The sequence below is a fragment of the Canis lupus genome, chromosome 30 (genome assembly GCF_048164855.1).
Source record: "Canis lupus baileyi chromosome 30, mCanLup2.hap1, whole genome shotgun sequence".
In the NCBI taxonomy this organism is placed as follows: domain Eukaryota; kingdom Metazoa; phylum Chordata; class Mammalia; order Carnivora; family Canidae; genus Canis; species Canis lupus.
In genome coordinates, this window is record NC_132867.1 from 7,952,985 (window position 1) to 8,025,073 (window position 72,089).

Genomic DNA, 72,089 nt, shown 5'->3' on the forward strand with positions numbered 1-72,089 from the left:
ATGTCCTGTAAGATTACAGGATTACTAAATGTTATGAAGTAAAATTAATGATATTTAACAATATTTAAAGCAAATTTTGCAATATTTAACTATGAAGTAAAATTAACATCATTTAATGCCATGATGTTAAGTAAAATTGAATACCTAACAATAAATTTAACAATATATTTTTACTAAATATTTATATACTATAGAGTAGTGGTTCTTTACCTCGTGACATGACCTAAACCTTCATTCTTAAAGGGTATGGGACATAAGTAGTTCTGCCTAAATTGGATTACTCTATTTTTCCATTAACTTTCATCACAGGACATGGTGATACTAATGGGGAGCCTAAGGGATCTCCTGTACCTCTGTATGACCTTTGTTACCTCCACTGTGGGGTTGCAGTTCATTTTTCCAGTGTTAGTCAATATCGCACACCCCAGCCAGCATTAGTAACTCTCTCCTTTGCTTGTTGATTCAGTTACAAGGAACCCAAAGTGACCAGATAGCAGTCTTACCTTCCAGTTCAATAGAATTACTATGTCTCCTACTATAATTAGCCTTCCATTTGAAACTAAGATGTCTAGGCTAGCAGAGTATAAGTCATGAAAACAGAAAGAAAGATTTTTCCTAGGGCATTCCTAGCGTAAGACAAGTAATGCCACTCCCATTTCTACTCCTTTTCTCCTGTGAATCTTGAATATTGGAGAAACAGTGCTGTATATCAGAAGCTTATTCGGAACATTTACCATCTCCTGGAGAACCTTGCCCCAGCCTTGCAAGATGTTGCCGTCTATCTGGTACTATAATTGAACCCCAAAGAGGCCATTCCACACGTCTATGGAGTCAGCTGCTTCAGGATGGTGGGGAACATCATAAGACCAACCAGTTTCATGAGCATTGGCCCCTTGCTGCACTTCATTTTCTCTGAACAGTTTCCTGATCAGAAGCAATGTTGAGTGGAATACCATAATAATGGATAAGGAATTCTGCAAATCCACAGATAGTAGGTTTTGTAGGTTTTGTATGTGGGAAAAAAAGTGTTCAGTAAGAACAAGATGCTGCCCCTTCTGTGATGGAAGCAGTCCAATGTAATCAACCTGTATAGCTTCTTGAATCTATAGCTTTATGTCTTTTGTCAAAATGGGAAGTTCTTAACCATTATTTCCTCAAATACATTCATTTATTTTTATCCCCACTATCTTTTTCTCTAATGGCATGAATGTTATTTTTTGTTGTTGCTGTAATTGCATGGGATTCTAGTCTGTTTTTTAAAATTCATTTTTCTCTATTGCTCACATTGGTTGATTTCTATTTTTCTGTATTCCTGCTTATTGATTACTTCCTTTTATTTCTTTGCTGAAGTTTTCTATTTTTATATTTGTTTCAAAGATGTTCATAATTACTCATTGAAACACTTTCGTTGTGACTGGTTTAAAATAATGGTCACATAATTCTGCCATTATTGTCATCTTGATGATGGCATCTATTGATTATCTTTTGCATTCATTTTGAGATCTTGTTTCTTGATATAACAGGTTATTTCTCACTGAATCTAGCACATTTTGGGTATCAGAAGACTGGGTCTTTTCTAAACTTTTTGTATTAGCTAGCTATTTGACACAAGTTCACCTGGAGGAAAGTGAAACTATTTTGATATTTCCAGGTAGACATAGATGCCTAGATTCACTGTTTGGCCTCTGCTATACTCAAGGCAATAGATCTTTTCATTGCCACTTGGCAGGAATTGGCTTTCTGGCTTAGTGTGTATTCTCTAGTGATACCACACTAGGGTTGTACTTGTAATCTCTAAGTAATGGTCAAAGACTAGACTCTGCGCTTTCTCTGATAGCACCCTGGTGGGAGTGTTCAGGAGTGTTCAGTTATCTCATTATACTCTTGTGAAGATGTAATTTTAGTTTTTCTCCTTTATGAAAGACCTTTTAGCTTTTTTTTTTTTTTTTTTTTTTTTTTAGATTTTATTTATTTATCCATGAGAGACAGAGAGAGAGAGAGGCAGAGACACAGGCAGAGGTAGAAGCAGGCTCCATGAAGAGAGCCTGACCTGGGACTCGATCCTGGGTCTCCAGGATCATGCCCTGGGCTGAAGGTGGCACTAAACCACTGAACCACCCAGGCTGCCCAAAAGATCTGTTTAAAGAGAGAAAAAAAAAGAGGGTGCCTGAAGAACATCAAAGTAATTCTTAAGTGCTTTTTTACAGATAGGCATAGAATTTGGAGAAGTTTTCGGCAATAACATCTCAGAATCAATAGCATTCATTAAGGTGTTTGAACTTTGACATTTTAAAGTTTTTTTTTTTTTTTCCTCTTTAAGTAATCTCTCTGCCAAACACCGGGCTTGAACTCACAACCCTGTGATGCTGTGAGCAAGAGGCAAATGCTCTACCACCTGAGCCAGCCAGGCACCCCCTACACTTTTACATTTTATTTTAGTTCTAAGGATTTATTTATTTATTTGAGAGAGAGAGAGCGAGAGAGAGAGCTCACATGTGGGCATGGGAGGAGTAATGGACAAAGGGAGTAAGAGAATTTCCAGAAAACTCCCCACTAAGTGAGGAGTGGGACTCAAGGCCCAGTATTACCATCCTGATATCATGACCTTGAGATCAGGACCTGACCTGAAGTCAAGAGTTGGATGCTTAGCTGACTGAGCCACCCAGGCACCCCAAACTTTCAACATTTTAAAGTTTATTGTTTTAGGGAAGGATATATATATATATATATATATATATATATATATATATAGAGAGAGAGAGAGAGAGAGAGAGAGCTGTGGGGGTGAAGGAGGGGAGCAGAGGGAGAGGGAAAGAAAATACAAGCAGACTCCACGCTGAGTGTAGAGCCCAACTCGGGGCTTGATCCACCCAACTCTGAGACCATGACCTGAGCCCAAATCAAGAGATACTCAACTGACTGTTGGATTTGAAGAGAGCATTTCTGTCCAGAATCTGTGCCATTAACCTTTACATTCAAATACCTCTAAAAATTTGCTATATATTAATCAGTATGTTAAAAATTACTGCTTTTTTTAAATCATATATTCTCACTCTTTAATGTTTTACAGTGAAAATCCTATGAGATTGTTAAGTCTTACCAAGTTTCAACTTTTCCACAGAAGCTTCCATGGTCTAAATTTAAAGTAATGTCTCCGTTGTTGATAGGTTAACACATTATTGTAATAAAATTTTACCTTATTATTAATATTCTATTTTGCCTTTATTGTATGTATTTTTAGATTCTATAAACTATATGGTAGTATTTTAAGTGAAAATTCTTTTTTTAAAGATTTTTATTTTTTTATTCATGAGAGACAGATCGAGAGAGAGGCAGAGCCTCCATGCAGGCAGCCCAATGTGGGACTTGATCCCAGGACTCCAGGATCACACCCTGAGCCGAAAGGCAGACGCTTAACCACTGAACCACCCGGGCATCCTTTAAGTAAAAATTCTTAATGTTGGTAAGAATGCAACTAATTCGATGATGGGATTATAAATTGGTTAAGTTACTAGGAAAAAAAAATCATTTTAACAAAATTCATAGAACCTCCAAATGTGTTATACCCTTTATCCTGCTAATTTTAAATTTTGGTAATATTTCTAATCCTATTCTGGAATATAACCACAAAGAAATGGGAAGTACAGAAGAGTTTATACATAACCTATAAATTATAGTATTATTTCTAGTAGTGGAAAATTGAAAACAATCAGAATATTAAGCTAAAAATAAGGAACTAAGTTACTCCTCATTTTTGTTACTATTTTGTCATTAAAAACATTGCTAACAGAGATCATTAATATCATGAGAAATTAACAATGCTTTCTAAGTAAAGTTATGCAAGATGTTTATGAGAGGTACTCAATATTTTTTCAAATGTCAAAAATATTTTAGAACAATTATTAAAAGTCAAAATCATTAATCAATTGTGTTTTCATCAGGATTTGCTCATGAATTGAATATTGACTTGGTTTTTTCCAGATGAGGTGGCTTGCTTTTTCCATGTAGTTGCATGCTATAGTATTTATTGAAATTTTTAAAGTATATCTTAATCCTCTTTTAAACAACATATGTGATACTGGGAGTAGGAGATGAATCTACGTTTTTTTTCTTTCTTTCTTTTTTTTTTTTTTTTGGATATCTTCAGTTCCCAATAAGAATTGGTCATACAAAAGTTGTTGAATAAATATAGTTTGAATGAAGTTAATTTAGTTATTTGCTATAAGATTTCATTGAAGAGATATCTATGGGCTGCCTCAGCCTTCTAGAAAATGTTAAACCTCTCATGATAACTAATCTAATAACCACCAATAATAGAATGAAATATTTCATTATAGCCAGTTATTAGTTCCTTTTCCTTTTCACAACATACATTCTGCCCATACTTATCAAAGGGCAACTATCAGATGTACATCTCTCAACACTTCCTTAACCTAATGGTAAGCACAAAATACATGCCAAAGTAAAATGTAGGTCACAGTTGATGATTCTAAATGTGTCTTAGAATATTAGAAAAACACATACTTCTGAAATCATGAAAAAAATTTAAGGAGAAACATTTTCATCATTTCAGATGTTTATTCTTAATTCTCTATACATAAAAAGGACACAAATATATTCCTTATAATAAACTTTGTTCCTCCCTCATCTATTTTTGGAAAATCTATTCCATTTCTTAAAAATTTGATACAGTTTTAACCATCTGGGCCTGATATTTTCTTTGTGGGAATAATTTATGACTTAAAAAAAAATCTGTCTCTTCAGACGTTCTATTTCTTTAATTTTGGGTGTTTACTAGGAATTATCTATCCTAGTCAGGTTATTGAACTTATTTGCAAAAAGGTGTTTATAATATTTTTCACTTTATCCTTTTTTTTCATTTTTTACGTTTTTTATTTAAAGTCATATATAAGATTATTCCTGCATCTTCTCAATTGTTTCTTCCTTCTATTTGCCCTTTTCCTTTCCTACTTTGCAAGATTTGGCTTTATGTTCAAGGAACATTTTGTGGTCTTTGTCCAGTTTTAGTCTAGTGATAACCACCTTGCCAGGATGAACGCCCACGCGGGCAGTTGTGCCAACTGCCGTCTCTCCTGTGCTTGTTCAATGTAGAAGATGTATTTTTTTCCTATAAACCCGGGGTACTCTACCAGTTTGCTGATTTGTAGTGTCCTCATACAACCTATACTTCATCTTCCTTTTGGATAGGCATAGATCCAACATTGTACTTCTATCTCAGCTATTCAGAAAGAGAGGAAGACAATCTTCCCGTGATATTGGGAAGACTTAAATATCTTTTACAGTTCGTGCTGTCAGAAGTGACAAAGGGATTAAACATCATTTTGGCCACTGGTTCTTCAGCGATGGCTGCAAAAGGGAAGAGCTTGCTTTATTCTTTTAATGTCTTTAAGGTCTATGATAATATCTATCCCCTCTTATATTTCCTATTTTCTTTTTACTCTCTTTCTTTATTGTTGAGTCTCTATCAAGTCATTTAAGTTTTAAAAACTTTTCGAAGTACCAAAAATTTTGTTCTTCTACATTTCCTCCAACACTTGGTATGGTCCATCTTTTTAATATTTGCCACTCAAAGGAGTGGTAATAATTAATTGCACTGAGCGGTTTTTTTTTCTTTTTGTATGTTTGATTGCAATCCATATATCTTAAAACCACAAGAATTGTTTAACAAGAAGATAGCAGTACACAAGCATGTTGATTTAATTAGAAGAAATTATTTACCAAAATAAGATAGATATTAAATACAGAAATATTAAAAGTTCTCAACCAAAGCAGTCAATTGTATTACTTAGAGAGAAAGAGAGACAGAATGATGGAGAGAAAAACAGAGAGAAATATTGGATATATAATAGATTTATTACTTTGTTGAAGTGCTAAAGGGAGGCTGCCTAAGTTACCTTAATATAAATTACCTTGATATTTGTGTATGTATATGCTAAAATGTGTTTTATTAATAATTCACATTAATAATAGTCATTTGCATGACTAATCTATTATGTTTTATCTTCTATCTGGAATAGTTCACCTGTGAAACCTTGCTATAATGAGACTATGCTGACACTGTTGTTTTGTTTTGTTTTCCATTTCATTTCCAGGTAGTTTCTTGTTCATCTTTTTATTTATTAACTATTTCCCTAAGAACCTAAATTCATTTATTCCTAAAATATTAGATTTTCTACAACTGAAATAAACTCTAAGTGGTTGTAACTTAAGAACAGTAGTAGTTCTTATAATTTTATGTACAAGATTTTAATGTTAATGTTAATTATGGTATTTATTTTTCCATAGGCCAACATTGATTTCAGCCCAGCCACTTTTCAAATCTCACCTTAAAACAGGCCTTTTCAGGAACACTGACAACTGCATGCCCTGTGGAGATGAGGTAAGTCTCAGGAATTCATAAAATGTGGCTTCATATCTGAACTGTGCTTCTGAGCCACTTGAAAAGGATAAGCAACTGATGGGCCATGTGCCTTGTTGATAGCAGGACTTACTTGGTTTCCTGTTGTTCCCCACTAAGCTCTTAAATCTCATTATTCTGAAGGACTGTGGAGAGGGATTAAGTATGCCTGAGAGAGGCAGTGGTAAATTAGAGGGCAAAAATAGAAAAATCTTATATTCTTGCACTATTGGTGCTTGATATTTCCTGGAATATTGATGAATTTACTCAAATTTATTGACTAATGATTATCTTTTCTTATGTCTTTAGCCTATCCCTTCATGATACATTTTCTCATTTGGTTCACTGTTCAATTTCTAGGATGTCCAGTGACCTAATTAAATCTTAGACAATAGGCTATTTTCTCCTTCCTCTAAAATGCAATTGTATATTGATATTAATAGTTCATCTATTACTTTCTGGAATAACACAAAATAAACCTGGACTCCTATTCATGTAGAACATCTTAAGTGATACCAATGCAGTGATCAAATTGCCCTCTAGGTCTTCTTTTCAGACTAAATATGACCTGTTTCTTCAAATTTTCTTAACCCAGAATGATTTCCTGCAATTGGGTCACCTTTCTGAGTCACTGTCCCTTCCAAAATATATATGAAGGGTTCCCTTTTCTCCATATTTTCACCAATGTTTGTTATCTCTTGCCTTTTGATGACAATAATCTCAATAGGTTTGAGGTAATGTCTCATTGTGGTTTTGATTTGCATTTCCCTGGTCATTAGTCATACTGAGCATCTATTCAGTTCCTCTGCCCATTTTTAAGTCAGACTGTTTTTTTTTTTTTATTGACTTGTATGAGTTCATTATATATTTTGGATATTAATCCTTTATTAGATATTTGATTTCCAAATATTTCTATTTCATAGTTTTCTTTTTTTTAATTTTTATTTATTTATGATAGTCACAGAGAGAGAGAGAGAGAGAGAGAGAGGCAGAGACACAGATAGAGGGAGAAGCAGGCTCCATGCACCGGGAGCCCGATGTGGGATTCGATCCCGGGTCTCCAGGATCGCGCCCTGAGCCAAAGGCAGGCGCCAAACCGCTGCGCCACCCAGGGATCCCTATTTTGTTTCTTTTGCTATGTAGAAGTATTTTAGTTTGATGTGTCCTGCATATTGATTTTTGCTCTTGTTGTTTGTACTTTTGGTGTCATGTGAAAAAAAAATATTGCAAAGACCAATGTAAAGGAGATTTTTCCATTTTTTTTCCCCTCTAGGAATTATATGTTTTCAGGTTTTATGTTTAAGTGTTTAACCCATTTTGGATTAATTTTCTGAGTGATATAAAATAGGAGTCCAAAATCACTTTTCTATAAGTGGATATCCAGTTTTCCAAACACCATTTGATGAGACTGTCCTTTCCCTATTTAATATTCTTGGCTTTCTTGTCCAAATAGTTCACCATTATTCATTATCTCCAACATAAGGAAATAAGTGTTCATCAATAGATGAATGAATAAAGACACACAAAATGGACTATTATTCAGTCATGAGAAAGAAGGAAATTCTACCATTTGCAAGAACATGGATGGTACTTGAGAACATTATGCAAAATGAAATAAAATAGGCAGAGAAAAACAACTATTATATGATATTACTTTTGTGTGATCTTAAGAGTTAAACTCATGGAAATAGAATAGAATGGTGGTTATCAGGGGCTGGAGGAGCATGATTGAAGAAGTGGGGAGATGTTGGTCAAAGGGTACAGACTCCCAGTTATAAAAGAATAAGTTCTGGGGATATAATTCACAGTATTGAATTGACTGTGACTATAATTAATATTATTAGGTTACATACTTGAAAGTTGCTGAGAGAGTAGACCTTAAATGTTCTTACCACAAAAAAGAAATGGTAATTTTGTGATGAGATGGAGGTAAAGGTAAGAGAATAATCATTCTGCAATTATATAAGGGTATCAAATTAACAAGTTGTACATCACTTATAAAATATATGTCAATTATAGCTCAAATGAAGTGGGGGAAAATTATATATGAACTATTCAAGAAATACTTCAGATAAATTCTTCAAAATACCAAGTAAAAAGAATACATATGGGGATACAGCACCACCAAGCAGTTGGTTTATTGGAATTAAACAATCAAAAAAGATACTTAAGGATTGAGACATTTGACAGGCTTATTGATTCTTAAAAGCAGTGCATTTCTGAGAAAAGTAGCCTCAGTAAGGCTTATAAGTATCTGAGAGTGCTCCATTAAGAAAGTGGGAGATGAACTAAAACTTAAAAGATGAATAGGTTTTCATAATGACTTACAGTGGTACTTAGTAATAAGGAACTATATTTCAAATAAAATAATCCTACTCAATGTCTCTTCTGTTTGATGTTTGTACAAGTGAAAAGGAAGGAGAGTCTGAATTGGCATGTGGCAGCACAGCAGGTGCTAAACAAACACAACACTTTGTGCTCTTGTACGAAATATCATGAAAAAAACACCTTCTCCTACTTTCCATATGCATACAAATGTATTAAATATGGATTCCTTACCTATACAATATAATAAATTAAGTCCCACATTTTAAGTATATATAAGTATAGGTATGCATACATTTATACTTTCATGTATAGGTTTATATTTTTAATAAAATGATCAGTGTGGAATTTCACACGCTTGTATGAAATTTTATAGTGGGTTTTATGATAGTTAAGTAATTAGTCAAATAAATCTTCCTCAAAATTATTGTACACTGTAAAGTTTCCTGTGATATAAAAAATAAAATGTTAATGATCCATGAATTTTCAAAGAACAAATGCAGCATACACAATATATTAAAATGCTAGCACTTTTATTTAAAAAAAATCAGTGAGTCCAAGGAAACCTAATGACAAAATATAAAAATTGTTTTTATTATTCTAGAATCGGGACAAAAGTATCAGATAAGTAACATATTGGTTAAGTGATAATGATACTCTTAGGCTTGTTATTTAGGAAAACTTGTAAAGCAAGGAATATACTACATATTAATGCAAGCAGCCATCTTTTGTCTATAGTAATGTTCTTGAAAGGTTGAATTATTTGCGTGGAAACTATCAGGACAATTCAAGAAAATTATTTGAATTATCACAATGAATGAATGTTGGAGTTTATTTTAAGATGCTTACTGCTTGCAGCATTTTGGGGATTTCATATCTCTGGAATATAAAGAAAGTTCTGGCATTTTTTGTCCTTTATTGTTACTTCATATGTGCACAGATTTCCAGAAAGAAAAGACCAAAATCTGGTCAAATGGTTGAAAATGATGAGCAAGAGTGAAAGTACATGCTCATCATCTCAAAGAGAGTAAGTCTTTTTTACACTGACATTTAGGCAATCTGAACTTCATATACTCCATGGGGAAACTGACAATTTCTTGATTGATGAGGAGGAGTTGGTGATATAGAAATAACTGTTGCCAAGTTCTGGCCAATAATTCCAATATATTTCTTTCATTCTTAATAAAATTTCAAAACCTGAGATGTTGTAATAAAGTAATTGTAGCATGGTTCTTGGATGATGGAAAGAACTCGAGTGAATATCCTTTAATAAATGTTTTTTCTTGCCAGATTTTTAAAATAGTGTTTTTAATATATATATATATGTGCTTGCTGATAAGAAAAATGCTAAATTTCTTCATCCTTTAATAGTTTACATATTGACTCATTCCCCTCTCTACTACCACCCAATAGTTAACTTTTAGTGGTCTGTTACTCATTAGTGATATTTTCAGTAAATTAAATCTATCTATAATTAAAATTTTTTTCAGTTGAATTATTTTGATGTTTCAATTTCCCCCTTCAAGATTTTAGCCAAGTATATTTGATGTATTTCACTGTATTTCACTGTTCCTGTGTTTTTAAAACAAGCACTAATGAGAAATTAAAAGTAGCTGTAAACACTCAGACTCAATTTTCTCAGTCGCTGAATTCAGTGCAGTTAAAGCTAACAAATACTTTATTATATTGTGGTCAACATTATGGTAGAATATTCTCATTGATGGATATAAATTTAGCCTATTCCCCCACTAACATTTTTGTTATGTTCCAAAAGCTGCCTGCAAAGAAGTTTAGCACTTTGAAATGCAGTTTTTTTAAAATTCCTCTTATAAACAATACCTTACAAGGTGATTAATTGTTGAAGCAAGTTCACAAATACTATTTACCATAATGTCATAGAAAAATATATTGACTGCAACATTTCTATTGTTATTAACCACAACTCATAACCTAGTTTCTATGGAAAGTATATTAAAAATTCTGTCGGGAAATGCAGGTCTATTTTCCCCAAGTAAGCAATGGGAATGGGAACTCCTGGGGTTGTTTTAGCAGTAGGAAAGAGATTCCAGAACGAGCTTCCACAAGGTGACGTCTTTAGGTGAAAAGATATTGGACAGCAGAGTATTGGGGTTACAAGAAGTATGGCTCATTTATTGTAAAAACACACACAAAAAAAACTCTAAATGAGAATTCTTAAGTGTTATTGTATACTGACATCTTCTGTTGCTCTCTGGCTGCCTAGAACCACACTGTTGGGTCAGCCTTTTACAGAGAGAGCCTCACATTCCAAAATATTTACTCCAAATTACTATAATAAAAACTTGCATTCTTCCAGAGAAGATGCTTTAGGATAATGTTTTGAGAAGAGACTGGTGAAAGAAATTCACAAAAATATTTGAAGGCTAATAGTCTAATCTTTTATTTCACACACTTTAGTCTGTATCTGAATGATAATTTCACAGTGGAGTTTGTACTTATAAAAGGACTTCCGTTAGCACCACTAAAAAAACTGTAGCATTAATATGTGTAGCTCAGTTATGTACAAAGGCCATTATAATCCTAAAGTAATATAGGGTGATGCCTTGTAAAATAAAGAATGAGAGAGAATTCAACTCTACTATCTTAATGGTCATTGATAAAAATCTATGTCTTGAAACCTAATGCCTTTAGTTATAGAATGGCATGATATTTTGGTTATCTTGAATAAGAATACAATCAATTATAAAAATGGTAGAAACGAAACTGATTATGTTTATTTTCTGAACAAGATGACGGAACTGATAAAGATTTATTTAGTTTAATATATTTATAACGTGTAATATTACTGACATTAAGTATTTAATTTTTTTTATAATGCCTCTGCATGTAGAATTTTACCATATCTTCCAGGTTTGGGAGGATGGGTAATATATTTGATTCATTTAATAATCATTTTGAGTTTCTTTATGAATTCACTTATTGTGTATATATCTGTTAATATACAGTATTTTAGCATCAACTTTAATAACTACTTTCCTAGATAATGGTAAGAAATATTTCTTGTTTTCTTACACTATTTATAAAATTAGAGCTAATATTTATGTAGTGCTTAACATGCTCCTGGCACTGCTCTATGTTCTTTAACATATAAATGTATGAAATCTTTATAGCAATCCTATGTGATATTACTATCTCCATTTAATAAATGAGAAAACTGAGGTACACTATTTACGTAACTTGGCCAAGACTACACAGCTAGTAAATGTAGAGAGTATTATGTAATTTATCTATTTTACCAAAGATATTTTCCAGTGTTTAGGCATAGGAAAATATTCAGGATGCTTTTAAAGTCATCTACCTTGAGAAGGTAGTCTATCTGGAGGGATGATGTTCTTAAATACCTAAACACAGGGGTGCCTAGTTGGCTCAGTCACTTTAGTATCTGGTGTACCTTCAGCTCAGGTCATGATCCTGGGGTCCTGGGCTCCAGTCCTACATCAGGCTCCCTGCTCACTGGGAATGTCTGCTTCCCCCTCTCCCTCTGACCCCTCTGCTATGCTCTCGCTCTTTCTCTCTAAAATGAATAAACTAAAAAATATTTTAAAAATACCTAAACACAGAGAAAACAAATATGTAATCACAATGTTTTTCAGTGTCCTGTGGTCAATTACATGACATGGAACAAATAAGAGACACGTGGTAATTTAGTAAGCATGGCATAGCTGAATATTTTCAAGGAAGGGGAATTATAATTTGAATGAAGTGTGGAGAATGACTTGTCAGGCAATAGTGATAACTTGAAGAAATTCAGAGAATTAATGATAGCAAGATGAAATTAGTGGCAAGTAGCAAGAGAAAAATTAGGGAGCATTTGGAAACTAGAATGCACATGTAGTTTGTAAGATATTGGCACGAGGTAGGAAATGGGGCACTGAATAGGCTTCTGGGCTAGGCGTTAGGGTAGTTGCTGTTGATAATCAGTCATTTAGACAAAGTAAAAGGAAAAAGCACCAGCACTGGCAAATTTGGGCTGGAGGATAAATGACTTCAGATATGGACATACTGATTTGAGTTATAATGTGGGAGATTTTGTATATGTGATGGCATAGGGACAAGTTGGATTCTGCTGTGATTATTATACTATAATTAGATTTTTAATGAAATTAGAATTTTTAAAAAATCTGAATTCAAATCAGAGTAGTATAGAGTTGATTTTACAAAAGTTCTTAGATTTATGTGACAAAATGGTGATTTATTGATTGTGTACTTCAAAAAAAGTTTATGTTTTATAATATTTACAAATGATTGTCTAATGTCTGACATTTTAAAAAATAAATTTTGCACTAGAGCCTCTGTGAAACTTTCTTTTGCTCAGGGTTTGGGTTTGTCGGGTCCTCAGGGCACTCCATGGGGCTGCCCCCAAATCTCCTCAACAGGTGAGCAAGTGTCCACTCCTGGCTTGACTACAAAAGGTGGACCAGGGCAGCGGCCCTCAACAGGCCTCTATCTATAGTGCAGACAAAAGACCATGGAAGGACCTTGGGCCGAGGCATTGAAGGACAGATGGTCAGCAGCACTTTAGGTTAGATAAAGAAGGGTATTTCCTTAGTGTGGATTGCTGCCTTTAGTAAAAACATGTCCATTTGCCATTCACTCCACCAGTTGTGAAGAAACTGCTGGGATAGAAGAAATCATGTGCTGCCTCTGGATGAGCAGGTAGGAGAGCAGAATGGAAAAAAAAAAAAAAAGTAGTTTGAGAAAGCAGTTAAATGTCTGGCAGAGAAACTAAAGAAAACAGGACAATTAGATAAGCTTGAGAAAGCCATCATCACTCAAAATTGTAATACTAAATGTCTTACCATACCAAGCACTTGCTCTGAAATTCAGAAACTGAGGAGACCCATTATGATAGATCAGTGGGATAAGACAGGCCTTCACAGCTTCTTTGAACAAACCAGGTCTCTTGATGGTTGTCTTCAAGTATCCCATTGAAAAGGACAGCCACATTTATGTGTTGCTGACCATGGTACTGGCCTGATCTTCACAGGCATCACGAAATCAAAGCAATTGTAAACTGTGAATGTGCTTTTAATCTTTAAAAAGATCTGAAGTATGTTTACACTTTACTATTACCAGAGATTTGAGACACAAGTTTTGCTTCCAGTATTGAAATCCTAATAGAACTGTCACCTCTAGATGATTATACCTGCTCCATTCCTGGAAATACTAATTTCCCAGTGAGAACTGAGCCACAGAGTAATTACACACCAGAAACTCCATCTCCTGGATGTATCATGGAAAATGGAAAAACATGATCAACAGATGAACGGATATAGGATCTCCAGCAGAACTATCTCCTACTACTTTTTCTGTGTTAACCATAGTTTGAATTTGCAGCCAGTTACTCATTTAGGTGTTCAGTAGCATATTATGAATTAAACTGGAGGGTTGGAGAGAATTTTCAGGCATCACTGCTCTCACTCTGTAGATGGCTTCACAGATCCATCAAACCCAGAAAGGTTCTGCATAGGGTTATTCTCTAATATCAACCAAAATGTGACTGTAGAAATGACAAGAAGACATATAGGAAGAGGAGTATGCTTATATTAGATAGGTGGGGAAGTTTTCACCGAGTGCCTAAAGTGATACTGTAGTCTTTTGCAGAGCCCCAAGTATAATCAGAGATAGAGCTAGCACCCTGCAACAGAGTGTAAAATTCCACCAGGCTGCAGTCTGAAGATCTTCACTAACCAGGAATTTGCTGCTCTTCTCGCAGTGTGCTAATCAGAGTTTTGAAGCTGTGTATCAACTAGGATGTGCATCCTAAGAATGAGTTTTGTGAAATACTAGGAAGCAGAATACAGAAGGCACATGGTAACGAACACTCACCAGATTGTGTTGGGGAATGACTGCATAAGAAGGTTTCCAGAAGGAACTGTCCTCTACAAAGATGCCATGAATGTGATGGTTCAGATGGAGACTTTATCTTATGCAAGGTCAAGCTGAAAACAGTATGGATTCCTCCTTTTGTCCCTTGAGAAAGGGCGGCCTAGCCTCAGATAATATGTAAACAACCTCTAAAGTAGATTGAGATGAAAAACAGAGGGTGTGCTTTGTCAGCTTTTGCGTGAGAACTGAATAAATGCAGCCTGCAAGGGCAAGAGCTTGCCCTTAGCCCTAGAGGCTTTGAGACCCCCACTGTGTATTCATTCATTCATAGCCATGCAGCACCAACAGGATTGAACTTCATCTGAATGGACCTCTACAGTGGTTGGACAAAGTATTAACTCACATATGATCCCTTTGTTACAGAGAACTTGGTTCTTGTCTCACAGAGTCAAAGAATGAATCTTGAGGACACAGGAGCGTGAGTAAAGGATAGAAGCTTATTAAGTAAAGATACAGAGAAAGCTCTTAGGAGTGAGAGGGGTCCCGACAATGTTGCCACTGAGGGCTTGTAGGGTTGGCCTTTTACTGAAAGCCTGATCAGGGAACCTAAATCCTTTTAAACTATCCATTGATATCACCATTGAGTAAGGACTAGTGATAACATCGTTAATGGCTTACTTCCTTTTTAGAGTCTGATGATTTTTTTGGTTACAGTAGGTGTTAGAACAAGACACCCTCCTCACCCACACCTTAGGGCAGTGTGGTGTGGCTTGTTCTCTTATCTCTGGTTTCCTTACACCTCAGCATTTTGGGGATTTTTGTGAGCCTGCTTCCCTGGCTGCCTACCTAGCCCTGCCTAGCCTCATCTGTCCCTGACTCACCTTCAGGTGTGTTGCTTAAGCATGTCATCAAGCTTTATTGCCAATCAAGTCCCATCAAAAGGCGAAATGTAACAACTCTTTTGTCTTTTGTCATAGTGTTTGTCATAGCCCCATGGGCTGTTTACTGTCTAAAAACTTAAAAGAGGAAAAAGCACTTAAAGTCCCACCAATTGAAGCACCTTGTAGAATAGGTTTTCTGCGTTTGAATATTAAATGGAAAATTTCATTTCTGGAAATACTTTCCTGTACAGGAAGAAGAGGAGATTTTAAAGACACGCTGATGTCTTCTTGGGCATTGTGGACGCTGAGAAAATTAAGGCCATTTCACCTCAAGTTCAGCATTAGCACAAGTACAGACATCTCAGCTCCCCTCCCCACCCCCCCGTGCTTAAAAGCCCCATATCAGAATGTAAACAGACTTGAGAAATTCCTCCCCCTTCTGGAGGTCCCCTAGACCAGCCCATGAAAACCCAGCTGAAACCCACCTTGGGGTCCAAGTCCCTGATGCTGTGTTGGGTATACGTGGATCCAAGCTCGAGCTTGTTAATAAACCCTCATGTACTTGCATCAGTGTGGCTCCTTGGTGGTTTTGTGGAGGCTGAGAAAATTAAGGTCATTTCACCTTAAGTTCAGCGTTAGCACAAGTACAGCCATCTCAGGCCCCTGTGAATAAGAGCTGAACTTTACCTTACTTCAGTTAAGCCCCATATCAGAATGAGAACAGAGCTCAATGCCCTTGAAAGCCCCATATCAGAATGTAAACAGAACTTGAGAAATTCCTCCACCCCTTCTGGAGGTCCCCTAGACCAGCCATAAAACTAAGCTGGAACCCACCTCGGGGTCCAAGTCCCTGCTCCGCTGTGTCCGGTACACTTGGACCCAAGCTTGAGGTTGTAAATCAACCCTCGTGTACTTGCATCGGTGTGGGCTCCTCGGTGGTTTCTCGGATTCGCAATCTTGGGCACAACAGTTTCTCAGATTCACGATCTGGGGCACAACAGGCATAAAACTGAGTGTCCCAAAGGTTTATTAATAACAGTTATAGTTATGTGTACAGGTAATATATCATGACTCAGTATTGCAGTATTTGGCTGTTTATATACATTATTAATTTGCGTAAATTTGGTATGTATGTGCGTTTCTTGATTTAATAATGACTTCATAAAGTTACAGTTATCTGTTATTTCCACTTATCCATTATTTTTGTCTTTTTTTGATATAGAATATATATCAAGACTTTAATGTTATCATTTAGAAACAGATTTTCCTTGTAGCAAAACATTTTTTTTCTGCCTTCATGGGACCCAGGAAATTTAACAAAAATCCCCTGGCCCTGGACAAGCAGAGCAGGACTAATTCCATTTTGTGCTGCACCGGCCACCTCCTGTATGACCCCCACATGACCTGCTTATTGCTTAAGGCGCTGCCCCAGCCTAGTCAGGCCGCTGGGCACACCCTTATGGGAAATCGGATCATAACAATGTAACTGTGCCCGCCACAACTGCGCGCCAATTCCGAGCAGAGTGATAGGCCAGTTCAAATGGTCACTATAGGGTAAATTGTGATTCTATCGGCCACCTGCGTGTGGACCGACCTGACTGTGCAACTTTCTGCGTATGTTGCAATCCCACCGGCCACGGGCCCCTATAAAGCTGCTACGCCTCTTAGCCTCGGGGCCCAAGTCCCTGCTCCGCTGTGTCGGGTACACTTGGACCCAAGTTCCAGCTTTTATTTACTTTTTTTTTTAATTTTTATTTATTTATGATAGTCAGAGAGAGAGAGAGAGAGAGAGAGAGGCAGAGACACAGGCAGAGGGAGAAGCAGGCTCCATGCACCGGGAGCCCGACGTGGGATTCGATCCCGGGTCTCCAGGATCGCGCCCTGGGCCAAAGGCAGGCGCCAAACCGCTGCACCACCCAGGGATCCCCAGCTTTTAATTTTTTTTTTTTAATTCTTATTTTACTTATTTATGATAGGCACACAGTGAGAGAGAGAGAGGCAGAGACACAGGCAGAGGGAGAAGCAGGCTCCATGCAGGGAGCCTGATGTGGGATTCAATCCTGGGTCTACAGGATCGTGCCCTGGGCCAAAGGCAGGCGCTAAACTGCTGCGCCACCCAGGGATCCCCCCCAGCTTTTAAATAAACCCTCGTGTGTTTGCATCGGTGTCAGCTTCGCAATCTTGGGCACACCTTTTACCAAAAATAAAGTCTTTTTTTGGAGGGGGCAGATAAAAATAAAATAATAAAACAAAATAAAATAAAATAACAAAATAACAAAATAAAATAAAATAATAAATAAAATAAAATCTTCCAACAAGAGAATTCTATCAGTCTTCAAGCAAAACAAAAACACTGTAATCTATTTACTGTGTTAAGTGGTCACACTTGTAAAAAATAATAATGCAAATAAATTGATATATTAGAAAACAAATAAAAATTCGAATTAGAAATTAGAAAATAAGGCATTCCATCTGGCTGTCTTACTGATTACTTACTGCCAATAAGAATTTTCCCTGCTATTGAAGTCTGCCTGACTTTGCCTGTAGAGAGTTTATACAAATTAATACATTTGCAATCTTTCCATCTAAAAAATAAAAATAAAAATCTGTAAGATGACAGATATATTATTTTCTCTTAAATCAAATTCCTTCTCATAGTTTTAGAATTATGTACCTGTTTGGTATTTAAAGTGAGACACATTTAGAAGCATCAACTGTGGCCTACATTTTATTTTTGGCCTATAGTTCCTATTTCCTGTAATCTTAAGAAAGTGGTGAATGATACACATATCTGATAGTTGCCCTTTGATAGCTGTGAGCAGAATCAATGTTGTGAAAGTAGAGGAACTAATAGATTGTTATTAAATTTTTCATTCTGTTATTGGGTGGTTATTAGATTAGTTATCATGAGAAATGTTTAACAATTTGCCCAAGCCTGAGGCAGCTCATAGATATCTTGTATTGAAGTCTTATAACATATATCTAATTTTATTCAAAATCTATTCATTCACCATCTTTTGTATGACCATTTATTTTAATCAGGAGCTAAAAATATCTTTGAAAAAGAGTGATTCTCTCACTCCCATCCCCAGTACCACCATGTGGTTTAAGAGATAAATTTTCAATACAATACCTCTAAAAATATATGATTTTGGCTTAGTAATCAGAAATTATAGTTTTAAAGTTTAGCCAAAGAATTAGAATATATTAAGAAATCGAGGTAATAATTGCCCCTCTGAGACTTTATATGAGACACCTCTGAAATATAAATATATTTTTAATAGAGGTTCAATGCACAAAACAATCTAAAATGTGTTATTTACCATTAATCTGTTAATAAAAAATGAGGAAGTTGATTAATAACATTATAAACATGACCTTAATGAAACTAGAGTTAAATAAAATATCCAATTAGTTGCATTAGCTTGCTAAAAGAAATTCTCTTGTGTGCCTTAGAAACTGTAAAAAATTGGAAACCTTTGAATGATATATTATCATTCTGTTGATGGTTTGAAATTTTAGTGGTAGTAAGAGTATAATCTGATTTGTGTGTTTGGTCAGACCACTCTATTGGTCAGATCTTGTACATGATACCATTCTACTTGGCAGATGAAATTGAAAATGAATGTCCAAAATGATGCATTTTATTTTCAGTGCAAGACATCAGAAGGCTAGCTAGTAGCTACTATATCCTAATAGCTGTACTCCAAATATTGAAAGGAAATTCCACATTACCACATTCTGTACAGTATCCAGAACAAGCAAAATATATGATTTATGCACATTTATAACGTAATCCAAATAAGCCTATTTCTCCACTGATACATGGAGTTTACCATGGTTAGTTTGGAACAGTAAGTTTATTTAAAGGATTTACTTTTTAACTTCAACTTATAAAAAGCTAGGGAACATATTTATATAATGTATCACAAATAGTGCCTTCACAATCTAGCTAATCTGTACTGTGCTTTTTCTACTTTGTCATTCTTGTACTTTATGTTGACTACAAAGCAAAGGTGTATACTTGTCCTCTGCAACTTCCCTGAATGTTTTGTTAATAAAAATGTTATTCATAATTTAGGAAAATGATAATTTCCTAAGACATGAAATTGCAGTATGCTTGTTTGTTACTATATTTTAGGTTGTATCTTTCTTAGAAGTCTCTTGCATATATGACAGAAGGGGGACAAATTATAACAATCATTTTGAGTATGTATTTCCTTTCCAAAGATATTTTCCATTTTCAAGCACAGGAAAATATGCAGCATATTTCCAAAATCATACAGCAATAATTTGAAAAGGATTTTAATTTTGCAGTTTAAAGAAGTAGTGTATTTGGCTAAGATGGAATGTGCAACTAGATATAATATTTGTGTTTCTATCATTTAGTTCTATTATTTCCTTTAAACTCTGAAAACATATTATCCTTCTGTATCTTGTATGATCATGAAGAGCTCAACCAAGATGAACTGTAGCGGTGGACGAGTGTTAAAAATTAACCTTACCCAAAGAGAGGTGAACTTTTGTCCTCATTTTCTAGAGGGTAATCTCTAAATATTTGGGATATCTTGCCTGATAAAATGTCCTTATCGGCCTGGGGGCCTGGGGACATGTCTGATAGTGTATACTGATATTTATTGTGGGAGCTTTGGACCTCTGGAGAGGCTAGACTTAGTCAGCCATATGGGCACTCAGGCATATCTATATGACCAAAATCCAATTAAATTCTGGATACCATGGGGCACCTGGGTGGTGCAATTGGTTATGTGTCAGCCTTCGGCCCAGGTCATGATCTCAGGGTCCTGTCTGGAATCAAGCCCTGCATCAAGCTCCCTGCTAGACCAGAGTCTGCTTCTCCCTCTGTGCCCCTCAGCCCCTCCTCTCAGACTCTATCTCTTTCAAATAAATAAAAATCTAAAACCAAACCAAAACAAAACAACTCTGGATACCAGGACTTGGATAACTTTCCTTGTTGACATATTCCATGTATATTGTTAAACCTGAATCCTGGGAACTGTTACCATTGTTCACAGCTCCACTGGAAGAGAACTATTAGAAGTTTTAAACTTGGAAATGTCCTAGACTCTATCTCATGAACCTCTTCCTATGGCTGATTATAATCTGTATCTTTTCACTCTATTAGTTCCTGTGAATATAATAGCTTTTAGTGAGTTCTGTGAATCTTGAGTAAATTATCAAACTGGAAGGTGGTTTTGGGTACCCCCAGACTTGTAGTTCATGTGAGAAGTGAGGATGGCTTTGGTGACTCTGAAACTTTGTATAATTAAATATTTATCTCTTTAAAATTTGGTTTTGGAGTGGAGTAGTAGTTAAGAACAAGTTTCTAAGGCAGTTGGTGTGGGTCTGGGCTTATAGAGAAGCTGACAAAATCTTGTGAAGATTACATAATTTAATGTTTTAAAGCACCGAGAAGAAGGATGCCTGGGTGGCTCAGAGGTTAAGCATCTGCCTTTGGCCCCACATCAGGCTCCCTGCATGGAGCCTGTTTCTCTGTCTATGTCTCTGCCTCTCTCTCTCTGTGTGTCTCTCATGGATAAATAAATAAAATCTTAAAAAAAATAAGGCACTTAGAACAGTTCTTAAAGAAGATTAAGCACTGCATAAATATTAGCTCTTGTCTTAATTCTTTGACAGAAATAAAATCCTTTAAGTAGGACTTTAATATAGCCAGTACTAAAGAAATGTATACACAGTTAGTCACTGTTAAAATCTTAAGTGACTTTTGATTGACTTTGGCCAACTGCCATAGAGCCTGTACCCATCAGTCTCCTCCATTTACTCTCTAAATGAAGGGATTGCATTTTCAATTCATGGTAGTATGTTCTAGAATCTCCTTTCCTGTTGATGTGATAAAGTTTCTATTCTAGAACCTGCCAGCCACAGATCTGAGGAAATGTATTTTTCTGGATCTTTTCCTATGGTAATGAGCCAAACATTAGTATCTTCAACTATGAGAGTTATTTTCTGTCCAACTTCTGAACATTCTCAGAAACTCATTTTTTATTCATATAAAATGATATATTGATTTAATCTGTAATCTATTTGTGCATGATAGGTGCACTGAATCTTCTCTCCCATCTATTAATATCCTTAAAATGCTTGATAGTCTTTACATGAGGAATAAATTCAGTACTTAGAAATCTAATGATGCCTCCTGAAATCTTATTTATAAGAGTGTCTTATGTATGGTTTACTTTTATTTATTTTGAAAAAAACATTTGCATACTTTTGTCTTTTAATGATAATGCTTATTAGCCTTTTCTTTTTCTTTTCTTTTTATTTAAATATTTTACTTATTTATTCATGAGAGACACAGAGAGAGAGAGAGAGAGAGAGAGGCAGAGACACAGGCAGAGGAAGAAACAGGCTCCATGTAGGGAGCCTGATGTGGGACTCGATCCTGGGTCTCCAGAATCACGCCCTGGGCTGAAGGCAGCGCTAAACTGCTGAGCCACCCGGGCTGCCCTAGTTTTTTCTTTAGGAAAACATCTTCATTGGTTTTATAAATCTTAATATATATTTACCATATCACCAAAATTTTAATTTTCCTTTTTTAAAGTGAATTAATCCAGATGAGACAAGCGACAAATATTACTACATTTCCTGATTTCTTGCCAAGTTATTAAAAAAATATATTTTATATATATATATATATATATATATAATATATTTTTTCTTCCTTAAACAACAATTAGCCCATACGGGTATCAGTAGATTAAGTTTCAATTATTACTATTTCATTTAATATTGGTGATTGGGCAGCCTTCTCCTTCTGCCTGTCTCTGCCTCTCTTTCTCTCTGTGTCTCTCATGAGTAAATGAATAAAATCTTAAAAAAAAAAGTATATATATATATATATATATATATATGATCATTTTCTTTTTATATTTGAAAAGCTAATGTTTCTAATGTCTTTTATATTCTAAAGCAGATAATGGGTGAAATGTTTTCTTAGGAGGAATATATTTGTTAATTAGGTATGTGTTTAATGAATTATTAGCAAATTATTCCAAAAAAATAATCTATAGTTTGTTTTTAACAATACTTCTGAATGCCTTAAGCTCATTTATATAAAGATGTGGTATATTTTCAATTATCTTTATTCTAGATCAGGAGTTGTCAAATTTTTCCTTTGAATATAACCAGATAGTAATATTTAGGCATCTGTTTATTTAATAATAAAAAATATTTATTTATTTATTTATTTATTTATTTATTTATTGGAGAGAATATGTGCAGGGAGGGGGCAACGGGAGAGGGAGAGAAACTAAGCAGACTCCCCACTGAGCATGGAGCCCAACCTGGGCCACAATCCCAAGACCCTGAGATCATGACCTGAGCCAAAAACAAGAGTCAGACACTTAATGGACTGAGCCACCCAGGTACCCCATAGGTGTCTGTTTCTTATGGTCTCTGTTGCAACTACTCAACTCTGGCATTGTAGTGCAAAGGCAACCATGGAAAATTTGAAAATAAAAGGATGTGACTGTAACCTAATAAAACTTTATTTAGAAACAACAGATGGCCAGTGCATGGGCCATAGTTTACCAGTCTCTGTTGTAGATTAATAATATATACATGTACAAATTAGTAGACAGATTAAAGTTATCTGAATGTGAGAACACTAATAAACTTCACCATTTTTATTGCTAAAATGTTATCCCATCAAAAACATTTGATTATTTAATATCAATTATGTAAACTAGACTAATAAAATATTTCAGGTTTTGTTTGTTTTGATTTTTTTCTGTGCAAATTCAGAGTAAGGAAAGATTGAAAAATAAGTGAACAGTGTTTTAGGGACATGTGGAACAATATTAAAAACTCTAACATATCTGTAATCAGTTTCTCAGAGAGACACAGGGACATAATATTTGAAAAAAGTGTCTGATATTTTTGCAAAAGTATTGCTAGATACAAATTTAGAGATTTGAGAAGCTGAGCAAAACACAAGTAGAATAAAAACAAAGAAAACGACCTAGGCATCTTGTCAAATCACTAAAATCAAAGTTAAAGAGAAAAATCAAGATGAATCTTCAGAGTAGCCAGAAAAAAATAGCATGTCTTGCACAAGGGGTTATGATTTGAACTATCATTGACTTCTTATCAGAAACAACATAGGCTTGAAGACAATGGAACAATGTATTTTTTAAGTGCCACGGAAATTGATTTCTGCATCCACTGAGAATGTCTTTTAAAAATGAAATTGATATAAAGATGTTTTCAAGTAGAAGAAACAAAGATAATTTTTTTTTCCAGAAAACCTGTACTTTAAGAAATGCTAAAAGAAGTTTTTTAAATGAAGGATAAAAATATAATAAAATAAAAAAATAAGGATAAGATGAAGAATACTGATATGAAATGAAAACTTGAATCTAGAAGAAATAATAACAAAAAATTGTGAATAAAATATATTTTCCTCTCAATATTTTTTAAATATTTTATTTATTTATTCATGAGAGACACAGAGAGAGAGAGAGAGAGAGAGAGGTAGAGATACAGGCAGAGGGAGAAGCAGGCTCCATGCAGGGAGCCCAACCATGGGACTCGATCTCGGGACTCCAGGATCATGTCCCTGGGCGGAAGGCAGACACTAAGCCAATGAGCCATCCAGGGATCCCCTCCACTTAAGATGCTTAATGATATATAACTATTTTGAGGTAAAATTATATTACTGTCTTGTGAGATTTAGAACATATGTAGTCATAACACATGTATATATAACAAGTAGAGTATAATGGACTTGAGGTAGGTAAATTGTTATATATAGTCACAAAGTTTCCACATTTTCTGTTCGATGTAAATATGTTATTTCTTGTGGACTACAAAAACCTATGGAAGCATATTTTTGTCCATAGGGTAGGCACCAAAAATTTGTGCAAATATTTTTATCTAAAATGTTCTTAGGTTAACTAAAATGAAAGTCTAAAAGTATTCCCAGTAGTTCAAAAGAAGACAAGAAAATGAGACAAAAAAGATAATGATAAGCAATAAAATAAAATAAGATTCTAAAATTAAATCTAATCTCATCAATAATTGAACTAAGTAGTAATGAACTAAACATACCAATTAAATGTAATGATGACAGAATGGAGAAGTATAATTCTACAAATGATGCATTTTATTTTTTTATTTTTTATTTTTTATTTTTTCAAATGATGCATTTTAAATAAAATGGTATGGAGATGTTGAAAGTAATTGGATAGAAAATATATACCAACCCAAAGTATAAGAAGCTTAAGTAGACTGTGTGTACTAGAATAATACGGGAAAAAAGTAGATTTCATGACAACTGTAAATTGCAAGAGATAAAGAGCAGTATCTCATAATGGTGAAAGGTGAAATATTTGGAAATATCAAACAATTAAAAATATATATGTTCAAATAATAGAGCTTCTAAGTTTGTGAAACAAGAAAAAAAAAGAATTGATAGATATGGAGATATACAATATATCATAAGCAGATTGTGCGATATTGAATTTGTCTTTCAGAAATTGATAAACACAACCAGGAGGAAAAAAACAAGGGAAACATAGAAACTCTGAGAAAAACTCTGTCAATCACTTGGAATTGATTGTGATCTACAGAATATTGAACCTAACAACTTCATGATATGCAATCATTTCAATTAGACATGGTACATTCAGCAAGATGCATTACTTGATGAAAGTTAAAGCAAATGTTAAATAATTTAAAAAAGCTAAATATTTTACAGAGTTAGTTGTATAAATAAAATGCAATTACAGTAATCAATAACATGTCTCTTAAAACTACAAATTTTGTTAAGTTTAACTATACACATAAATAATTCAGAAATGCTCACCTGCATGCACATATACAGAAAGATACACCAGATGAATATATTTTGATCTAGAAAGCATAACATATCAAAATCTATATGATACAGATATTAAAATAGTTGAGTAAATTTATAGTTCTAAAATTTATGTTAGAAATATTTGGAAGGAAGTTTATAGTGTTACACACTAGACCACTCATTGTATGATCCATTTAGGGGAGTTGGTAGAGGAAGCCAGGTGAGCATGTGCCAGAAAACAATCAGTATTATTGTTTTCTCTGGGTAAATGGATACAGGAATTGAAAGAGAAGGGGCATGAAGGCAATTTCTGTAGCAGTGATGGTGTTCTCTCTCTTGTTTGGGATTTCAATTGCAAATGGTATATTTATGAAGATTGACTATACCTCAAACAATCAAGGAAGATTCATAATAAAAAAATCAATATTAGACAGAGCATTGTCTGATCACAATACAATAAAATTAGAAATCCATAACAAAAATCAAATTGAAATTAAAACCTTGTTATTAATCAACTGTTGGGCCTAAAGGAAAATACTAAAATTTCAGAACATTTTGGAAATAATCAAAGAAAAGCAACTGGAAGTTATAGGATAACCAAGTTATGAGAAAAATTATAGTAAATAGATTTATATTAAAGAGATAAAAAGAAAAAAATGAAATTAAATATGTAATGAATAAAGCTAGGAAAAGAATTTTTACCAATAGTAAATGAATATATCCAATTCAGATATCCTTCAATAGAGATTAATTTAATAAATTCTATGTACCCAATGTAATGCTATGAAGCCTAACAAGGAATGAAGATGAGCTATAAGCATTGATATTAATATATTTTTAAATAAATAAGGTGGACAATGTGTGAAAGTATGCTTCCATTTTATCTAAGAAAGGATGGATGACACAAGTATGCATGTGTGTATTAAAAACAATTACACAAACATAAGCCAATAAATTAAAATAAAAGGTTATGCATGTGTAAGTAGAGACAGAGAACAGAGTAAAGAGCACATAAAGAAAAGTCACATTTCTAAATTGAACTCGATAAAAAAAAAGAAAAAGAAAAAAAATAAATGAACACAGATCTCAAAAGTAAAAAAACGTTAAAAAAAGAAAAAGAAAAGTTGCATTTCTGTTTTTGTACAGTTAGCTTTGGATACATAGACATTTTCCACAATTTTAAAACCAAATCATATAAAAAAGCAAATCCGAAAGAGTTAAAGATCAGGAACATAACAGGGATGTCCACTCTCACCACTGTTGTTCAACACAGTACTGCAAGTTCTAGCCTCAACAATAAGATAACAAAAAGAAATAAAAGGCATCCAAATTGACAAAGAAGTCAAATTCTCACTCTTCGTAGATGACATGATACTGTATGTAAAAGATTCAAAAGACTCCATCCAAAAATTGCTAGAATTATTACAGGAATTCAGCAAAGTCACAGGATATAAAATCAATGCACAGAAGTCAGTTACATTTATAGACACTAGCAATGAGGCAGAAGAAAGAGAAATCAAGGAATTAATTCCATTTACAATGGCACAAAAATCCTTAAGATACCTAGGAATATCTAACCAGAGAGGTAAAGGAGCTGTACTCTGAGAATTATAGAACACTCATGAAAGAAATTGAGAAAGACACAAGGAAATAGAAAAACATTTTGTGCTCAAGAACTGGAAGAACAAATATTGTTAAAATGTCTGTGCTACCCAAAGCAATCTACACACACAATGTGGTCCCTATCAAATACCATCAACATTTTTCACAGAGCTGGAACAAATAATCTTAAAATTTGTATGGAAAGAGAAAAGACCCCAGAAAGCCAAAGGAATGTTGAAAAAGAAAACTAAAGCACGATGCACAATTCTGGTGCATCACAATTCTGGACTTCAAGGTGTATTACAAAGCTATAATCATCAAGACAGTACCACAGTGTAGTACTGGCACAGAAACAGACACATAGATCAATGGACCACAATAGAGAACCCAGAAATGGACACAACTGTATGGTCAACTAATCTTTGACAGAGCAGAAAAGAATATCCAATGGAAAAAAGACAGTCTCTTCAACAAATGGTACTGGGAAAATTGGACAGCCACATGCAGAAGAATAAAACTGGACCTCTTTCTTTCTTTTATTTTTTGTAAGATTTATTTATTAATTAATGAGAGAGAGAGAGAGAGAGAGAGAGAGCGAGGCAGAGACAGGCAGAGGGAGAAGCAGGCTCTTTGCAGGAAACCTATGTGGGACTCAATTCCGGATCCTGGAATCATGACCTGAGCTAAAGGCAGACGCTCAACTGCTGAGCCACTCAGGTATCCAGGACCACTTTCTTACAGCATACACAAAAATAAACTCAAAATGGATGAAAGACCTAAATGTGAGACAGAAATCCATCAAAATCGTAGAGAACAGAGGCAGCAACCTCTTTGACCATGGCCACAGCAACTTCTTACTAGACATGTTGCCAGAAGCAAGGGAAACAAAAGCAAAAAAGAACTACTGGGCCTTTATCAAGATAAAAAACAAACAAAGAAACAAAAAAACAAAAAAACAAAACAAAACAAAAACAAAACTTTTGCACAGCAAAGGAAACAGTCAACAAAACTAAAAGCCAACCTAAGGAATGGGAGAGGTATCTGCAAATATCTTATCAGATAAAGGGATAGTATCCAAAATCTGTAAAGACCCTATCCAGCTCAACACCCAAAAAACCAAAAAAATCCAGTGAAGAAATGGGTGGAAGACATGAACAACATTTCTCCAAATGAGACATACAAATGGCCAGCAGACATATGAAAAAATGCTCAACATCACTCGGCATCAGGGAAATCCAAATCAAAACCAAAATGAGATATCATTTACACCAGTCAGAATAGCTAAAATTAATAAACTCAGGAAACAACATATGTTGGCAAGAATGTAGGGAAAGGAGAACCCTCTTCCACTGTTGGTGGGAATGAAAACTGGTGCAGCCACTCTGGAAAACAGTAAAGGAATTTCCTCAAAAAGTTAAAAAATAGAACTATCTTACAACCCAGTATTTGCTCTATAGGTATTTATCCAAAGGATACAAGCATAGTGATTCCAAGGCACACATGCACCCCAATGTTTATAACAGCAATATCCACAATAGCCAAAATATGGAGAGACACCAGATGTCCATTGAAAGATGAATAGAGAGATGCCTGGGTGATTCAGTGGTTGAGCATCTGCCTTTGGCTCAGGGCATGATCCCCAAGTCATGGGATGAAGTCCCGTATTGGGATCCCTGCATGGAGCCTGTGTCTCTGCCTCTCTGTGTCTATCATGAATAAATAAATAAAATCTTAAAAATAAAAATAAAAATGAATAGATAAAATATAGTATATATATATGCAATGGAATATTACTTAGCTATCAAAAAGAATGAAATCTTGTCATTTAAGAGATGTGGATGGAACTAAAGGGTATTAAGCTAGGTGAAATAAGTCAATCAGAGAAAGACAAATATCATGATTACACTCATACGTAGAAATTAAGAAACAAAATAGCTGAAAGTAGGGCAGGGGAAGTAAAAAGTTTAAAAGATGAAAACAAAGGAGGAGACAAACCATAAGAGACTCTTAACTATGGGAAACAAACTGAGGGTTGCTGGAGGGGTGGTGAGTGGGGGGATGGGATAACTGGGTGATAGGCATTAAGTAGGGCACTTGATATGTGGAGGACTGGGTGTTTTATGCAACTAACTAATCACTAAGTTATACTTCTGTACCTAATAATAATTGTATGTTAGTTAAATTGAATTTAAATAAAAAAATTAAAAATAAACAGTTAAAGTAAAATAAAACAAATGAATTTAACTATACCAAGCTGGTTGCATAGCTCATATGAAGTAAATATATCAAGTAATTTTAAAATATAGTAGTCTGATGAGGTATGTCTTAAAGAGAAAAAAAAACTGCAATAAATAAATAAACTGTTCTCATTAATCATATTATTGGTAGCAATATTGGTATTTTTATTCTGAAAGTGGCATACATGTAAAAAATTCATGTAAAGCAAATTAGTAATAATGAGAATTTGATTATGAGCCCTGTTTTTAAGTATAAAAAACACATAAGTATGAGATAAAAAAGTTAAGTAAAAATCCAAAGTCATGTACATTATCTAGGAATATCAGGATGAACTTATGATCTATGTGCATATGTATGTGTATTTTTTAGCTCTATTCCCTGAAAAAGAATGGAAACAGTGACTAATTTAGTAGCAATGAATATCACTATTGGCAGATTCTAGACTCTTCATATCATTCCCCCCTAATATGAATGAGGGTTCTTTGGAGAAATAACTGATTCCAGTTTTTTTTTGTGACAAGTAATATATAAACGCTTTGTCATATCAGAAAATGAGGAAACTGCCACAGAGGTCATGTCAAGAAGGCATAAATGCTATCATGCATTTGCTTTCAGTGGCCAAAGATGGCACAATTTTGAGCATCAATACACGTAATAATTATACTAAACATACATACTAAATACATCTGAATCCAAGATATTGTGCTACTTAAATATGTATAGTAATAACACAGATGCCACTTTGAATGATTCTAGAAAGCAACTCCATATTCTGAATTTTGGGAAATGAAAAGAAATAAGCTTTTAATTTGCCTTCCTGGTAAAAACTCTGCCTCAGAGTAGGCAAAGGATTTTTAAGGTAAAATTGCTTTTTACAGTGTCCAGCTAAACATGAAGTTGGGATGATAAAATTAGAATTTCAACACTTTGCAATCCATAATGAAGTAATAGATATAGGTAGCTAAATTTATTATTTTGTTATGGAATAGGAAAAATAATGATTGCCATGTATGTGCTTCCTAATGGAAGACTATGTCACCCATGATGTAGCCTTGGATAAAAAAAAAAAAAAAAAAAAAAAAAAAAAAAAAAAAAAAAAAAAAAAAAAAAAAGACCAAAAAATCAAAATCAGATAAAGACTCTAGAATTAACAACCATTTTTAAGAAAATAAAGGACACATACCAATATATTGAAGAAACTTCATGGAGAAACTTGGCAAAATCACAACTCAATAGGATAAATGGCTTAGTTAAAACAAAACGAAACATAACAAAACAAAAAGACTTTTGAAGTAATCAGTATAGAGGTAGGGTCAATTATAAATTATAAGAAATTCAAGAGAAATGCGAATGGCATTTTATTGACTTTTTTGTTGTTGTTGTGACTGTTCCTGATTAAAACATATTGTAAAAACAATTTTAAGACATACGACCATTGAAGACACTGACAGGATATTTGTTATTAGAATAATTGTTAACTTATTTAGGTGTAACAGTGGTTTTGGGCATTTGTATAGTTTAATTAAAGAGTTTCTGTCTTAAAAATGTAATAATCTATATAGATAAATACTAATTGATGCATAATATTGATGGCCTCCAGAGCCTTATATTGAGGCAAATTTCCAACTTAAGTTTATTAACCAAAATTTTGGATTGTTTTACTCTAGTAATGATTTTCATATATATATATCCATATATATCCATATATATATATATGGATAGTTAAATGATGGATGGATAGAAAATATATACATACATACATACATTCATAACTATGGTGATGGATGAACGGATAAAAAAGAGATGGTGACAGATGAGGTGGAGGAAAGGAGAGAATGTGGGAAAGGGAGAGAACTTGTACAGATATGTGCATGTAAATGTGCAGACAACCGTTCTATGAACTTACTAGTCATCACAAGTTATTTTCCTATTTTATTAAGTGATTTAATTCCCCTCAGTCCCTTCCTTTCCAGTATTTCTGTGAAGATAATTCCAAGGAGAAATTGCAAAAACTTCCATCTCTTAGTAAAATTGTTCTTGCATTAGTATCTGGATTAAATGATCACAGTTGCCTTATAAATAATCAAATAACTATGTGTAAGATTAAAATCAGTATTTGAGAGGCAAAAAGAATGATCTTTATTGAAGTTTTCAACTGCACAGATGAATAGCACACAATTTAACAGAGAAATTTAAACTGTTCCGTTTGGAATATTGATAACTGAATAATGAGGAATGGTGGCATGGTGTTACCTATTTAAAATGTATTTAAAACCAATAATGACTCAGCAATTAATTTATTGAGAACATAAATTTAGGGGATTCTCTGGAACCATTAAATGAGGTAACCTAACTTCATTACTATGTAAAAAGATATCAGAATTATTATTATTAAATTCTGTATTTGGTTTATTATATGTATTACATTACCTTATAAGATTATAATTCAAACAGTAGTTCCTTAAGAAAAATGATTTAGGCAAGATATAATTTGGTCAAAATGTACAGCTAAATAAGTCTGTCAGGAAATTCAGCTTTGGTTATAATTATTGGCAAAGGAATTATGTAAAGGAAATTGGAATTTAATAACTGAAACCTGAAAATTATTTAACAAACAACAGCAAAAGTGGTTTGCCTTATTTTGGTGTATTAAAAATTACTCTTTTTGGGGTGCATGGGTGGCTCAGTCAGTTAAGCATCTGCCTTCGATTCAGGTCACAATCCCAGGGTCTAGGGGCCTGGGATCAAGCCCCTCATTGGGTTCCCTGCTCAGTAGGGAGTCTGTTTCTCCCTCTGCCTCTGCCCTTTACCACCTTTCACACATTCTCTCTCAAATAAATAAAATTAAAAAAAAATAAATTTTTAGGAATTGTGATATGATTCAAAAAAAGGTACAAGGTTTAAGAATAAATCCTTTCAGGACTCCTGGGTGCCTCAGTGGTTGAGCATCTGCCTCTGGCTCAGGGCTTGTCCCACCCACATCAGGCTCCTTGCATGGAGCCTGCTTCTCCTGTCTATTTCTCTGTCTCTCTCTGTGTGTCTCTCATGAATAAATAAATAAAATAAAATAAAATAAATCCTTTTTTTACTCCTATTTTTGCTCTTAAGCTACTTAGTATGTGTTTCAAGTTAAAAAAAAAATGTATCCACGAAGTATATAACTGGAGAGTCACATGATCTTATTTAACAAATTAAAACAATAAGTATAAATTCAATTAAAACATTGTTTGCCAATTTTTTTCAATATCAGACACTGTGATAGCCTTTCTTTGTTTAGATACACTGTCCTTTTATGGCCTTCTAAAAAGACCTAATAATGTATTATTTCTTTCAATTAAAACGAATTGGATTTTGAGCATTTCTTGACATCTTCATGACATCTCATAGCTAACTATTCATTTGAAGGAAAAGTCATAGGTCAATTTATTATTCCTTTTATAATTCTTATTGCCATTTTCTCTGAAGACAATTCAATTGTAGCTCAATGAGTTAATTCTGTTATTCATCCACTATACAATGTAAATAAATGTCTATAATTTTAACCTCTTTCAAATCTAGAGTGTCAAACTGTTTATAATTAGGGTCATGTATCAAGATTGAGTCCATTTTACTTTGTCTAACATTTGGAGTATAAAAGGTGAATTTATGCTATTTAACATTTATCTTTGTATTATTTATTTTATTATGGAAAATTGAAGTGTTTTCTTTTTCTTTTTTTTGTTTGAAGTGTTTTCTTAAGGTTTACAGAAGTTAGCACTCTAAACTGAAGCTTCCATTGCAAAAGAAATATTAACTCTTACTGAAATATATATACTACCTTAAATTTTAGTGAATATTCATGAACGCTATTTATGAACTGGATAAACTGGAGACTTAAATTGACCTCTCTTAAAACATTAAAATATGCCTGTAGGATGACTGGGAGAATATAAAAACACTTTTAAATTTTAAGCTATAAATATTGTCTCTGAATATAGATTTTCATTTATCGGAGATCTGCCACATTGTTTTCTGCTTATCACAGGATATCTATATTCATCTCGGATAATCCCTCCCTTTCTCTCTCTTTCTCTCTCTCTTTCTCTCCTTCTCTCTCCAGTGACCCTCCCTCCCTTCCTCCTTCTCCCTTTCTCCCTCCTCCTCTTCCATGAGATTATAAGACATTCAATTTTGACACCAAGTGGGGATCCCTGGGTGGCTCAGTGGGTTGGTGCCTGCCTTTGGCCCAGGGGGCGATCCTGGAGTCCCAGGATCGAGTCCCACGTCGGGCTCCCCACATGGAACCTGCTTCTGTCTCTGCCTCTTTCTATGTCTATCATGAATAAATAAATAAAAATTAAAAAAAAAAAAACTTGACACCAAATGTAATTTTTTTTATTTTTTATTTTTTATGATAGTCACACACACACACACACACACACACACACACACACACACACACACAGAGGCAGAGACATAGGCAGAAGGAGAAGCAGACTCTATGCACCGGGGAGCCCGACGTGGGATGGATTCGATCCCGAGTCTCCAGGATCTCGCCCTGGGCCTAAGGCAGGCGCCAAACCACTGCGCCACCCAGGGATCCCATTTTTTTCAACTCTTTAAACAATTGGAAACTCTGTAAATTTAGAAAAGGGACATTTTGTGTATTTTTTAAAGTCAAGACAGAAATAACATTCCCTTGAGTTTTACCAAATCTTTTATCTCTGCATGTCTGTCTTTATCCATCTACATTAAAATCGGTCTGCGTTTATACATTCCCTGGTGGTTCCCATTCTGGATTTTTAAAATAAATGGATCATACAATTTAGATATTTCAATCATGTTTTGTCTTTTGTTCCTTTAGCATTGCTAACTCAGGCTTTTTGTTTTTATTTTTGTTTTCCATTTTTTTAGGTTCCTTGAATTTCAAAGCATTGTTAAGGCTTGAGAAAGGATCGAGATATTTATCAGCTTACAAAGAGCTTCTTAGTATTTTGGAATTTCAAGAACGTGGTGCACATTTTAAAATTCTATAAGGTATTACCCTACAGCTTTGGTATAAAATAAAACTTGGTATAGCTGTAAGAGCTTTCCTCAGCCTCAGTAGTCGTGTTTTCTCTGGGAGACTTAGCTTAATATAATGTCCCTTTCCCTCTATTTAGCTATTTAAAATCAATGGTCTAACAAAACTTCTGAGGTGGTAAGTTGGGTCAGTGTGCAGTAGAGAGATCTTTCAGACTGTGTTTTCTTTTATCTCTTTGTTTTATGAACACTTCCACATTTAGCTGTCTTATGCCCTCTGGGAGATCAACCAACCTCAGAGTATTTTCTTAAAGCCTTTTCTGAACTTCTTCCGTTATTATGAGAATTGTGAAGTCTTTTCTCTGAACCTTTTCCAGTTGATTAATGTGGTCAGCACTGTGTCTTTGTGTGAGCCACTTTGATTCCTCTCCCTGGGACTGTATTCACAATTTTTTACACTTTTTTGTTCCTTATTGATTCTCCCGCTAAGAACTTCTCTTTTTTTTTCCTGGGATATTGAGATTCCACATTGTTGCACATCCAATTCCTTTAGCTTTTAAGAAGGTTCTTACTGAATTGTTCATTCAACAGCGGGACTAGGAAAACCCAGTAGCAGAGAGGATTCCATGTCTGAAGATATGCACAAGAGGAAACCAAAACGAAAGTAAAAATCAATCAATAAATGAACCTCCCTAAATTATTTAAATACAAGTATGGAATGTTAAGGGAAAGGTGTTGTGGGATCCCTGGGTGGCGCAGCGGTGTGGCGCCTGCATTTGGCCCAGGGTGCGATCCTGGAGACCCAGGATTGAGTCCCACATTGGGCTCCCGGTGCATGGAGCCTGCTTCTCCCTCTGCCTATGTCTCTGCCTGTATCTGTGCCTCTCTCTCTGCCTCTCTCTCTCTCTCTGTGGGACTATCATAAATAAATAAAAATTTAAAAAAAAGGGGGGGGGAAGGTGTTGTAAATCATTATATGATAGAATGTTGGAAACATAAACCTTTGTAAATATCATCTACTCCAACACATCGTTTTACAAAAGAAACTGCATGAGAAGGCCAAGCCGTTTGTTGTCTGATCTGAAACAGGAAGATAATTATGGTAACATCATCAAAGGATATAGATCCTAACTGCTCCTTTGTAAACTTTTGCAAGTTTTCAAACTTCAGAAGGAATTGCTAGAGTCTTTGGTATGCATTAAATGATTGATGATCCATATTAAAACAAATATAATGTGAGATTCCAAGGAAATCACTAACAAAATTTATGGGTGTAAATACTTTAACCAAGAAATAGTAAGAAAATTATAATACAAACCTAGAAGAATTCGTCATTCAAACTTTAAAGAATTTTTAAAACTCTTTTGTCACTTCCAAGATAGACAAGAATATGTACATGATACATTAGGATGAGATATTCGAAAACCAGGCAGTGTAGAACTTGACTTAAAAAGGTCCTTTTTGAATACACACACATACACACATATGTAGATATATAAATCAGTAGATACATTTCAGTATTTCACACACATACACACACATATATATATACATAAAGTGAAATAAATATTAAAGGATGTACATAGTACAATTTTGCTTGAAGACCTTTGCTCCACATATAAAGTATACTAAATTTCCTTGTAACCAATGACTATATTATCTTCATTTCTATTTAATTTATTTACTTACTTAAAATAGTAAAGAATATATTTTTATTGTTCAGCACAAAACTTGGTTGTTTCTTGGGGGAGGGATTCCTATAATCTTTTAACAGCTTAGATTGTTTTTGAAAATTACTGTCACACTTGTAATAACTAGAATTTTAACAAACTTTTTGGAACCTAAAGCAAATATTTAAATATTATACTGTTGTTCTCTACTTTTGTCAAGAAGAAAACTTCTTTGATTACTTTTGTGGAATACAGATTAATTTTTCAATCAATAATATTTTTAGGGGATCCCTGGGTGGTTCAGTGGTTTAGCTCCTGCCTTTGGCCGAGGGTGCGATCCCGGAGTCCCGGGATCGAGTCCCACATTGGGCTCCTGGCATGGAGCCTGCTTCTCCCTCTGCCTGTGTCTCTGCCTCTCTCTCTCTCTCTCTACCATGAATAAATAAATAAATAAATAAATAAATAAATAAATAAATAAATCTTTAAAAAAATATTTTTTAAAAAACAGATAAAGTAAGGTCATAAAAGGCTTATTTTTAAATGTTTCATATTTTTATAATTTCTGCAGTGATCAAAAAATAAAAATCTCTCCTAAATTTTAGTAACAACACTTTTTTTGGGGGGGAGGAGTGCCTCCCCAGTGACAACACTTTTGTAGGGAAATTTTCTGACATTTTTCTTTCAAATTTCCCTGTTTTTCTTTTTTTATGTTAGAGGTTTATGTATTTATGTTTCAAATGGAAAGGAAACTGATGTGAGCCAAAATAAAAGAGCCATGATACCTGATTATCATTAACTCAGAAAATATCAAGGGTTAATGATGATTGATGAGTGTGAGGGCAGAACAATACTTAGATCCATCAATTATCCTCTATTTTGATGTTACATTGAACAGATAAGTCAAGTCAAGAAATTAAAAGTGTAATTATTGTACATCCCTCCATGAAATCTATTAATAACCATAGGTTGGAAAAAAAGGTGAAAATAATTTCACTTTAAAATATTCTAAGTTCTTACTAATATGATGCTAACTTTATTAAGCACCCTTCCTACAGGTCAAATGCTGCTCTAGATACTGAGGCATAATGTCATGGGCTCTCAGTGAGCTTCCAAATTAATAGAGGAAAGAGACCTGTTATTCCACAGTTAGAAGGGAGTGACTTCTAAACTGAGCTATGAATGATGAGTAAGAATATCTAGAGTTTGGAGGAGGCATAAGACAGTGCAACAAGGACAGCTGCAGCGAAGTACTCTAATCCATTGCAAATCATAAGCTAATTCTCTGAAGCAAAAGAAAGATATCACCTTAGGAGAAATAAAATAATTTAAACAGTTGGAGGAGGATGGGGTGATAGTGTGTGTGCCATGTACACACACACACACACACACACAAGTGTACCCTCATTTGCAATAGAGGACACCTTGAAGGGTTTAGGAGCAACAGTCTGTTTAGAAAGAGAAACCTAAGAATATATTTGCTTCACCCTTTTCATAAAATAAGGAAATGCCAGTTTTCTATATCGGAGTGTTGGCTAGGTCAGTACTGATGCAGTAAAACCTCTCAAACTTGTGTTTTCTCAAATCCTCGTGGATAAATTTGCTGGGCCAAGGCACTGAAGAACCTTCTAATCCTTGTTTTTTTTTGTTTTGTTTTTTTTCTTCTAATCCTTGTTGAAAAGGTTGGACCATGTTCTGAAGGCAGAGAGATGTCATTCAAGAGTTCTAAGAAAATGGTAATGATCAGAATGTGTTTGTATTTATTTATTTATTTATTTATTTATTTATTTATTTATTTGAGACACAGAGAGAGAAAATGAGAGAGAGAGGCAGAGACACAGGTAGAGGGAGAAGCAGGCTCCATGCAGGGAGCCCAATGTGGGACTCGATCTCGGGACTCTAGGATCACACCCTGGGCCGAAGGCAAATGCTCAACACTAAGCCACCCAGGCGTCCTGTTAAGGGAAAATTTATAAGATATATGGAAATTTGAGAAGAAATTCCATATGTGAGTTATTGCTCTCTCTCTCTACTGGTCCTGGAAGAATACGTGTTCAAGTTGCTTTTATAAATGATTGCTTCTCAAAAATGGCAGATGTATTGTTAAAAAACAGTATGATTTTTATTATTTTAATCACCATTAATGCTAATAGCACCCTGAGTTGATAAGTACATTCATTAGGCTCTTTGAAGAATGTTTTCTGAAAGAATAAATTTTTCTCAACATATTTGGTTATGTATATTGTGACTCATTACATTTCCATAGTAGTGCTAAGAAATATGTTTTAAAAATTATTTTTGTTTATTCCTTAATAGCAATATTTTTAATGTCTTAAATAGTAAAGAGATGCATCTCTCCATCAAGTTGTAATTGAGACTAAGCAAAGTATTTTTAAAGTTTTCATATTTATTAAATATAAATATAATTCCATTCATTGATAGTTAATATTGCCTTAGTTTTTACAGATTATCATAGATAACCATGATTTTATATTGTTTGAAGTATAAAGATGGAAAACTTTGTAGAGTTATTAATTAGTCCTGAATTTGTGAATGTATATGTTAAGATTTTTCTAATTCAAAAGAAAATTGGGAAGCAAACAGCTTTGTTATTTATTTTGCTGAATTCCTATGACTGAATATTCACCATTTTATGTGCATCTTATGTAATGAAATATATGGATGTTCTGTTACATAAAACAAAGTAAGCAATATATAACAATTTGATGTAGAAAAACATTTAAAACTATTTAAGAAATAAATGATATGAAGAATAATCATAGGAAGAGTTTTCAATGTATCATTTGAAATGCTTATTTAGTCATCTGATTATTATTTTCCTATTTTTTAAATTTTTGAGTTGGCTTTACCAGATGAATTTATTGGGCATAACATGCAAAAGTATTTGTATATTAGTCAAGAGTTTTAGAGAAACAGAATCAGTACAATGTGTGTATGTACATAAATTTTTTTTTTTTTTTTTTTTTTTTAGGAATTGGCTTATGTGATTATGGACACTGGTAAACCCCAAGTCTGCAGGATAAATTGACAGACTGGAGACCTAAGAGAGAGTTGATTTTGCAGCTTGAGTCCAAAGACAGACAGGAGGCTTCCTTCTTTGAAGGAGAGGGAATTTTCTATAAAACTAGTTTTCTATGAAACCAGTGATTTTAAGGAAAAGTCCAAACATCCTGAATCTTTAAGTGTATTGTTATTTCATAGGACATCAACTAACTGGTAGAATTAAGGCTTGCTCTTTTTTATACCCTATTTTCTTCTTTTTTTTCCCTCCCTCCTTCTTTCCCTCCTTCCTGCCCTTTCTCCCTCCTTTTTTCCTTCCTATCTTCTGTTTCTTTTTGCAAGCATTGCACGTTCATTTTCATTTAAAGAGATATAGAAAGGCAACTCAAAAAAGGATATACAAAATTTTAGATGAGGATCTTTTTTCTTCATTACACCTATGCATATGTGAGCAAGGTTTTATTTAAACTTTTAACAAGGTTTTATTGTATCCATAGCTGAATGAAATACTTAAGCATTAATAGTTGTTTCAGAGGCATGATATAGTTTATGTGCAGCACACTTTATTTTATCCTAAATGTTTATGATCTAAAGAATAAAAACAATAGTTTAAATGTTCAAGTGACTTTCTATTCAGTGTTTATTAGAAATAGCTCTGATAGCTATGACACATAATATTCATAGCACAGCATACATATAATGAAAGTTCTGATTGCTAGCTCTTACTGAGGCAGTATCTACCCTGTTATTGCTGATGTTGGTAAGCTGAACACAGAAAATAGCACAGCAGAAGCTTCAATACAAGGCAATAGCACTTTCATAACTCATTACATTCAGTGGGAAGTGTGCACACATGTAACAAAGAGCAGAAATTTTGGCTAATAAATCTCTAAGACATTTCCTTTTCCTTTTTTTTTTAAACTCTACACAGATGCTATTGTACATTTCAGCATCTTAGATGGAGAATGGATAGTTGGAGGCAAGAAATTTTTTAAATCTGCAAAAATTCTTGTTATCTAAAACACATGCACACATACACACACATACAGAAACAAAATGAGAAGGGCATAGTAGCTTATTAAAATGACTTATTTAAAAAGCCTTTACTATTTTTTGTGGTGGTGCTATGAATGTATCTAGTGGAACCAATGTATGTGGATGTTTTCTGATCACTTCATACTTTAGATTGGCTGTGTGTTTGTGTATGCACCAATGTGGGTGCATACTTGCATGCGTGCATGTCAGCGTTCGAGTGCATAAAAATAATAGAAACAGCAGAAACTTATTTGGGTCATATATAAATCTTAATTTAAAAATAGTGACAAAAGATATACTTTTTTTATTCTCCTGAAGTTTCTATTTCTAGATAAACCTAGAATCGTTTTATCTAGCCTCCAGGTGGCTCTCGCCAGCCCTTGGGGATCAGGAGACGTCCTCATCCTCATGGTGACCTCCATTTCTGTCCAGGATCCTGAGCTGAAAATGAGGACACCTGTTTTCAGCCTCTGGCTTACCCGGCGGGAATCATGGGAACTGCCCAATCCAAATTGGACCCTGAAACTCCGTTGGGTTTTCTAGTGGCCAATTTCAAGACTCTGGGCCTTTTCCCAGGACCTCTTTCCCTTTCCCAGAAAAGGCGCCCCCTCATTCATTACTGTGCAACGGCCTGGCCCCAATATTGCCTAGACAATCGGTCCCAATGGTCTCCAGAGGAAACTTTTGATTACCAACTTCTTATGGATCTTGATCATCTTTCAGGCACCAAGGCAAACGGCACGAGGTTCCTTATATACAAGCTTCCTGGGATCGGCGCTCCCACCCCTCCTTCTGCTCCCAATGTTCCACCCCCCAGGTCCTTTTGGTGTGGGCGCCGCTCCCTCCCTTCCACCTGTTCCCTCAGCTCCAAAAGCCCCCCAAACCTTTCCCCCTTCTCCTCCCTTGGAGTCTCCTGAGACTTTGGCCTGTCCACCTACTAGGGGACGCTAGGCTTCCCTCCTCCCTATCCGAAACCCCCTGCCCCCTCCTTCTCCTCCTGCCTCCCAACCACACACCTGTTTACCCGTTTCTGACCCCCAGCCTTCACCCCCTACCTCCCTCTGATCTCCATGTGCCCCAGATCCCGCAGGGTCTCCTCCTCCCCTGACCTGGTCTGCCCCCTGCAAGAGGTGGCAGGAGCTGAAGGGGTTGTTGGGGTCCCTGCTCCATTCTTGCTCCAGGACCTTTCCCAAGTTAAGCGGCTGGGCTCTTACTCTGCTAACCCGGGAAACCATACCGAGGAATTCCAACATTTGGCGCAGGCCTGTGGCTTGACTTAGCATGATTTGCACGTTATCCAGACCACCACCGTCACCCTGTCACCCTGTCACCCCGGAGGAGAGGGAGCGAACTCAGGCTGCTGCTGCCGCCGCTGGGCCTGCGCGGCCGTGCGGGTCGGGGCTCGGGCAGTTCCCGCCGTGGATCCCGGGCGGGATTATCAGACTGGCCAGGGGGGCCGCTGGCGCCGGGACCACATGGCCATTGTCATCGCTGCCATGCGGGCGGCCTCCAACAGGGCCGTCAACTATGACAAACTCTGGCGAATCCTTCCAACCCCAGGCGAAAACCCTGCAGTTTTCCTTAATAGGCCGACTGAGCCCTTAACCCAGCACCCTCCCCTGCACCTGCCTCCGCAGCCGGGGCCGCCGTCCTGGCAGCCCGTCTATCTCTCGGTCCTCCCGATACCCGATACCCGTAAAGCATTAAAGAAGGCCAGGGAGGGTCCTCCAACTCCCACTCTCTGGTGAGAATCTCATTCAAGGTCTTTAACGCCGAGAGGAAGCGGCTGAACCTAGGAGGCAGGCAGACTCCCGCGGAAGGTCCAACTCCAGAGCCCACCGTGGCGGCAGCCCTGCGGCCGGCTCCGGGGCCACGGAGGGGGAACGAGCTGCAGCCCGCCTGGGCCTTGCTTCAAACGCGGAACCGAGGGACGCTGGGCCCACCGATGTCCCAGCCCAAGGAGTCCACGCGGCCATGCCCTCAGCGTCGAATGATGCGCCTCTGGAAACCCAATTGCTCGGCTCTCAGAGGATCCTCGCGGATCTCCACGCGGAGGAAACCCTGAGCCCGTAAGTGCAGCCCTTCCAGCTACTCGGAGTGGACGAGGCCCGACGGCGCCGGACTCGGACACCCCCGACCCAGGCTGAGCCCGGGGTCCTGCCCCAGGCGGCGGGTGAGTCCTGTCGGACACGGAGGCGACCCACTGTGTTCTGCCTTCCTACTCGGGGCCAGTTCCCGTCTCCAGTAGCGGGGGTGGGAATTGCTGGCACCTCCTCTATTGCAGGGACCACCCCACTCCTCTCTTGCAGCCTGGATGGGCCCCCCTCTCACATTCCTTCCTTGTAATTCCTCCTGCCCAGCTCCTCTCCTCGGCCGGGATATCCTGCACAAACTCAAGGCCACCGTTCATCTTTCTCCCTCACCTCCTGCAAGGCTATAATTGGAGTCAGCTGGGGTTGGTCCACCTGGGGACGGAGACTTTAAGGAATATCCTCAAGCAGCTGCCCAAACTCCTTTTGTTTTAGGAAAATTCCCTGTCTTATCAGGCCCGACGTGGGCTGCCTGTTCCCCCTTGTTGGCGGGAAGACTTGGCGTCTGCTCCCCTGTCGGAGCTGATGAGCTCTAGAACCGGGAGATCGTTCTCTGCCTTCTGGCAGCACCTCCCCTCTTCTGCCTCCCCCTCCTCCTGTTTCGGCAGTGCCCTGGGTAAGGCCTGCAGAGCTGGCTTCTAGGCTATCCCCGGTGCCCCAAGTGAAGCAGTTCCTTCTCCCCTCACCATCCAGGAGCAAGAAGACCACAAATTACTTAACGCTGCCCACTCCAGGTTCCTCCACCAGTGTCTCGGGTAAAAATTGACACTGAGGAGCAAATTGGTTGACTTTCTAGGTGGGACATAAATAGGTACTAAATTTATTGGTTTAACTAAGATAGGTCTTGAAAATTATCACTACTAAGCCTGAAACTTTTGTTCTATTGAGGTTTACTGAAGGTCATATAAACTCTGTTATCTCTTTGCAATTTGTTAGTTAAAAAAAAAAAAAATGGCTAAAATGATGGTTAATTGTTTCCAAGTTTTCATAGGTAATTGTTAAAATACCTTTCAAAGTCTTTGGTAACCTGAAACCTTAAAGTTATGCCTGGATGATAAATGGGATTGAATTCATTGGACATCTAGGTCTTTTCCAAAAAGGAAAAAGTGCTGAAGTGTTAATTAATGGACATTACTTTGTGCTTTTAACTTCTGAAGGATATTCGAATCTTTTGGTGAGCATTCTTTGTACTTAACTGTTTCATAAATTTGCCATAGAAAGAATTGTTTTCTCTTTGCCTGCCCAAAAAAAAAAAAAAAAAAAAAAAAAAAAAAAAAAAAAGGTTTCTATTGTTTTGCCTTTATAGGTCTTTAATCCTATATAGGTGTTTTAAAACTTTCTTAAGATTTTAACAAACTTATACAAACCACCCTAAGTAACCAAACTCACACATGCGTGCACAGGAACTACTCCAAACCCACCTACAGACTAACCCAACTCAGGACCAGGACCCCTTCTCCTGGGTAAAACTTATACAACAAGGCACTTCTCTCGCCAGCCTTTCCGGCATGGGCAATCTGTCCCACTGTTTTATCTGTGCCACCTTGGGCAAATCCCCCCTGGTGGCTATTCCCTTCCCTAATGTATTTAACTGCTCCAACCCCACACCCACACCTCTGGGACATTCTCCCTCTCTCAGCAACATTCCCTCATTCACAGACCCTCTCAACCACCAATTCCCTTTCTGTTATTCTATCCCCTAATCTTCCCTCTGCAAGGCCATCCTGTCAAGGCCTTAGCTCTCATCACGCTCCTAACAGCAGTTTCTTTTGGTGCAATGGCACCCTATCTAAATCTCTCAATACCTCTGCCTCCCTCCTCTGTCTTCCTGTCTCCCTAGTTCCACGAATAACTATCTATAGTCAGGCAGAAAGAGCCCTCCTTACCGGCCCTCCCCTAGAAAAACAACAAAGGGCAATCTTTCCCACTAGTTGTCGGTGTCTCCCTGTCCTCAACCCTGGTGGCCACAGGGTTGGGTACGGGGGGCCTTAATTCACTCTGTAGATTCCACCAGGGGCCTATCTGAGAGGTTTCAAATGGCCATCCAGGCCTCAGCAGAGTCTCTGGCTTCCCTACAAGGCCAAATAACCTTGGTGGCCCAGGTGGCTCTTCAGAACCGACGTGCCTTGGACCTCCTTACAGCAGAAAAAGGAGGAATTTGCATGTTCCTCAACGAAGAGTGCTGCGAAACAGGTGTAGTTGAGATACCCTTGCCAAAGTTCGAACAAATTCGCGAAATGTGTCAGGAGTCAGTCAACCAACTTCTTTTACACCCCTAAGTTCACCTGCCCACCTCTGACATGCCCCACGACGCCCCTATATCAGCAGGAAGCAGCCAGATCTGAATCGTGGCTCCATTAAAACAAAATAAAAATATCAGAATGTTGGGTTGGCAAGACTGGTGACCTCAAAATAGCCGACCCAAGGCCAGAAACCTCCCAATAACGATGCCTTGCCGCCCCACCCCCATCTCCCTGCCAAAAACTCTTTATAGATCCCCCTGATGTTTGTCTGGGTGCCACTGACTTCCCTGACTTGTGCCTCCTCTCTGAGTCAGGGAAACTCGCCCGGAGGGCTCCCCATTAGAGCACTCTCCAACCTGGCTCTGCTATCTTTAATTTTGTCTTCCGATCATTAAAAAGAAAACCTAACACATTTTTTACTTTTTTCCATCACTTGTGAAAGAACTGATATTCAGACAAGGCACCCTAGTTTGGTATCTAGCCAAGTTGAGTATTCTTTCTAGTTTGGTGAAAGTTTTTACATATTTCAAATTTACCTTTGATTTCCAGTGTCCATAGTTCTAACTCTGATTTTTTTTTTAAGATTTATTTATTTATTCATGATAGACAGAGAGAGAGAGAGAGAGAGGCAGAGACACAGGCAGAGGGAGAAGCAGGCTCCATCCTGGGAGCCCGATGTGGGACTCGATCCCGGGACCCCAGGATTGCACCCTGGGCCAAAGGCAGGTGCTAAACCACTGAGCCATCCAGGGATCCCCCTCTAACTCTGTTCTTAAGGAGAGATCAAGTTCTCATCAAAAAGTTATCACTAATTCATCCGGGATTTTTGAGAGAATGTTTTTTGTTGTTGTTTTGAGACAGCAAATTGCTGACAATTACATAATTTCCACAAAAATATAGAAGACTGAATAGTAGTTTAAATCGTTCCAGATGTTTAATATAACATTTCTACACAGGACAGTGGCCCCTCTTGTAGTCCAATTATTAAAATCTAGGTTTTGAATAAAACCAAATCTCTTTGTGTTTTTTTTTAAGACTTTATTTATTTATTCATAGAGACAGAGAGAGAGAGAGAGAGAGGCAGAGAGAGAAGCAGGCTCCATGCAGGGAGCCTGATGTGGGACTCCATCCAAGGTCTCCAGGATCATGCCCTGGGCTGCAGGCGGCGCTAAACCGCTGCGCCACAGGGGCTGCCCCAACCAAATCTCTTTGATAGTAAACAATTTATTTCCTCTCTCCTTCCCTCCCTTTCTTCCTTCTTTTTTCTTTCTCTTTCCCTTTTTTTCATGCAGAATTAAAGTAGATCAATTTGTAATAAACATACAAAGGTGGTCACCATATTCCATTATTTGATGAGACAAAAATATAATCATGACTAACTGAATAAAATTTGTCACAACTATAGGGTAAGATGAATTATATCAACTCTGGATTGTTGATATAATTGTTTACCAAAACCCCCAAGAACATAAGACATACCCTGATTCATCGTGCTAAGAATTTAATGTAGACTGACATTCTTTTTTAGTGAGAAATACTAAATCTCGACAGACAGCTTTGCCCAGACATCTTCAAAAGAAATTGAATACCAGGAGTATGCAACATGAAAAACGTGTAATATATTCTAATAAAATAGAGTTCCAAACCATGAAGAAGCACGTTATTCTAAAATTATCTGTATTGTGCAACTAAAGTTTGACTCTCCCTTAATCTAGGACAAAGTATTTTCAGAAAATACTCACAGACAATCCAAGAACCAAAACTTAATTAGAATTACAGTCCATGATGGGAGAACGAGAGGAATGGCATACTCACCAACTCATTGCATTTGTGATCATGTGAGAGAACTATTTTTTTTTTTTTTTTAATTCAACAAGCAAGAAGGAAGTCCTCTCAGGGATTATTCTAAGACTCATTCTGAAACTCAGAATTACACTGTTGCTTTAGTCTCCATCTCTAGGAAATAATGAGATAAAAGCCCATATTTGCCATTCTATAGGTTATGTGTCAGTGGAGTAATTGATGAGAGTATAATTCAACTTGCCCTATAGTTGTGACAAATTCTATTCAGTTGGTCATGATTATGTTTTTGTCTCATCAAATAATGGAATATGGTGACCATCTTTGTATGTTTATTACAAATTGATCTACTTTAATTCTGCATGAAAAAAAGGGGAAAGAGAAAGAAAAAGTAAGGAAGAAAGGGAGGGGAGGAGGGAGGAAATAGCATTGTTTACTATCAAAGAGATTTGGTTTTATTCAAATCCTAGACTTTAATAATTGGACTACAAGAGGAGCCACTGTCCTGTGTGAAAATGTTATATTAAACACCTGGAATGATTTAAATTACTACACTAATATGTGCTGATGTCACTTAAAGTTTCACTCCCTGTTATGTATTAAAGGTTTGTGTCTCCCCAAAATTCATATGTTGAAACCCTAACCTTCACTGTTGCTGTATTGGGTGATGGAATCTCTAAGGAAGTAATCGGGTTAAATAAAATCACAATGTGGGGAATGCACCTCAGAGGATTAATGTCCTTATAGAGAGACACCAGAAAGCATGCTCTCTTTCTCCATCCCTACACACCTAGGAAAGACAATGTGAGGGCAAATCAGTCATCTGCAAACCAGAAAGAGAGTCTTAACCAGAAGCCAAACCCTGCTGGAACTTTCAACTTTCGCTTTCCAGCCACTAGAACTGTAAGAAAAAATTTTTTTTCGTATCTTTAAGCTGCTTAGTCTGTGGCATTTCATGTGCAGTCCAAGCCTGCTAATTCATTCGCTGTACTCCAGACACACAACTCCAAGAACTCCTTCAGTCTTTAGGTTTGCTCTGCCCTAGTATCTTTCCTGACCGATTCTTGTTACTAATCAACATAGCCCTTTACCTCACATCATGAACAGTTTTATTCTATGTCTTCAGTTGTCCAGATATCTGCTGCTGACACTGTGACCTGTTATATCCAAAAGGGGAAATATGAAACTGGGGACTGACTGGTTATAGAGCAAAAAATTCCTGTCCAACAAAGACGGCTTCGGGAGCAGTGACTAGAGATAAGGAATAGAGCCCTTTCATTCTAAAAAGCAGTAGGCAAAAGGAAGGGCTGAGAAAGGGCTAATTTCTTATATATATATACATACAGTATATGTAAAAGTATGAATCTTACTGTATGTTTTTTTAACTTGTTTTGTGCATGTTTTCTGTCCTGTAATGAATCTGATGGCATTTAGTAGCAGAATTCAGCTATCCCTTTTGCCTTGTGAGCAATGAAGCCCTGAAGAAAGCAAATCTATTTTAATTCTGAATATCAGGTGCTATTTAAAACATCAGTAGACTTTGATAGTTTTTATTTTAAGGAACTCTGAATTCTGACCCAATTCTGTCACTAAGTTGTATGTTTCATATGTTTGCTGTATATTTGCAATTTTACATATTTTGAGATTGTCTCTGTTTTCTTTAGCTCCTTTAACATATTTATTATATTACAAATTTAAGTTGTTGTCGTCTAAACTAGACTATTAACTAGATTCTTCTTTAACAGATCTCGGAGAAACATAAAATGACATTGATAATTTCAGTGATGTTGTTTTCCTTTGAAATTTAATGAATAGTTGAATGACATATGAAAGGAGAAGATATACAATGTGTAGGTTTTATAAAGTGGAAAAATACAACAGAGATTTCTACTTCATTTTGCTAACTCTGACGTTAGCAGCAGCCACTCCTCTATTTGTCTATAAATGTATAAGTGACGTGTGCCTGGACATTATAAACCTTTAATATAAAAAATCACATTTCAAATTAGTTTGCATGGCTACTTTTAAAATTCAAACTACTTTTCACAGTTAAAAACCAAACAAACAAAAAGAATAACTTACAGATCTAGCCTGTCTCAACAATAAGGTAAATCCATCTGGTTGAAGAAACTATAAAGGCTTTCCTCAGGACCAAAAGAGTTTGCTAAATTTAAGATTTAGGAAAGCAGAGAATGCACTATTGTAATTCTGTAAGAGAAATCTGCAAGAGAAAGAGACTGCTGTGTGTTCTCGGAATCCTAGTTTACAACTTCCTGTTCCTTCAAAGATCGGTTGGAAAAAAACTGAAGATGTGGCCAAATTAATTTTAGAAATTTACTTTTTAACAATTTTTTATTGTATTGTTTTATAAATGAGGCATAACTCAAGGGCAGATTAATGACTAAAATGCATTTTGATTTAACTATCTTCTCTGATAGTGTCCTTGAGTTTGCTTTTTGAATCACTCTTACCAAGGAAAGTTATACAGATAATAAAACAATAGGAATCTATACTGGGTAGTTTTATCAAATTCACAATCAACTTAGAATTTTAAGTCTGAAAGGACTGTAAATGTGCCCCCCCCCCCATTTTACATAGTATTTCAAGGGATAAAGGTACTTGTTAAACTAAATTTATTTACCTTAGTCTGTGATACTTTGCATCATACTGAATCCTAGTTTATATCACATTTTAGAAAAGGATACCTATGGGTTAATCTTGTTTAATGGCTATAAGACCTGAGGATACAAGGAAACTAAAATTATCATCTATCTGACATTAGTAAAGGTGAAAGAAAGGCATTTACTCTCAAATGTACTCACTGAAGAAAATGCCCAGGACTGTTTTTGTTTCCTAGTCCTGAAACGTCCACATATATCTTTGTAGAGCTGTTCATGATGATCTTTATAAAAAATTATAAAGGTTTAATTTTTTTCCAGTGTGCAGCAGATGACAAGAAACTAACCAATTCCCACTGATCCTCTTAAATTCCCTTGGGTACATATCATATTATTTTCTGTTGTTTCTGCTTTGCTGAAGACTTAAAACCCTTCATTAATGTTTCAGACCATTTTTCATCACATTTTTTGCCAACAGGTAAAATGGAAAAGGAGACATACCATGCAATTATTAAAATGGTTCTTGCCAGTTTTCTATGTCTTGAACTGCAAATCCTCTGGATTTCCACTAATATTTCAAGTTTTTTTCTTTTGTTTTTAATTTCTCTAAAACTTTATTCAAAGTTATTTACCTCACTGTTAATAAGGTGTACAGTTAATGCTCTGTGCCAATATTATGAGGCTTGCCCATTGCCAGCAACGGACTTTGAGAAAAACCCATTTCCTGACACCCAAAAGTTAAATTACTCTCTTCAAAACATACTAAACTCCCAATACTTGTGAAAGTATTACATGCACCATTTTCCCATTAGTCTTTAAATGTGAACTTACATTATTAATCTACATCAGTGGATGTTAAAGTCATTTTAACAAATTGTACAAATCAAAATACCACTAGTTAATATTAGACAAGAGTATTTTACACACATTACATTACATATTACCTTGCAATTTGAAACATTACAGTTCATGCTTGTGTAAGTTTATTTTAGATAACTGAAACTTCACAGAATTTAACAGCAAATAAAGTTTAAAAAATTTAGTTCTGTACATTCGTTCCAACTATCTCTATTTTACAGTCTATAAGGCTCATGTCATACATAGTTCAGCACCAAAAATATCTACAAAACTATCTAACCAGTCTTCTTATTCATTTCATGTTGTTGTTGTTGTTTTAAGGTGAAAGTCTGAAAAAATTCTTTATAAATCCTACTCCCAGACCTTTAAATGGAATACTTTTTTTGGCTAGTCATACTATATAAAACTTGGGTTGTCCTTTTATTTATTTTCATTGAATAGATACCAGAAAAAGGGAAAAGAAAGGAAAAGAACACTTACATCCTGAATTTAGGCTGTCAGTCTGTAAGTTGAATTTGTAACACTGAAGTATCACAGGTAACCTAATAATGCCCTGTGCCCCATCCTTCTATTTTGTTTTAAATTTTTAAAAGACAGCCAGAAAAATGTTTTATTTATTCTTTAAAATAAGGCGCAAAGAAAGATTGCAGCAACATCCTCATACACCTCTCTATTACCATCTCCACCTTGAATCAATGATTCCGAAGCAGACCCAGAGCTACGTCCATAGTTTCCCAGTGTACCATGTTGTCTATACCAGACATCTATCTGCTCAATGCTAGCATCTCTCTGTTCAGAGGTCATTATAATAACTCGCAACTGCTGGCCTGGATTTAAAGCAACATTCCAGTTTCCAGAACCATTCCGACTTTTCTCCCTCTTTAGGATTTATGAATTATAGAAAAAGAATGTATTTGTCTTGCCATTTCTAAACAGGGTTTGTGCATACCACATTTTAAGACTACATTCCCTAAACTAGAAACTTTTTTTTTTTTCAAAAATCACAGGTACTTTCAGTAAGCTTGTTGGTTCAAAGTACAAAAGTCTTACGTGTTTAAAAAAATTAAAATTGGAGACTAGTACCTCGGCTTTCTTTACCTGAAGCACACGATTCATGATACCACATTTAAAAACTAAGCTTCATGCATACAAATGGCCAGAGAGGTATGAAGTTTACAGAGCCCTTTAACATTATTCCTGTAGATTAAGCACTGGATGGACCACAATAGGAAGCATGTGAGCAAATTGAGCAAAGAGACTCCCCCAAGAATACGATAGTTTTCCATACTTCATGTCAGTCACATAAAAAGTTACACAACATGTAATCCTTTAAAATTGTCCCCAGACATCCCATTCCCAGAACTGTTCCTATACAGACCCTCCACCCCAACCCGCACTGAAGTCTTCCACCTCATAGAAGTATCTTAATGCTCCCTGTTACTAATGACAGCTGCTTGGGGTTCTGCTGCTGTGGCAGGGAGTCTTGGCACTTTCTTAGCAGGACTTGGAATATGCTCAGTGGCTGCACTTGAATGTATGAGTCCTACTCCTTCACCCAGAGTATCGTCGCTGGGGGAGGGCTCTGGGCATAGGTCCTCCTGTGCTTCTCATCCACTCTGACGAGGTACCAGGTCCCTTCGAAGAGGGAATCTGCTGAGCTCTGAGGAATATAGTTCATCAAGTGATGAGTGTGCTCTCTGAGCTTCATGTTTTCAGCAAAGACATCTGGTTCCACATAAGTTCTTGTGTCAAGTCTTGATTTGAGGTCACATAAACTTGCTGTTATTTTATCAAGACCAGACCCTGGTGTGGCATCTTGCATAACTCCAAGGGAGTACAGGGTGGCAGCCAAACCAGAACCATAAGAGAACACACCAATCCTCTTTCCTGCCAGCTGTTGAGGTGAGTACTGTGCTAGAACAGAAGCGAGGGAGCCATAAACAGACGATGTGTACATATTTCCATTTTGATTTGACACAAGCAAAGATGCCTTTGTTTTCTGATTAGAGTTCAGCACTAGCCTTCATAAATGCCTTTTCCACATCGCTATCAAACTAAGTATCTTCTAATTTAACATCCCCAAAGGCTTCCAGGCCATTATAGATACTATTTTTATCTCTGTTCTGGTCATTAAGGATGTCATTCAGCAAAATCTGAGCTAGAGACTTCTGAACCAGCTTACAGTAGGGTGAGTGGAAGATCATGAAACCAAAATCATTCAAGGTAAAGTCTTTATCATTTCCCTGTTTCTGCCACTGGGCTCGGATCTTTTTGTGATAGACAGAATAGTAGCGGTCTAGTGCACCGAAGTACCACTGTATGGAGAGTTTCCCATCTACTATAGGATATTCCGAAAGCATGTCAGGCTTGTAAAAGTCATAGGCATGTTACATATGTGTCCCACGAAGTCCTTGGTCAAAAATTAAAGGCGCATTTGCCCCAATTAGCAGAGCAGCAGATCTCACTTCACCTGTAGGTCTAGAATTTCCTGTGGCATATACAGCAATATCTCCCGCAACTACCAGGGCATACTGTCCATCCCAGGAGCTGGACTCAATCCAATTAACCCCATTGAAGACAGCAGCTGTGCTTCCATAGCATGCATTAGTTGTATCTATTCCTTCTATATCTGTGTTCCCAGACTCCTCAAAGAGCTGCATCAAATTAGTCTTCACGGATTTTGATTTGTCGATGATTGTCTCTGTTCCAACTTCTAAATGCCCAATGCAATCATACAAAATGCTATCTCTCCATAAGATTCTGAACCACAGTCAGGCAAAGAGAGTTGCTATCTTCTCTATCTGTGCAGAAGCCCATCTTGGCTTGGCCCATGCCAATAATATACTTTCCAGCATCTACACCATCATATTTTTCCAACTCTGCTTGATCAACAAATTGAGAAGGAAAAGAGATCTCAAGGGCAGCAATTCCCACATCTTTTGGCCAGCAGGCTTCTGCATTCAAAGGAAGTGGCCCAGGCGTGGTGAGAGAGCCAAAGATACCCAGGCGGTGGCCGTGGAAAGGGAGTGAGCCACGAAAGGGAAGTACCTCATGTTTTTTTCTTTAGAGAATCTCACTCCCTTCTTAATTGGGATGAAGACTTGAATATAGACAGCATTTTGACAACTGAGATAAAATTGGTCTTGTCAGTGTCACAACTGACATACGTTTGGCCTTCTGAAACCATACAAATCTATTATGGAAATTAAAGAAGATTTTACCTTAATTATAGGATAATTTTCAAATGAAAGCAAATGGAAATTGAAGTCAATAGGTGTATGAAGTTCTACAAATAATACTTTATAAGGGAAAAATCAGTACTATCAATTTGTTTTTTTTTTTTAGTACTATCAATTTGAAAAAAAAATAAAATTAGCAAATACCTTGTGTTTCATGGAAAGTTATACTAAAAGAAATAACACGAGTTAATAACTTTTGAGTATTTTATTCTAGATAGCCAACATATTTTTAAAGTAATATTCGTTATAATAAACTTCCTTCAATGGGTTAAGTTAGGCTATACAATTTTTTTTTTTTTTTTTTTTTGAGTACAAGTGAATTTTTAAATATGTCTCTGGTACTTTGCTTTGGGCTTTCTTCTGAAAGAAAACTAAGCAGAAATTTCCTGAAGAGGTTTATAGTGAATTGAAAGAATGGAAGTCACACTGAATAAAGCTAATGCAAACAAAACTTTGATTCGCTATTTAAAGCTTCATGGATTCTAACCTTTTAAACTTGTATTTTGCGAGCACACAAATGACCTTTAAACTAAGTGGTACCGTCTGTTGTTACATTCGTTGTAGTTTGATCCTGGTGCTGGGTGTTGGATTTCTTTTTTTTTTCTTGACATATCCTTAGAAATGCTTCTGTGTTCCAATAAATGGTGATAGTTAAATAGCATCAAAGGAAAAAGAAAACTCTGTCAGAAGAAAATTTTCTGTCTATGCACATCTTAATTTAAGCAGAAAATTGAAAGAATTGTCCAGTGACACAATAACAAATTTATGTTCTACAATTTTCAGGAATAGGTTCAACTCATCCCATTTGGCTACTTAGCATAGAAGTTAAGGTGGCAAGATCTAAATTCTAAGACTGTGTACCTCTTTCCGAACATGTAGCCTTGGAAATTTTAATTAGCCTCTGAGTTATCCTTCCGTAATTTAGAAAATGAGGGCAAGACTAAACATTCCTTAGAGGGTTTTGTTGAGGATAAAATAATACAGTGTTTGTAAACCAATTATTTTGTTGCATGGTTCATGTTCAACTATTGCCAACTATTATAACTTTGATAATATTGAAAATCATTTCCATTCAACAATCCAGTTAATGGCTACAAACAACATGGATTTCCTGGTGCTTCTATTGATAGATTTCTTTTCTTTTTATTATTTTTTTCTTTTCTCCTGCCATAGTATGATTATTCATAAGAAGAGACTGAGCTCTTGATCTCTGCTTTCTAGTTTATATAGGGCAGGAAACTTCTCAGAAACTTTTATCGTTACTACATTTCCCATATTTCTAGAAGCTCACTTGATCCCCAACAAAGTATTTTTACTATTTTTTTCTTTTTTACTGACATCCTGGGATGGTTGTACTATTGAGACTCCTTACTCAGAAATAAAAACTATTTTAGAAGAAGCATTATATAAGATGTATCATTATATTATATAGTTTATTTGTATTCAATGCTCTTGAAACATAGCTCCTACATAGTGTAGCTCATGAATCTCTGAAATTTCAGAGAAATGATATGTAAGCATTCACACCTCTCACTGATCAATTATCTATCCACAATCATAACATTTACATGAGATTATCAATTATTATATATTTTAATCATATATCTTATAAAGATACTCCATAAAACTATATATAAATACATATACATATATATGCATAGACATAGTCTATATGTGTATATATGCACATATGTATTTATATGTGTTGTGCCCAAGATTATGTATCTGAGAAACCACCAAGGAGCCAACACCGATGCAAGCGCACGAGAGTTTATTTGGAAGCTCGAGCTTGGGTCCAAGTATACCTGACACAGCGGAGCAGGGACTTGGACCCCGAAGTGGGTTATAGCTGGGTTTTTTATGGGCTGGTTTAGGGGATTTTCAGAAGGGGTGGAGGAATTTCTCAAGTTCTGTTTACATTCTTATATGGGACTTTCAAGGGCATTGAGCTCTGTTCTCATTCTAATATTGGGCTTTCTGATATAGGATTCTCTGCCGAGGGCAATTCTGAACTCTGTTGCCTTTCTGATATGGGATTCTCTGCCGAGGACATTCTGCAGTTTTTTCTGTAAAGTTCAGCTCTTATTCACAGGGGCCTAAGATGGCTGTACTTGTGCTAATGCTAAACTTGAGGTGGAATGGCCTTAATTTTTTTCAGCCTCCACAATATGCTGCAGTAATGTTTTGAATGAATGTTCTTAAAAGTCTCAGAATTCAAACCATCAACTGTGAGTAGCCCATATTGGACACCCATGGCTATATTTAGGGATTGGTAGAAGAAATTTTCTGAAAAGAACTGTTTATTTTAGTAATGTAAGTAATACTTATCATATTATGAATCCTAGGACAATGATAGTTGGTGTCATGGATCTGTACTTTACTGTCACCAGGGAATTTGAAAAAGTATGGAACCAGGCAAAGCATGCAAGGTAGGGGGACTAGTTATAGATGAGAAGTCTGTTCAGATGCTGCTGCTCACAAATGACTAGAGAGGAAATTCACATGGAAAAGAACAAACATGTATTTGGGAAGTGTTGCAAGAGGGGGTCAGGAGAACTGAAAATCAAACAGGTAAACATTAACAAGCAAAACCTGAGAATTCATGGAGGGAATTTTAAGTATCAATCGTATATAAATATTGAATAGAGAAACAAAGTTCATAAACATAATTGTTGCATAGGCTTGAGAATATAGGTCCTAATACTGATGTATTATGTACTATGTCTTGTATCTGTGATGGCCACTGGAGGCAGGAAGTTCCAAATAAAAAGATACTAATTTTAACTGAAAATAAATAAGCATATTAGTGTGTTTACCTTCTGGATAAAGTTACAGCTTCTTTTTGTGACTCACATATTTTTACAGGGAGAAAAGATCATGGGCTAGAAGTTGACAGGAAGCCACAGCGCATCTATTTCTATGAGATCTATTTCTCATGGGCATGTTTAAGACTTGTAGAAGATACTAGACAAGGTTGTGAAGTAAGGGGTTAGGATAAGACCAAATTATACACTTGATGAGAAACAGGAAGGACTACAGAAGCTTTTCAATAGAGATCCAGTATTTCCCACATACAAATTTACTGAAAAGGCAAAGTAGCTTAAGGCTGTTGTATAACCAAAGCTATTTGTTTCTTCAGGAGTTATTTGAACTATAGTAGGTGTAAAACTCCAAAGTTCATTAGAGAGTTTGTTCTCAAAGGAAAGGAGAAAAAGTAAGATTGTGTCAAAGTTACAGATAACACAGCATTTATTTATAAAGCATATTTAATATTATACTGGGCCTAAGTGGAAGAAAATATTAGCAAGAATGTGTACAGAATATTAACTGAACTCTTTTAGTAAGAGTCATTATAATTACTTTAAAATATTCTGTTCATTATGAAATATTTTGAGAAAAAAATTTATAGATCAAGAATTGAAATAATCCTGAATGGTGTTAATGATTTTAATAAACTGTTTTTTGCAGGTAGAAAAATACGGATTAATGGAGATTAAAAGTTTAAAGGGATGTTAACGCTCATGAATCCAATCTTATCCCAAGTTTTCTCAGCATCAGCATCACTTGGAAACTTAATAGAAGTGCAAATTCTCAAAGCTCTCCCTACATTTAGTACACTCAGGTTGGGTCTCAGCAATCTTGTGTTTTATCAAACCCTCCAGGTCCTTCTTAAACATGCTACATTTGCAGAACCACTAATGTACTATTATACTTGAATTAGGATTGCCTGAAGGAAACCAAATAAGCAAAACCAACAGCAACAACAATGAAAAAGAGGTTACTACTTCAATTAGATTTTTAGAACAATAACAAATTTTTAGTATAATCATGCCCTACATGGTACATTATTTGTTATTGTTCGTTACTTGTTTATCTGAAGTTCAAATTTGTTTCTTTTATCTAACAATTCTATCTAGAATGGACAAGACTAGAGATAGATTGGTCAAGGTAACCCTTTTATTTTATTTATATTTTATTTTATTTTATTTTATTTTAGATTTATTTATTTATTTACTTATGAGAGAGAGAGAGAGAGAGAGAGGCAGAGACACAGGAAGAGGGAGAAGCAGGTTCCATGCCGGGAGCCCGACATGGGATTCGATCCTGGGACTCCAGGATTGTGCACTGGGCCAAAGGCAGGAGCCAAACCGCTGAGCCACCCAGGCACCCCCACCCTTTTATTTTAAACATGGAAATAATCATGAGACTCCTAGGTGGCTCAGTGGTTGAGTGTCTGCCTTCTGCTCAGGGTGTGATCCTGGAATCCTGGGATCAATTCCCATATCAGGCTCCCAGTGAGGGGCCTGCTTTTCTCTCTGCCTGTGTCTTGGCCTCTCTCTCTGTGTCTCTCATGATTAAATAAATAAAATCTTAAAAAAACAAAACATGGAAATAACCAGATTTAAGAAGATAGAATAAATGATCATGTTCCAAAGTTGATTTATTTCAAAAGATAGTCTGTGTGCCAATATGGTGAATTTTAAGAGCTCCATGCTCCTTTCACAATTTCCTCCTGATATACCCTAAACTCAGTGGAATGTTGTCTTAGTCTTCTAGTGCTGCCATTATAAAATACCATGGGCAAGGTGGCTTAAAGAATAGAAATTTATTTTCTCACAATTCTGGAAACTGAAAGGCTGAGATCAGGATGCTAACATATAGATAGAACATATCATGTTCTAGTGATAGCTTTCTTCTTGGCTTGCAGAAGCCCTCCTTCTTGCTGTGTTCTCATATGCCAGAGAGAACAACTCTCTAGGATCTCTTCTTATAGGGGCACTAATCCTCTCATGAGGGTTCCTCATGACCTCATCTATACCAAAAGCCCCATCTTCAAATGCCATCTAAACAGAGTTAGAATTCAACATATGAATTTGGGGGGGGACACAATTCAGTTCATAGCAAGTTATATGTCTTATAAATGTAAAACAAAAAAAAGGCCCAAGAAAACATATTTTGAAATTTAATACAAAGATGAATGCTGAAATACCTACTAAAATCTAGTATTTCTGAGCAAAGTTCTGGAATGTTTTTGGTCTGAACTACCCACATTCATGTATGTATGTATGTATGTATGTATGTACATATGTATGTATTTATTTATGATTTTATTTTTCCACAAGACAGGCAGAGACATAGGCAGAGAGAGAAGCAGGCTCCCTGCTGGGAGCCTAATGTGGGACTCCCGGGATCAGGACTGGAGCTGAAGGCAGAAGCCCAACCTCTGAGCCACCCAGGTGCCCACATTCATGAAGTTCTAAGCAGTGCAACAATCAATGAAGCCACATAATCCAGAGTATAAACTGAGTCTGCCCATATTGTGTAATATCCACCAAAGTGCATATTTACTAGAAAGGATTAAATTTTTATTAAGTTAATAGACCTTATTCTTTTGAGCAGTTTCAGGTTTGCAAAAAATACAGTGTTCAATATACCTCCTCACTCATCCTCCATTTCTTTTATTATTAACATCTTTTATTAATCTGCTTGTTTGCTGCAATCAATGAGTCAATACTGATACATTATTAACTAAAGTCCCTTGTTTACATTAACTCTTTACATAAGATACTTTGCATTTTATATCCTGTGGGTTTTGGCAAATGTATAATGCCACGTATCTACCATTACAGTATCACACATAGTAACTTCATTGCCCTAAATGCCCCTGTGCTCAAGGATTCATTTCTAAACCAGATGTTTTCATTGATTGCAAAGTGAAATCTCTACTGCAGATATCTAAAAGGAATTATTTGAATGAAGGAAGAGAAACATCTTTCATTCTTATTCTCACAGAAGCAATTACTGTGGTTGTACATTTGTGTTTGCATTCTTTTTTCTTCTTTTTGTTTCCAGAAAGTTAAAAGGACTAAATGGTATGGCCTTTATTCATATCCCAATATTCACTTAGCATACTGCCAACTAAAATTAAAGAATTCGCTAATTAACCAATTAATTTAACAGAAAATAAGAATAATTTTAAAAGACCCAAAGAAAATCAGAATCTTCTTCCTTGAGTCTTTAGGCAGCACTAAGTGACATAGAGGGGATATTTATGCTACCTTCCTAATAGCAAAGCAATCTTTTTTATTTGCTGTATTCAAGCACTAGCATCTGTTGGTTACACATCAGCTAAATTTCATGTTGTTAATAGTCTGTTCAAAACAGCCACTTCAAAGATTTCTTTCTGTAGCTGTGTTTGATATTGGTATTTGTTCTTAGTCCTTTGTGGGGTACATTAATTGGATCATTTTGCACTAATCGAAACTGTTTGGCAAACAGTTACTTTGGCAATTTGGAATAGAGTTTCTATTTTTGTCTTGCATGCAGGCTCTATTTGGATCAGAGTAGATACAAGAAAACTGATGGATATGCATTTTCTTCTTACCAGTTCCTAGTATTTTAGCCTCATGTTTAATTCTGTTCAATCTGCATACCTTTATAAATAATAGGAGATTTTAGTTGCAAAACCCTTTTTAATTACTATACCTTTCTAGTTCAGCTGGCTGGAAACTATACCTATTTGGGTCACTATATTTCCCCCTGTGATTATTTAATTCTAACAAAAAAAAATGCCATTTTTTTTTTGTTTAACAAAAAAACATTGTCAAGTAAAACTGAGCTAACAGTATGAGACACTCATTACTTTTCAAACATTGAAATCTAACATATATTTTCCTAGAAAACTTTGACCTGAGATTTGGATGTAGAGCATTCTAGTTAAGCTACAAAATGATATTCAGTAAACAATCTATGGACATTCAACAAGGAAGACGTGTGTAAGAATAGAATATTAAATATTGCAAAATTTAACACCATAAAAAAATCTTGAGTTATTTTTAGTTGAGTCCATTGTGAAATTTGAGAGTCAAGGATGTTAGCAATGAAGGGAAGGTTCTGGTTTTAATATTTTTTAAATGACACTCTCTTAAATCACATTAGTTTTTACTTACCAGTATACAGTAAATACAATACTATTTTACTTGGAAAATTGGGATAACATTTGACAAAATTGACAGCCAAAATTTGCCCTTGCCAGTTATGTGAGATCTTTCATTTAGATTTTAGATTTACCTTTATGTTGAATATCTCTATTTATCACCAGTGTTCTCATGTCTCCTGACTAATTTAATCAATGTTAAATGCTTAAAATACACAGTTTATTTTTTCAAATAACCAATCAGTTTGGTTGATATGTTGAGTCTGCTGTCTTCTCTCTTGAAGCACAGAAATTATATACTTCTATACCATTAATTATCATAGTCTAATCCAGAAATGGACCTTTATGGCAGTACTGTCTTCAACTTTTCCTCTCAATGTAATTTTTTTTTTTAAATCTAGGTTTGATTTTTTTTTTATTTCAAATTCTAATTTGTTTCTGTTTTCTTTTGGAAGGTAACTCATTCCAAATTCTTTTTTGAGAAAAAAAGAAGAAAGTAGATTATCCTCTTCTTTAAAACTGCATGTCCTAAATGTAGTCAATAGAACAGTAGCCACATGGTCAAATATATTATGGAAACCCTTCATGTATTTTTACTCTTTTCCTTGTTAATTGTTAACACAGTTAAAGGTTCTGATGAAAATGCAAAAAAAAAATCATGATTAGTACATAATTGACTAAATATATTTATTTTCCACATTCTTCCCTTCCATCTTTTTAAAGAGATCTGCTAATTATTACATAGTATCCATTGGAACATACTACTCTAAATATTGCCAGAGTAGAGTAGAAAGGACACAGAGCTCTGCTTTTATTTATTTATTTTTTAAGATTTTATTTATTTATTCATGAGAGACTTGGGGGCGGGGTGGGCAGAGACACAGGCAGAGGGAGAAGCAGGCTACTTACAAGGAGTCCATGTGGGACTCGATCCCAGGTCTCCAGGATCATGCTCTGGGCTGAAGGCAGATGCTTAACTGCTGAGCCACCCAGGCATCCCTAGGGTTTTGCTTTTAAACCAGATGATGATGTTCTTAAATCTTTAAACTACTAAACTGGTATGAAACATTCTTTCATCCTCCTTAGGATGTCTCACAAAATCAAAGTATGTCTACAGGCTTTATAGGTAACCAATCTTAAAAAATACTGAATAAATCCAACAAGGTCTTTGAGACAACCACTCCCCACCTACTCTGAAATTTACATGAATACTTATATGTTGCTTTTATAAGGATGAAAGCAGTTTTCCTAAAGTGCTTGATATTGAAAATGGAACAATACAAAACAAAAGAAAAATATGAGAGCAAAATCATATATTTGCAAATATTGACACAAACACTTCTACTAGAAGGTACAAAAGATGAATATGCCCAATTCCCCAAAAAGTGTGAACTTCTTAATTAAAAATACTTGACTCAGGGGCACCTGAGTGGCTCAGTTAGTTGAGTATTGGACTCTTGATTTTGTTCAGATCATGATCTCAGGATCATGAGACAGAATCCTATGTTGGGCTCTGCACTCAGTGGGGAGTCTGCTTGAGATTCTCTCTTTCTCCCTTTGCCCCTTTCCTACACACACACTCTCTCTCAAATAAATGAATAAGTCTTAAAAAGAAAAAATATTTCACTCAGAATTAAGTGAATAAAAGCTAGAGAACGGAAAGGAGAAATGCTAACCACAAAATCCAACTCTACAACTTACAGTTGTGTATCCATTGGATAACTCCTTGACACCTCTAAGTTTCAATAATAAAATTGGACTACAAATAGAAATAAAATAATAAATTAATTTGGATTTTGGGTGAGATTGTTGAGATAAAATCCTAACACAATGCCAGGCATGTGATAAGCACACATTTTATTAGTTACCATCATGAAAACCTGATGTGCAACATGTCAACCATATAAAATTTTCTGTGCTCACAAAAAGACAAAGATATTCAAGACTTGGCCAGAAAGAAAAAAAAAATTGGAAGAGATGAATGATCTTCTCAAATATTTGAGCTCTTCTGAACATTTGCTATTTGCAGTTAGAGGCTTGGGTAAATTTTATAAGAAGTAATATGATTTGCCACAGCCTACAGTAGAAATAATTCTTAGGAATGGGAAGAAGGTGCACCAGTAGCATCTCTCTAGAATTAAAGTAACCTAAATCTAGGGTGGTCTTTGAGGCATGTATTAAGAGGAGATTATCAAGGGAAGTACAAAAAGTCAGCTGTTTTTTTTTTTTTTTTTTTTTTTTTTTTTTAAAAGTCAGCTGTTGATTTCATTTCTATACTCTACCTATGAGCTATGGAGGTCACTTTGAGACTAAACTGTGTTTGTAATTGATGTCCTCCAAACAGAAATAAGAAGTTATGGATGCCTATAACTAGCGTTTTCTGTGTTCACACAGGATGTGTGGAAGCTTGAGACCCATCATTCTTAACTGTCTTTTACCTAAGTTAAAGTGTCATAAAATAGAATGGAGAAAAAAAAAAAAAAAGGATCTCTAACTACAAAGAGTAATGTATTAATAGATTATAAATTATAAGAATTATGAATACACTATACTCATATATTGCTACTTGGAAGGTGGTCAAGAGTAGTTTGGAAAAGTATTCTACCATTAATGAGAGAAGATAGAAGGGTTGTGGGAGAAGATAATCTGTATTTTCCTTTCTAGTTTTAAGAGTCTATAACTCTGGAGTGCTTGGGTGGCATGGTTGGTTAAGCATCTGACTCTTCGTTTCTGCTCACATCAGCCCCACATCAAGCTATGTGCTCAGCGTGGAGTCTGCTTAAGAGTCTCTCTTTCTCCCTCTGCCCCTTCTGCTTATGCCCTCTCTCTAAAATAATAAAATAATAAATCTTAAAAAAAAAAAAAAAAGAGTCTATGACTCTGTTCTAACCTGATGAAGTGACCAGAAGATGCTGAGTGATTGAGCTCAGGATCATAAACTAGGGCGTTAAACTCTGAGGAAAGATGATCTGAAATGACTTCACTGAAAATAATAACCTGTGTCTAAGAATGTCAACAATGAATTAATAAAATTTCTTTTAAGAAAAATTTGTCAAAAATCTGTCATACTGATACAAAACTTTAAACAGATGTGAAAGAATACAAAGTGAAAAATTCACTTGAATATATGAATGCTAAAAAATTCTTTAAGTGTGGAGTTTTTGAAATCACACTACTTTATATCCTAAGCAGACATTGCACTTCCATGGTTGCCTTTCTATTTATTCTAAGGAACCGATGGTCTCCGTGGAGGACTCTGCCATTTCACTCTTTTATGTTGCTCTGGTCTATTGTCCTTATGTGATGTCATGATTTAAAATGGTGTTCATCAAGAAAATCTCTTTTCTCAAAAACAGTTTATTGAGGACTTGTTTGTTCATTACCTTTACTGCTGACCCAACAAAACAACGAATTGAACATTTTGACTTTTCACTTTTCAAGCAAATACTTGACATCATATTGGTAAAGTTTTAATCCTTTTGAATTAGTTTTCTTATCTTTAAGATTGCTGTTACTTGTATGCCTTTTGGAAAGGTTCTAAGTAATAACAAAAATATCTCTTACTGAAGTTTGTGGAACAAGGAAGCATACAGAAGATACTATTAATGACTTTTTTATTAATCCGTATACTTCCGTGAGGAGTATATCCTTGATATGCAGGTGAAAGAGGATTATATAGCAAGCAGTGATCCAGAGTGTTTCAATATAGCTTATGGAACTATAGCAAGAGTTTCTATTCTGATTAGGTTTACTGTTTGCTGAGAGTTGCTCTTGTTAGAAATAATCCCACAAACAGATTTAAGAATTCTTTTTTAGGAAAAATATAAATATAAACTATAAGTAAAAATAAAGTAGTTCTCACTATGAGCCTATGAAGCCAAATAAGGTGAATCAACATCCATGTAATAAGCTAGCCCTTAATAGGGCCACAATTGGAAAAATAAGATACAAATAATTTAAACCTTTGAGTGATTATTTTTAATTTTATGTTTGTATTATGTATATTGGAAAAATATTTTAGGCATCTATATTCTCTAATGTAAAATTAATGTTTGCTATCAGATATTTGCAGTTGTCTTTTAAAGACAATTTTTCATCCATGTATTTATTTTTCTCTCTCTTTTCTTTTTTTTTTCATAAACAATGTGTATAGCATTACAAGAATTTTGTGATCAGCATAAAAATGTGATATTTACTCTCAAGGTGCTTAATATTTGCTGAAAGATAAATTTGAACTCTGAAATGTTTAAAATCAAGGAAATGATTGTGTTCACAGTGCCTGACCTGTATATAAATAGGTATCAGGTTAAACAACATGCCATAAGCAGTTATTGGGTTTATAAAAATATCAATATTCTTTGTTAAGTAACCTTACTTAAAATAGAAATGATACTAGAATAATATTTTTAGCAAATAATAAGTTTTAAATTATTCCATTGTTTCATTTGATATTAATGAACAATACTGTGAGGTATCTCATTCAAATTTAAAACTAGAAAATTATTTTAGTTTTTTATTAAAGTATAATTAATATATATTGTATTAATTTCAAGTGTACAACATATTTCAATAATTCTATGTATTACTCAGTGTTCACCATGACGTTTGGTAGCTATCTGTCACCATACAATTTTATTACAGTATTATTGACTATGTTCTCTATGCTGATTTTCATCTCTATGATTTATTTTATAACAGAAAGTTTGTACCTCTTGATCCTCTTGATTTATTTCACTCAGTACCCCTACCCACTGCCACCCTGGCAACCACCAGTTTGTCCTCTGTATTTGAAAGTCTATTTTTTGGTTTGTCTGTTTCTCTGTTGCTCATTTGTTTTTGTTTTTGTTTTTTTTTTTAGATTCCATATGTAAGTAAAACATATGGTATTTGTCTTTCTGACTGACTTATTTCAATTAGCATTGATACCCTCTAGGTCAATCCATGTTGTAGCAAATGGCAATATCTCATTCTTTTTATGCCAGAGTAATATTCCATTGTGTATACATACCCCACCTTCTTTATCCATTTATATGTAGATGAACACTTGAGCTACTTCAGTGTCTTGGCTGTTGTAAAAAAAAAAAAAAAAGTGCTGCAATAAACCTGGGTACATATATTTTTTCTAATTGGTGTTTTTGTTTTCTTTGGGTAGAGACCCTGCAGCAAAATTACTGAATCATATGTTACTTCTATTTTTAATTATTTGAAGAGTTTCCATAATGTTTTCCACAGTGGCTGTAGAAATTTACATTCCCACCAATAGTATACAGGGAAGAAAATGAATTTTCTCCACATCCTCATCAATACTCATTATTTCTTGCCATTTTGATTCTAGCCTTCTGACCAGGTGGAAGGTGATAATTTTAAATCATTTTAAGAGAATTTAAGTAGTTTGCCAAAATTCACACAGGTAATAAATACTCTACTTATTTTACTCCAAATACAATGTTCCATATTCAAATCTAAATTTCTATGCTCTCTTCTTTATTATAGCAGCTTTGATTGCAGTCATAATACTTGAACACAGTCTTTCAAAGGCACATCAACGGAACCAGGCAAATGAGTGTGCATAATCATGAGTCACCGCTAATTGCAGAGTGATGCCAGTAACAGTGGTCACTGCTGATTTCTTCAAATAATTTTTGACATTTTAGATTCTATTTCTTAATAAATTTTCTTCTCCAGCTTTCATTTACATTTTGAAGTTTGAAAGCCTTCTTGAAAGAAGTTGCCTTGAGCTTGATGGTTAAGAAAACTGCCTGGATGTAGTTTACTATGCATGTATTGTACCCACTCTAACCTGAGGTCCTTACATTATTATCACATAAAATATGAAAATAATCTTAAACAGTAGTCAAAGATAAATATTTAAATATCAAAGTTTTTGCAACATCTTTAGAACAGGTTGCATATTACAATAAATATAAATCCATAACTGCAAATCAATTTAAATATATAATACAAATATTTTTGTATTGTTTACTCTTGCTGTCTGAATTGTTTATACTTATCTTTTTTACAACTTCTACTAGAGATTTTTCTCTGTATATTTTATCATCATTCCAAGATCTGTATTCATAAAACCAAACTTTCTGCTTCAGCATGTTTGTCATGTAACAACCAGATTAAATGTCATACGTTAAGGACCTACACAACTTCAATATTGCTTTTGTTTTTATATTGTATTTATTTTTCAATATTGTTTTTAGAAAATGTTTTTGGCCAGTCTTCCAGATGCCCTTGATAGTCTGAGCCTGTGATTATACCATTCTCCACAATATGTCATCCTAGGGAAGAAAGATGATCAGCTTCTGTTAAATACCTCCCATAAGTAGTGTCTTAGGAATATTTATTCCTTTAAATTAATTTAATAATTCTCAATGGTACAAGTGAGGAAAATTTAAGAACCATGCTTTAAATATTAGAAAATAAATTGAGGCTTCTTTTGTTACCCAGTTCCTCACTCTGAATAATACCATGGCCATGTTCCTCTTTCCCCAACTTTGCTTATGGCCAGTATGCTTTATAATCCTTCCAAATAGTCAAATCATGTCCTTACTTCAAAGTTTAGCTTATGTCCTATTTGCTTTATAAAATATTAATATTTTTTTAAATAATAAATTTATTATTTGAAGTTATATTGCCCTTAAAATTAATTTTTTATCAAATATAAGTAAGGTGGGACTCCTGAATGGCTCAGCACTTGAGCATCTGCCTTTGGTTAAGGGTGTGATACCAGGATCCATGATCGAGTCCCACATCAAACTCTCTGCATGGAGTCTGCTTTTCCTTCTGCCTTTGTCTCTGCTTCTCTCTCTCTCTGTGTCTCTCATGAATAAATAAATTAAATCTTTAAAATATATATATGAGTAAGTTGAGGGCATGGAAATTGTTTTGTTCTTTATCAATTCCTCAAACCTGGTACATATCTAGTATGGGAAGAATGGGTAATGCACATATGTTATAAAAGTGTCATTGTGTTTATATCATTCCAGTGTTCTTATAAGTATTAAAAACTTTTGCAAAACCTGTATTATATTTTTAGTGTCAAGTTTCTAAAGATCATAAAATAAACCTAATTGAAGATGCAGCAAATATGCTGGTGGATTATGAATAAACAGCACATGATATATGTGGTTAGTCAAACTTTTTTTTCACTTAGAAGTTCATCTTCGTCAAATCCTAGGAAAGACATAGACAAGTTTCATTTTTTAAGTTCATTTTAAAATATTTTGTCCTATTTCTGTTTTTTATTTATTTAAATACATTTATGTATATATACACACATAATTACTTATATATAATATGTCAATAATATATATATGTATGTATATATGTGTATATATATATATATATATATATATATTTTTTTTTTTTTTTATTTAAGAGAGAACACAGGGGAAGGAGCAAAGGAAGGAGAGAGAATCTTAAGGAGGCTCCATGCCCAGCTTGGAGCCCAGTATAGATCTCCATTCATGACCCTGAGATCATGACCTGACCCAGTCAAGAGATGGACACTTAACCAATTGAGACACCCAGGCGCCCTTTTTTTTTTTAAATTTATTTATTCATGAGATTGAGAGAGAGAGAGAGAGAGAGAGAGAGAGAGAGGGAGAGGCAGAGACACAGGCAGAAGGAGAAGCAGGCTCCCTTCGGGGAGCCCGATGTGGGACTCGATCCTGGGACCCTGAGATCATGCCCTGGGCGGAAGGCAGGCCCTAAACCACTGAGCCACCCAGGTGTCCCTTGATTTTAAATAAATTATATCTACTGGCTCAGAACTTGGAGAAAGGACTGTTTAAGGCAGAGAAGAATCCATTTCTTTACCTAGTCTTGAATAAAGTGTCCCACTACCTTCTTGGTGAGAATAAATTTTATATCAGAATCTCCTAATGATTGACTATTTGTACAATGAAAAAGTGCTTCTGATATATGTATATGTAGGTTAATGAACATCTAAAGTTTAGTTATTCCTTACAGATTTTTTTTTAAATTTTTTTTTATTTTTTTATTTATTTATGATAGTCACACAGAGAGAGAGAGAGGCAGAGACATAGGCAGAGGGAGAAGCAGGCTCCATGCACCGGGAGCCCGACGTGGGATTCGATCCCGCGTCTCCAGGATCGCGCCCTGGGCCAAAGGCAGGCGCCAAACCGCTGTGCCACCCAGGGTTCCCATATTCCTTACAGATTTTTTATGCAAGTTCATCAGAACCTGACTTAAGGAATCTCTGGAAGGCAGCATTTTAAATGGATATCTTTAGAGGTTGAAACTTCATAAATAATATTTTTTAAATTCTTATATCATCTCCTGACAAAGTTGCATTCATTAAGACTTATTTTTGTTTAATTGAACTATAAAGCTATTTCTGTTTCTTATCCTCTCAAAGTGTCTTAAAAGTTTTTTTCTTACTTAACTTTGACATTTCATTTCTGAAAGCCAATAACCTCTCCAATTTTCCAAGAACCAGAATATATCAAACTCAAATAAAATTAAGTTATTAGTGCAAAGTGATGATGCCATGAATTTAATATTTTAAAAATATTTTATTATTTATTTATTATTTATTTATTTATTTATTTATTTATTTATTTATTTATGACACAGAGAGAGAGAGAGAGAGAGAGAGAGAGAGAGAGGCAGACACACAGGAAGAGGGAGAATCAGGCTCCACTTAGGGAGCCTGACGGGACTCAATCCTGGGTCTCCAGGATCATGCCCCGGGCTGAAGCCTGTGCTAAACCGCTGAGCCACCCGGGCTGCCCCATTCCATTATTTTTAATTTTCTCATAATTGTTGCTATTTCATTAGAATGTTAAATTACGATTGATACAAAAGTCAAAACTGTTCCCCATCATTTACATTTCTATTCGTGAATTCTTTTGAGAACTACTGTTGTTTTGACATTCAACATATATCCAAAACTTAGATTTCTTAAATGTGAGGTTTTATATTTCTTAAATTTCTAAGTAGTTTTTTCAGAGAAATTCAGATCAAGTGACAGAAAAAACAGCGGGATATAAGATCCTGTTCAGAATCTGTGTTTGCAAAAATATTTCAGATACATTTCAACTGAAACACATCAAGTGATACAGTAAAACTGGTGGAAAAAAAGAGATTCTATATTTTGAAACTGATTTTACAGAAATATTTTAGAGATATATCAGTTTCATAAAATAATGTTCAACTCTATCAAAAATGTGCAAACACATAAAAGTCTGTGCAAAATATCCAATTTTGTTAGATCTATTGTTCTCAAAAATTTAAAATACACAGATGGCTAAAGTACACATGATCTTTGGGAAGTCTTGCTCCCTAATGCCTCCGGGTGTGCTGTGCTTTGTTTGTCAAAATGGTATCAAGTCTGTTAGAACAGCTTGGCCAGTTTTGACAGAATTCTTTCCTGAATTAAAGCTAGCAAGATGATGCTTTCTGGAAACAAGTTCTATCACTAGTTCTCAGTGAGCAAAAGCTATTTCCTACTACATAATTTATATTTCCTTTTTCTATTTGAAAGAATGCTTAATTTTTTTCAGTGTTTTATTTAAAACTGTATGCATGCTTGTAACTTTAAAAAAATTGTATTGTACACATAATAGTAAAAACAATATGACTAAATTAACTATTTCATCAGACAAAACTTTGATATCAGGGAAAAGTAGATTTGAATTCTGATTGTGTCACTTCACACCTGCATGGCTGTATGTTCTTTGAAAAAAAGTCTTCAGTTAAAGCACAAAATATAATGAGATTTTTGTCAATATTTCAGAACATAACTAAAAGTATTTACCAGAGTGCTTAACAAATTAGGTCTGTATATGCACTACTTGTTGTTTCTGTTATTATCATTATGGGTAGGCTGAAGTCTTCAGTGAGCATTCTGTTAATTATATTTTGTGCATAGGGAACTGATAATGACCTGGGTGTTAAAAGGGAAAAAAAATAGTGTGAAATGAAACTGATACTAAGGAATTATCTGCTATATACACATCAGAGCTAGGTATTGTGTACATACTAGGTCATCAAAATGGTGACCGTTTTACAGATGGGAATCATACGCTCCAAGATTAGATAGTTGTCTTGTTCAGTATTTATATTCCTAGAAAATAACTGACCCAACAGTTAAACCTAGACCTCTCTGAGTCCAGAGCCCTAGGCTGTGCTGTTATTAACATTGCCTCTCCTAAAAAAAAAAAAAAAAAAAAAAAAAAAAAAAAAAAAAAAAAAAAAAAAAAAAAAAAAAAAAAAAAAAAAAAACATTGCCTCTCCTGTTGCATTGTGTTTGGATTCAGAATTATGGGAAGACCTCTGTACTGTGGTAAATTTTACTCCCTCTAAGATCATATCAAATATGATATGATTAATTTATAGTCACAGCTTCTTGAAAGTAAGTCAATAGACGTCATTTTTGTTCTAATATTATTATTACAGGAGGGATTAATTATATTAGCATTAATTAAGTTGGTGCTATAACTGTTTACTGGTAAAATAATCTATATAACTTTGTCTGAAAATGTTTTTTTTTCCTGCGTGCTTTACCAAATTTGTGCCCGAAATAAACATAAATCACATTTAAAACTGTTTATATGACAAATAGCAACCTAATAATGTTCAAAGTACATAAACTACTGAAAATACAACTAATAATACAATTACTAAGATAATATATAGTTGACAGTAGTGGTTTCAAGTCATTTGTGTGAAATAGTTGAATTTCTAAATCTGATACATAATAAAAAATGATACTTATGTTTGGTAAGATGCATTAGGTATTATAAAACAAGACACACTGGTTTCCTATTTTATATCCATTAATAAGAATTAACAATAAAAACTGTGCTGTGATAAATTTTATGCTCTGCTATATCCATATCCTGTAAATACTTCTCCACCGTTAGATTTGATAAGATAAAAATTAAGTTAATTAACTTTTGGAGTCATCAGTTAATTAAGCTAGGTAATGAAGAACTACATGTTGAGTAAAGAAATCATTGACCCAGAGTCATAGAATAAAGCAAAGCCTTTTAGATTATAAGTATTTGTTCAGTATTTTATGTTCATCTTGTATCTTAAAGCTCATTTTCATTTTTTACCTTGTGTGTCTGTAGGGCAGCTATAAGATGTACAGTTGTAAGATAAGTAAGAGTATCCCAATTCTCTCATTATTAATGCTACTTTTTATTCATTTTCTTTATATGCTGTCTACATTCTATATAAAGTGTTTAAAGATAGGGATACAATCTGCAGGAGTTGTATAAAGTTAAAAGTTATTATGCAACGGTAAAAATGTATTTGTATTTAATAGACTCACATTGTAAATGAAACTTTCTGGGTTTTACTTTTAGGAAAAATAATTTGTATGGTGTCCTATTTTAGTAAAACCTAAAGGAGAAAGAAAATAAGAGTATTCAGAATGCATCAAGTCATGTGTTTTGACCAGTATGTATTAATGGAGTTGTAGAGGCACTAATGATGAACTGAACCAGAATTATGCTGCTAGGAATTACAGACCAAATTTTTGTCCTGGAATACAATCTTTTAGACACCTGTATGGCTTGGTTCTTTCAAGTGTGTTCTTAAGTGGAATATTATCGGATAAGCTTTTTTGTGAATGCTCTGTTCAGATTATTCCCCCTTTATTCTTTCTCCTTTAATCCTGCTTTATTTTATATTGTAATTCTTCTACCAACTGGCACAATATGTGCTTTGTTGTTGATGATGATGATGTTATACGTTTGCTTATTATCAATTTGTTTCACTGGAATGTTAAATCTATGAAGGCAGAGACTTTGTTTTCGCTAACTCTCCTCTTCCACACCTGTCACAATTATGCACTCAAAAATATTTGTTGACATTGAATAACAAAACACAGGAAGTTGAAAACATAACCCAAAACACATCTAAATTACAAATAATTAAATAAGATATTTAAAATTATTTTTATAGAAGAAGCATTTGATGAAATACAAAAAAAAAATCATTTTAGTTGCAATGTAATCACAAAATTTATAACCAATTCTCACCTTCATGGTATTCTAAGGATTTCCTTCTGATAGAAATTCATGTTCAGAACACTGAAAGTACACTTTGGTGACAATCTGCACTTGGCAGTGAGGCACAGAATTCAGCACATAGAAGACACAAAACACATCAGGGAGAGGGAGATCCAGGATTTGGCATTATTCTCACACCCTTGGAACAAGACAGATGCTGGGGAAATGACCTAGATGCAGAGCTATGCTTCTAACAAACAGGTGGTGGGATTCTAAAAGGAGATGGCATTTGATTTATCTTTTAGTTACCCAATCGATCAATCAATTGGTCTACCTTCTACTGATTGTATCTTTCAGATAGTTGCCATATTCATTCTCTCTTAGCTATCTCTGTGTCCATTAATATAGTTTATTATG

General features: G+C 35.3%; 1 long non-coding RNA gene and 3 pseudogenes across 1 annotated transcript; 2 read left to right on the top strand and 2 right to left on the bottom strand.

Moving 5' to 3' along the window:
* Positions 1-4,914: 4,914 nt before the first annotated feature.
* Positions 4,915-5,341, bottom strand: LOC140621833 (large ribosomal subunit protein uL24-like; annotated as a pseudogene).
* Positions 5,342-6,301: 960 nt separating this feature from the next.
* Positions 6,302-39,891, top strand: LOC140621834 (uncharacterized). Its single transcript, XR_012021560.1, has 4 exons — positions 6,302-6,400; positions 34,064-34,186; positions 37,521-37,574; positions 38,831-39,891. It is a non-coding gene; the product is annotated as an uncharacterized lncRNA (long non-coding RNA).
* On the top strand, positions 13,372-14,728 carry LOC140621379 (mothers against decapentaplegic homolog 2-like; annotated as a pseudogene).
* Positions 39,892-50,766: 10,875 nt separating the features above from the next.
* LOC140621396 (hydroxymethylglutaryl-CoA synthase, cytoplasmic pseudogene) lies at positions 50,767-54,983 on the bottom strand (annotated as a pseudogene).
* Between the last annotated feature and the right edge of the window lie 17,106 nt (positions 54,984-72,089).